Below are 72,089 nucleotides of genomic sequence, written 5' to 3' on the forward strand. Positions count from 1 at the left end.
CTCGTTGCTATGCATCGCCATGATCTTGCGTGTGCGTAGGAATTTTTTTGAAATTACTACATTCCCCAACAGTGGCATCCGAGCCAGGTTTTATGCGTAGAAGTCATATGCACGAGTAGAACACAAGTGAGTTGTGGGCGATATAAGTCATACTACTTACCAGCATGTCATACTTTGGTTCGGCGGTATTGTTGGATGAAGCGGCCCAGACCGATATTACGCGTACGCTTACGTGAGACTGGTTCTACCGACATGCTTTGCACACAGGTGGCTGGCAGGTGTCAGTTTATCCAACTTTAGTTGAACCGAGTGTGGCTACGCCCGGTCCTTGCGAAGGTTAAAACAGCACCAACTTGACAAACTATCGTTGTGGTTTTGATGCGTAGGTAAGAACGGTTCTTGCTAAGCCCATACCAGCCACGTAAAAATTTGCAACAACAAAGTAGAGGATGTCTAACTTGTTTTTGCAGGGCATGTTGTGATGTGATATGGTCAAGACGTGATGCTAAATTTTATTATATGAGATGATCATGTTTTGTAACCGAGTTATCGGCAACTGGCAGGAGCCATATGGTTGTCGCTTTATTGTATGCAATGCAATCGCCCTGTAATGCTTTACTTTATCACTAAGAGGTAGCGATAGTCGTGGAAGCATAAGATTGGCGAGACGACAACGATGCTACGATGGAGATCAAGGTGTCGCGCCGGTGACGATGGTGATCATGAAGGTGCTTCGGAGATGGAGATCACAAGCACAAGATGATGATGGCCATATCATATCACTTATATTGATTGCATGTGATGTTTATCTTTTATGCATCTTATCTTGCTTTGATTGATGGTAGCATTATAAGATGATCCCTCACTAAATTATCAAAGTATAAGTGTTCTCCCTGAGTATGCACCGTTGCGAAAGTTCTTCGTGCTGAGACACCACGTGATGATCGGGGGTGATAGGCTCTATGTTCAATTACAACGGGTGCAAAATAGTTGCACACGCGGAATACCGAGGTTAAACTTGGCGAGCCTAACATATAACAGATATGGCCTCGGAACACGGAGACCGAAAGGTCGAGCGTGAATCATATAGTAGATATGATCAACATAGTGATGTTCACCGTTGATACTACTCCATCTCACATGATGATCGGACATGGTTTAGTTGATATGGATCACGTGATCACTTAGAGGATTAGAGGGATGTCTATCTAAGTGGGAGTTCTTAAGTAATACGATTAATTGAACTTAAATTTATCATGAACTTAGTCCTGGTAGTATTAGCATATCTATGTTGTAGATCAATAGCTCGCGTTTAGCTCCCCTATTTTATTTTTGATATGTTCCTAGAGAAAACTAAGTTGAAAGATGTTAGTAGCAAAGATGCGGATTGGATCCGTGATCTGAGGTTTATCCTCATTGTTGCACAGAAGAATTATGTCCTTGATGCACCGCTAGGTGACAAACCTATTGCAGGAGCAGATGCAGATGTTACGAACATTTGGCTAGCTCAATATGATGACTACTTGATAGTTTAGTGCACCATGCTTAAACGGCTTAGAATCGGGACTTCAAAGACGTTTTGAACGTCATGGACCATATGAGATGTTCCAGGAGTTGAAGGTAATATTTCAAGCAAATACCTGAGTTGAGAGATATGAAGTCTCCAACAAGTTCTATAGCTAAAAGATGGAGGAGAATAGCTCAAGCAGTGAGGATGTGCTCAGATTGTCTGGGTACTACAATCGCTTGAATCAAGTGGGAGTTAATCTTCCAGATAAGACAGTGATTGGCAGAGTTCTCTAGTCACTATCACCAAGTTACTAGAACTTCGTGATGAACTATAATATGCAAGGGATAAAGGAAACGATTCCCAAGCTCTTCGTGATGCTGAAATCGATGAAGGTAGAAATCAAGAAAAACATCAAGTGTTGATGGTTGACAAGACCATTAGTTTCATGTAAAGGGAAAAGGGAATAAGGGGAACTTCAAGTAGAACGGCAAGCGAGTTGCTGCTCAAGTGAAGAAGCCCAAGTCTGGACCTAAGCCTGAGACTAAGTGCTTCTACTGCAAAGGGACTGGAAGCGGAACTGCCCCAAGTATTTGGTGGATAAGAAGGATGGCAAAGTGAACAAAGCTATATTTGATATACATGTTATTGATGTGTACTTTACTAGTGTTTATAGCAACCCCTCGGTATTTGATACTGGTTCAGTTGCTAAGAGTAGTAACTCGAAAAGGGAGTTGCCGAATGAACAGAGACTAGTTAAGGGTGAAGTGACGATGTGTATTGGAAGTGGTTCCAAGATTGATATGATCATCATCGCACACTCCCTATACTTTCAGGATTAGTGTTGAACCTAAAATAAATGTTATTTAGTGTTTGCATTGAGCATGAATATGATTGGATCATGTTTATTGCAATACGGCTATTCATGTAAGTTAGAGAATAATTGTTGTTCTGTTTACATGAATAAAACCTTCTATGGTCATACACACAATGAAAATGGTTTGTTGGATCTCGATCGTGGTGATACATATTTTCATAATATTGAAGCCAAAAGATGCAAAGTTAATAATGATAGTGCAACTTATTTGTGGCACTGCCGTTTAGGTCATATTGGTGTAAAGCGCATAAACTCCATACTGATGGACTTTTGGAATCACTTGATTATGAATCACTTGATGCTTGCGAACCATGCCTCATGGGCAAGATGACTAAGACTCCGTTCTCTGGAACAATGGAGTGAGCAACTGACTTATTGGAAATAATAAATACTGATGTATGCAGTCCGATGAGTGTTAAGGCTCACGACAAGTATCGTTATTTTCTGACCTTCACAGATGATTTGAGCAGATATGGGTATATTTACTTGATGAAACACAAGTCTGAAACATTTGAAAAGTTCAAAGAATTTCAGAGTGAAGTGGAGAATCATCGTAACAAGAAAATAAAAGTTTCTACGATATGATCGCAGAGGTGAAATATTTAAGTTACGAGTTTGGCCTTCAGTTAAAACAATGTGAAATAGTTTCACTACTCACACCACCCGGAACACCACAGTGTAATGGTGTGTCTGAATGTCATAACCGTACTTTATTGGATATAGTGCAATCTATGATGTTTCTTACCGATTTACCACTATAGTTTTGGGGTTGTGCATTAGAGACAACTGCATTCACATTAAAAAGGGCACCATCTAAATCCGTTGAGATGACACCGTATGAACTATGGTTTGGCAAGAAACCTAAGTTGTCGTTTCTTAAAGTTTGAGGTTGCAATGCTTATGTGAAAAAGTTTCAACCTGATAAGCTCAAACCTAAATCGGAGAAGTGTGTCTTCATAGGATACCCAAAAGAAAATGTTGGGTACACCTTCTATCACAGATCCGAAGGCAAGATATTCATTGCTAAGAATGGATCCTTTGTAGAGAAGGAGTTTCTCTCGAAAGAAGTGAGTGGGAGGAAAGTAGAACTTGATGAGGTAACTGTACCTACTCCCTTATTGGAAAGTAGTTCATCACAGAAATCTGTTCCTGTGACTCCTACGCCAATTAGTGAGGAAGCTAATGATGTTGATCATGTAACTTCAGATCAAGTTACTACCAAACCTCGTAGGTAAACCAGAGTGAGATCCGCACCAGAGTGGTACGGTAATCCTGTTCTGGAGGTCATGTTACTTGACCATGACGAACGTACGAACTATGAGGAAGCGATGATGAGCCAAAATTCCGAGAAATGGCTTGAGGCCATTAAATCTGAGATGATATCCATGTATAAGAACAAAGTATGGACTTTGATTGACTTGCCCAAAGATCGGCGAGCCATTGAGATTAAATGGATCTTCAAGAGGAAGACGGACGCTGATAGTAGTGTTACTATCGACAAAGCTAGAATTGTCACAAAATGTTTTCGACAAGTTCAAGGTGTTGACTACGATGAGAGTTTCTCACTCGTATCTATGCTTAAGTCTGTCTGAATCATGTTAGCAATTGCCACATTTTATGAAATCTGGCAAATGGATAAACAAAACTACATTCCTTAATGGATTTATTAAAGAAGAGTTGTATACGATGCAACAAGAAATTTTTGTCAATCCTAAAGGTGCTAACAAAATATGCAAGCTTCAACGATCCATTTATGGACTGGTGCAAGCATCTCGGAGTTGGAATATACGCTTTGATAAGTTGATCAAAGCAAATAGTTATATACAGACTTGCGGTGAAGCCTGTATTTACAAGAAAGTGAGTGGGAGCACTACAACATTTCTGATAAGTATATGTGAATGACATATTGTTGATCGGAGATAATGTAGAATTATTCTACAAAGCATAAAGGAGTGTTTGAAAGGAGTTTTTCAAAGAAAGACCTCAGTAAAACTGCTTACATATTGAGCATCAAGATCTATAGAGATAGATCAAGATGCTTGATAAGTTTTTCAATGAGTACATACCTTGACAAGATTTTGAAGTAGTTCAAAATGGAACAGTCAAAGAAAGAGTTCTTGCCTGTGTTACAAGGTGTGAAACTGAGTAAGACTCAAAGCCCGACCACGGCAGAATATAGAAAGAGAATGAAAGTCATTCCCTATGCCTTGGCCATAGGTTCTATAAAATATGCCATGCTGTGTACCAGATCTATTGTATACCCTACACTGTTTTTGGCAAGGGATTACAACAGTGATCTAGGAGTAGATCACTGGACATCGGTCAAAATTATCCTTAGTGGAATAAGGATATGTTTCTCGATTATGGAGGTGACAAAAAGGTTCATCGTAAAGGGTTACGTCGATGCAAATTTTGACACTGATCCAAATGACTCTAAATCTCAATCTGGATACATATTGAAATTGGGAGCAATTAGCTAGAGTAGCTCCGTGCAGAGCATTGTTGACATAGAAATTTGCAAAATACTTACGGATCTGAATGTGGCAGACCCGTTGACTAAACTTCTCTCACAAGCAAAACATGATCACACCTTAGTACTCTTTGGGTGTTAATCGCATAGAGATGTGAACTAGATTATTGACTCTAGTAAACCATTTGGGTGTTGGTCACATGTCGATGTGAACTATGGGTGTTAATCACATGGTGATGTGAACTATTGGTATTAAATCACATGGCGATGTGAACTAGACTATTGACTCTAGTGCAAGTGGGAGACTGAAGGAAATATGCCCTAGAGGCAATAATAAAGTTATTATTTTTTTCCTTATATCATGGTAAATGTTTATTATTCATGCTAGAATTGTATTAACCGGAAACATAATACATGTGTGAATACATAGACAAACAGAGTGTCACTAGTATGCCTCTACTTGACTAGCTCGTTGATCAAAGATGGTTATGTTTCCTAACCATAGACATGAGTTGTAATTGATTAACGGGATCACATCATTAGGAGAATGATGTGATTGACTTGACCCATTCCGTTAGCTTAGCACTTGATTGTTTAGTTTGTTGCTATTGCTTTCTTCATGACTTATACATGTTCCTATGACTATGAGATTATGCAACTCCCGTTTACCGGAGGAACACTTTGTGTGCTACCAAACATCACAACGTAACTGGGTGATTATAAAGGTGCTCTACAGGTGTCTCCGAAGGTACTTGTTGGGTTGGCGTATTTCGAGATTAGGATTTGTCACTCCGATTATCGGAGTGGTATCTCTGGGCCCACTCGGTAATGCACATCACTATAAGCCTTGCAAGCATTGCAACTAATGAGTTAGTTGTGGGATGATGTATTACGAAACGAGTAAAGAGACTTGCCGGTAACGAGATTGAACTAGGTATTGAGATACCGACGACCGAATCTCGGGCAAGTAACATACCGATGACAAAGGGAGCAACGTATGTTGTTATGCGGTTTGATCGATAAAGATCTTCGTAGAATATGTAGGAGCTAATATGAGCATCTAGGTTCCGCTATTGGTTATTGACCGGAGATGTGTCTCGGTCATGTCTACATAGTTCTCGAACCCATAGGGTCCGCACGCTTAAAGTTCGATGACAGTTATATTATGAGTTTATGTATTTTGATGTACCGAAGGAGTTCGGAGTCCCGTATGAGATCGGGGACATGACGAGGAGTCTCGAAATGGTTGATACATAAAGATCGATATATTGGACGACTATATTCGGACATTGGAAAGGTTCCGAGTGATTCGTGTATTTTCGAGAGTACTGGGGAGTTACGGGAATTCGTATTGGGCCTTAATGGGCCATACGGGAAAGGAGAAAAAGGCCTCAAAAGGCGAAATCACTAATTAAGGAGTACTCGTTGCAAAGAACACTCCACTTTCCCAGGTCGCGACAAGTGGCGCACATGCAGCGCGCCACTTGTCGCAACCTCGGAGTTTTCCCTTTTTTCGTAGACCCGTTTATTCAAAACGTTTTATCTCTTAAACCGTGCGTCCAAATCTCGAACCGTTTTCACCATTGGATTCCTCCCGTCGAGATCTTCAAAACTAGATCCCATGTTGATAGGTTTTGATGATCTTTTTTTTATGAGAAAAACCGGACAAAAAACCGGGCGAAAAAACCGAACCGAGAGCATGGTTTTTTCCCTTTCCGAAAGAGGCACGCCCATGCCTCTCGCGAAATCACAACCGTGCCTCTCGTGGAAGCAAAACGATAACTCTCGTGGAAAGAAGAAAAAACAGAAAACGCGTTTTTTTTCTGTTTCCGAGAGGCACGGCCGTAACTCTCGCGAAAGCACAACCGTGCCTCTCGCGAAAGCAAAACTGTGACTCTCGCGAAAGAAAAAAAAACAGAAAACGCGTATTTTTTTCCCTTTTCGAGAGGCACGACCGTGACTTTCGCATAAGCACAACCGTGCCTCTCGCGGAAGCAAAACCGTGACTCTCACGAAAGAAAAAAAAGCAGAAAAATGCGTTTTGTTTTTCCCTTTCCGAGAGGCACGGTCGTGACTCTCGCGAAAGCACAACCGTGCCTCTCGCGGAAGCAAAACCGTGACTCTCGCGAAAGAAAAAAAACAGAAAACGCGTTTTTTTCGTTTCCGAAAGGCACGGCCGTGACTCTCGATAAAGCACAACCGTGCCTCTCGCGGAAGAAAAACCGTGACTTTAGCGAAAGGGAAAAAAAGAAAACGCGTTTTTTCGCGCAATTTTTTTTTTTGATTTTTTTTCGAAAAGATAAGAAAGACTAGGGGAAAACCAAAACGTCGAAACCCCCCCAGAAAATAACCGTTTAAAAAGCCGAAAACGCGTGTGGAAAAATAAAAAAAAACAAAATCCGAAGGGAGCGTCTAGAGCGCGACACGTGGCGAATGGCTGAGAGCGCGCCAAGTGGCACTGATCATTGCGAGGCTCCCGAAGGAGCGCTCGTTAACTAGTTGCTCCCCTCAAAGGGTGGCCGCACCCCTCCCCATGGGCTGGTCCGAATTGGACTAGGGAGGGGGGGGGCGCCCCCTTCCTTCCTTCTCCTTTTCCTTTCCCTTTCCTTCTCTCCTACTCCTACTACTTGGAAGGGATCCTAGTTCTACTAGGAAAGGGGGAATCCTACTCCCGGTGGGAGTAGGACTCCCCTAAGGCGCGCCATAAAGAGGGTCGGCCCCTCCCCTCCTCCACTCCTTTATATATGTGGCCAGGGGGCACCCCATTAACACAACAATTGATCTCTTGATCTCTTAGCCGTGTGCGGTGCCCCCCTCCACCATAATCCACCTCGATCATATCGTAGCGGTGCTTAGGAGAAGCCCTGCATCGGTAGAACATCATCATCTTCACCATGCCGTCGTGCTGATGAAACTCTCCCTCAACACTCGGCTGGATCAGAGTTCGAGGGACGTCATCGGGCTGAACGTGTGCTGAACTCGGAGGTTCCGTGCGTTCAGTACTTGATCGGTCGGATCGTGAAGACGTACGACTACATCAACCGCGTTGTGCTAACGCTTCCGCTTTCGGTCTACAAGGGTACGTAGACAACACTCTTCCCTCTCGTTGCTATGCATCACCATGATCTTGCGTGTGCGTAGGAATTTTTTTGAAATTACTACGTTCCCCAACACTTTTATCATATATAAAATCCAAAAATACCTTGCTGCAATTTTATTACCATTATTTTATTTTGTATTTTATTTTATCTATCTATCACTATGAGATTTGATCCTTGCAAATAACCACCGAGGGGATTGACAACCCCCTTGATCGTGTTGGGTGCAAGTATTTGCTCTTTTGTGTGTAGGTGTTGTTAACGAGGTTTCGCGTGATTCTCCTGTTGGATTAATAGTCATGGTTCTTAGCTGAGGGAAATACTTATCTCTACTGTACTACACCATCCTCTCCTCTTCGAGGAAATCCCAATGCAGCTCACAAGTAGCACGCGTGGATCACACCATAGGGTTAGTTGTATATTGAGAAGAATATGCATTGGAGGGCAAGAGTGACGGAAACTTCTTCCTACCATAGAAAATGATTTATACGTGATTGAAGGCGGGCCAATATATTTTTATGCTATGGTTGGATTATATCTTAATGAACTTTAGTAGTTGTGGATGCTTTCTAATAGTTCCAATCATAAGTGTATAGTATTCCAAGTAAGGAATGACATGCTAGCAGTGGTCTCTCCCACATAAAAACTTGTTGTCGGTTCAATAAACTTAGCCAATTGCTTAGGGGCGATTCCGCAAATCCTACCATCACTTTTTCACACTCTCTATACTAATTTAATTGTTCTTTTAGTGAAACAGCAACTAACTTTTATTTTCACTTTCTCTATTATTTTGCAAACTTATCCCACTACACCTACAAAGTACTTATGGTTTTATTACTTGTTTCTAGGTAAAGCAAACTTTGGTGTGCGTAATTTTCTATCGGTGGTCAATAGAACTTGAGAGAATATTACTTCTACCTTTAGCTCCTCATTGGGTTCGACACTCTTACCTATCGAAAAAGGCTACAATTGATCCCCTATACTTGTGGGTTATTGATATGTCTCTGTCGTATCTACTTTTCCAAACACTTTTGCTCTTGTTTTGGACTCTAATTTGCATGATTTGAATGAAACTAATCTGGACTGACGATGTTTCTAGCAGAAGTACCATGGTGTTGTTTTTGTGCAGAAATAAAAGTTCTCGGAACTGGACGAAACTTTTTGGAGATTTTTTATGGAATACATAAAAAATACTGGAGCAAAGACCCACTGGAGGGGGGCCACCTACTGCCCATGAGGCACCAGGGCGTGCTGTAAGGGCATATTTCTCCCTATGTGGTTTTGGTGATTGATGACAATGCATTTATGGACTAATCGTGTGCATTGAGTGTGACGCCCAGATAATTAAGCTACAGTAAACCCCTATTAATGGTGCCATGTCATCACATTACTATTGTTAATCCTCACTTGATCCAAATCACTGTTCTTATTCAAATTCAAATTTAAAGTCAAAAATTCAAAATTTGCAAACATGCATAGTAAAATTTTCAAAGTGTGGAAAATATTCCATAACTAATTATGGTTGTGAACCAACATCTTTGCAAAGTGGTTTAATGCCTTTAACTAATTAAAATAGGGGCTAAAAATATTTATTACATGCTTTGAAATAGCAAACAAATATAAACCTATTTTATTAAAGTGTGAAACTTTTTGTGGCAGAGGGGTAATTTAAAACACTAATTTAAGTATTGGTCTCATATTTTTATAAAACTAAAATCTACTAGTAATAAAATAAAACAGAAAATAAAAATAAATAAAAGAAACTGGAAAAGAATAAAAATAAAAAGGGGATAAAACCCCCTGGGCTTCTGACCCATCGGGCAAGTGGGCATCCCAGCCGACCCACCCCCACTTGCCTCCTTCCTCTGCTACAGGGAGGCAAGGGTGGTCGTGGCGCTCATCACCCGGCCATGGCGCGCCCCTGCCGCCGTGGCGGGCATCCGCCGCCCCCGTCCTATATAGCCTCGCCCCCTTCCCCTCGGCGAACCCTAGCTCCTCCCTCCCTTTCCCCTCGCGCCCCACGTCCTTTCTCTCTCACACACACATACTCTGACCAAACTAACCACGACGCACCGGAGCACACCGCTGCGAATCACCGCGGCCACCGACCATCGTCCGCCACACCGACGGGTTCATGAGGACCGCCACCATCGACTTCGTCCATCCCGGGCCTCAAATCGAGCAGGGACGGCCCGTACACTCGCCATCGCCACCATCTTCATCCTGTACATCATCGTTGTCCGCCGTCGATTCCCGCCACTCCGGCCCACCTCCGGCCTCCCCGACCTCGCCATCGAGCTCGCAGTGAGCTTCTCCTCCATATCCCCTTGTTTTCCCCTTTGATCCAACACCGTAGAATGCTCGTCCCGTCGTGCCCGAAGCTCCATGCCCGTAGCCGTGCTCATCCGTCCATGGTCGTTCCCCTGGCCTGACGCGTCCGGCTGCGCGTGCGTGCACCCGCCGCACCCTGGCCACACGCCCGCACCGCCCACGTCTCCCGTCGCTGGCCCATGCGCCGGCGCCCCGCCGCAGCCTCCTCTGCTGCCTCCACCGCATGTTCGCGCCACGCGCCGTCCGCCTACGCTGGCCCCCGCTCATCGCAAATGCCACTCAGGCCCGCGCCCCCGCTGTCGCCCGCGGTCCTGCTTCTGCGCCTACTCCTATGTTGTTGTTGCCGCACCCGCAGTCGGCTGCCGCTTGTGCTTCTTGCCGCTGCCGCCCCCTTTTCCCCGCTTCGGCTGTGCTGCTGCCGCCGGTGTTTCCCCCTGCATCGCCATGCACGCAGCCCCGCACGGTGCCGCGGCGGCCTCGCCTTGCCCTGGCTACGCTCGTCGCTGCGCCGTTGTGCAGCTGCTCCCTGCCTGCTCCTGACCACCTCGCTACGCCACCGCTGCTTGCCTACAGCGCCCGCCCCAATCGTCTCGCCGGCACCGGCACTGCCCTCCGCCGGTGCCGCCCCGTTGCCGGCCGACCCCCACCCCCTGCGCCTGACCGTGGCCGCCGACCCTCCTCTGCGAGGCCGTGTGTTGTGCCCGGCCAGGAGGCCGGTTGGCCACTACCACCTGGGCCCTACCAACAAAGGTTAAAAAACAAGGATATAAATCATAAATATTAAATTAATTAATTAGTTGATTAGTAATTTAATTAGTTAACTTAATTAACTAAAACCTAATTAGTCTAAAACAAATTGTTAACTTGAGTCTACTAGACAATGACAGTGGGGTCCCACCCCCTGTTGACCAGTCAAAGTTTGACTGGTCAACTAGGACCCGTGGACCCACATGTCATTCTATGGTGCACTTCTATGTACACAGATCTAGGTGCACCTAGCATTTTCCCATTTATTTTCGAATTAAAGTAAATCCAGAAATTTTGAAAATCATTTAAAACTTTGAAAAATTAATATAAAATAAACAGTAGCTCGGATGGAAAAACTTTGTACGTGAAAGTTGCTCAGAACAATGAGAAGAATCCGGATACGTAGCCCGTTCGTCCATCACACATCCCTAGCATAGCGAACACGCAACTCTCCCCCTCCGGTTCATCTGCCTGAAAACATGAAACACCGGGGATACTTTCCCGAATGTTTTCCCCCTTCGCCGGTATCCCCTCCTACTGCGTTAGGTCACCTCTAGTACCGCGTATTGCCATGTTACGCTTTGTGATGCTTTGATTGCTCTGTTATTTATTGTGTTCCCCCTCCCTTACTTCTTTCCAGTAGACCCCGAGACTGCCGGCGACCCCCAGTCCGACTACTGTGTTGACGACCTTTCCTTGCCAGAGCAACCAGGCAAGCCCCCCCTTGATCAACCCGATATCACCCATTCTTCTCTCTACTGCTTGCATTAGAGTAGTGTAGCATGTTACTGCTTTCCGTTAATCCTATTCTGATGCATATCCTGTCTTTGCTACTACTGTTGTTACCTTTACCTGCAATCCTAATGCTTAGTATAGGATGCTAGTATTTCATCAGTGGCCCTACATTCTTGTCCGTCTGCTATGCTATATTATCGGGCTGTGCACTCGGGAGTTGATCACAGGTATATACTTATATACATAATTCTTGATGCTTATGGTGACTAAAGTCGGGTCGGCTCATTGAGTACCCGCGGTTGATTCATGGATTGGGGGCTGAAAGGACATACTTTCCCGACGGCCCTCTGTGTGGATCTTTGTGGCGGACTGACAGGGCAGGTTGAGACCACCTAGGTGAGAGATGGGCCTGGCCCTGGTCGGTGTTCGTGGTTACTTCAAAACAACACGCTTAACGAGATCTTGGTATTTGATATGAGTCTGGCCACTGGCCTATATGCACTAACCAACTACGTGGGAACAGTTATGGGCACTCGACGTCTTGGTATCAGCCGAAGCCTTCTTGACGTCAGCGATTGAACAGCGCGCGCCGGATTGGACTGGAACGCCTACTCTTGTATTAAGGAGGCTAGGTCTGCTTACCGGTTGCGTTCGCAATGTGCAGGTGTGAAACGGGCAATGGGCCCAGACCCCTGCGCCATAGGATTTAGACCGACGTGCTGACCTCTCTGTTGTGCCTAGGTGGGGCTGTGACGTGTTGATCTTTCGAGGTCGGGCATGACCCAGGAAAGTGTGTCCGGCCAAAGGGGATCGAGCGTGTTGGTAAATGTGGTGCACCCCTGCAGGGAAGTTTATCTATTCGAATAGTCGTGTCCCTCGGTAAAAGGACGACCCGGAGTTGTACCTTGACCTTATGACAACTAGCACCGGATACTTAATAAAATACACCCTTCCAAGTGCCAGATACAACCGGTGATCGCTCTCTCATAGGGCGATGAGGGGAGGATCGCCGGGTAGGATTATGCTATACGATGATACTTGGTGAACTTTCCATCTATTCTCTTCTACTATTTCAAGATGGAGGTTGCTGGAAGCGTAGTCTTCGATAGGACTAGCTATCCCCCTCTTATTCTGGCATTCTGCAGTTCAGTCCACATATACTACCCCTTTTATTGATACCAATGCATATGTAGTGTAGATCCTTGCTTGCGAGTACTTTGGATGAGTACTCATGGTTGCTTTGCTACTTCTTTTTTCCCCTTTTCCCGGTTATTGCGATGTTATGATGGAGCCCAGTAGCCAAAGGATCCCAAGGATGATTCTACATGGAGTTCGGATTTGAGGAGTAGTTAGGAGGTCCCAGGCAGGAGGCCTCACCTTTTCGATCATTGCTACTTTTGTGCTATCCTTCTTAAGGCAAACTTGTTTAACTTATGTATGTACTCAGATATTGTTGCTTCCACTGACTTTTGTGCTTTCGAGCTTATGTATTCGAGCCTTCGAGGCCACTGGCTTGTAATATAAAGCTTATATGTTTTTAATTTGTGTCTAGAGTTGTGTTGTGATATCTTCCCGCGAGTCCCTAATCTTGGTCATACACATTTGCGTGCATGAATAGTGTACGATCAATTCAGGGGGGGGGGTCACAAGTTGGTATCAGAGCCGACTGCCTGTAGGAATCCCCCTTCCACACTTCTTGGCCGAAGTCGAGTCTAGACCTTGCAAAACTTTTTACTAACATGGTTGTGTGTCTTACGGGCCGATGTTGCCATTTGGGTAATATTAGGATTTTTTATTCCTCGTCTATACTATGGGACTCTGATCTCTCTTCTATTCGGGTTAAAATGGTTTTACTAACTCTAACATTAGGATCTCGTGATCACATCCACCTGGAGTTCCCCTTATTAGAGATGATTGCGTGCTGCACCAGAAGATTCCGAAGATAATCTTCGATGTTCTCTCGAGACACTTGTGCCCACCACCTTTGCAAATTCCCTACCACTGTTATATCATTATGTATAACTGCATACAATTGCCATTTTCAATCCCATTGATCTTGTTATTACAAGATATCTTGGAAATTCTGTCTATTGTTCCGAGAATACTTTATGACTACTGCCTTGCAGTTCTTTGCCACCTAATACCCCTACGGATAATTTCTCGCACTTATCGAGTATCCGCTCATCCCTAGTTGATTCATGTATTTCACAAAAGTCTTTGAAATACCCTTTGATCTCCGAAAATCCTCAACAACCTATTGCTCTTGAAATTCTTGCTTCCTTGCATTATGATTAACCTCATAAGTCCAGTAATCTTATCGGCATCCCTTGCCATTATCATTTTGAGTCCGTTGATTCAATAAGTTGTGAATGCTCGCAATCCTCAATCAGATCCTAGAATTCATCCTTCCAGCTCAGGCGTCATTTTAAACATGAGCTGGATCTCGACCAATCGAATTGCCATCGATTGTACCCCTAAGGCTATTAAACTTATCCATTCCTAATCAGAGCATTGCTTCTGATCCCTTGTCTTGGAATTCATAATTCCTTTGCATTTGAGCTTTGAGTTAGTCAATTGTTTCTGTAATCCGATCTCCTTGCATTCTTTATTCCTCTGGTTGACTACCGATGCTCACCTCAGATCCCTTGTGGACCACCAGACCCTTTTGTCGGATTTTATCCGATAGTTTCCTTCATATTCAATAACCTTGTGAGCCTTTCCATGGGTATATAATGCCTTTGGTAAATTGTATTCACTGCTTTGTGAACCATGCTCTACTTTCGAGCTTGTATTATATTTACTCTGAAGTTTGTGGTATATGTTCCTAACATGCCCTGATGGGTTGAACCTACGCCCTCCCTAATCCGTGTGAGTCTGAAAGATTTCACGGGGCATACATGTATTGCACCAGGTAAAAACTTTCAACAACTAAATGTCATTTTTGAAATACGAGAGGTGAATGGAAGGTTATGCATTGAAGAAGTGGGAGTCGACCTTGAACTTTGTGTTCATGCCCATGGAAACGATGTAGATCTTATCATGGAAGCTTCTCGTAACAATAATTATTCCCTTGGTATAATTTGATCCTGTATTTGTGATTTTAGCCTTTGCAATCGTGGTTCCACCCAAGATTGTCTTCTTTGATCCCCTTTCTCGCACAAGTTGAAGTGCTGGCCTTCTGCATATCAATACACATGTCCAAACTCTAATATGGTCTACCTTCAAGTATTACCCCTGGTATCTTGAGAATATCAAATAACTGAGTTGCTTCCTATGAGTATTCATCTAGTATTACTTCTCATCGATTTCAGATTTTCCCCCGGGTTTTGAGTTGTCAGTCACCCGAGAACACCGATAAGAGAATTGATCCCGCACTCCGATTCAACAACTCTAAATAATTTTCATTACTTGCGAGTTTAATAATCCTTCAATTCATTCCTAGCCTGATCAGCTATATCATTATCGTGATAAATTTTAACTGTGCTACCTGATGCTTCTTCCCGGAGCACAATTTTTGATGATGAGCTAAGCCTACATCGATTTTCCTTGTCATATCATTTTGTCTTGAATAGCAAGCTTATTTTCGAGTTTGTGTCATACTCGTGGTTCCCATAACCTTTTGCTTCATCATTCCTTTGAATTTATGTCATCGCCGATCGATTACATCTTCATGAAACCTCTCGACAAATATGTCGTGATCATCATAAACATTCTGAACTCTTCCAGGATATTAATTAAATTCATGATGAGAAATACCATCCTTGCCCCTCGATGATTTGTGTTATCATCGACAACATTCTTGCCTCCCCCAACACAAACTTATTTAGATAATGTTGTAAATACATCCTTTTTGAAATGTCGATGGATTGCTGCCGGACCCATCGGCCACGTCCTATTGCATGAGATGTTCTAGAAATTCCTGATGGATCCTTTGTGGCCCCAAGGTCTGAACTTTACCTGATGACCATGTCAATGCTATCCCGAAGCTTGTCTATGGCGCCCCGAATATCCACAAGAACATTGCAAGCGCAATGATAAATGTTTCTTGATCACCTGTCCAAACACTGTTGTATGGGTAACGTCATGAACATTCCCCTCCCCATTACTAAATGGTAATCTACTTACTCTACTGTCATGGATATCATCTTCTACTTGTCCTTGGGAATAATATACTCCTGATATTTGTGTTTAACCACTTTTTCCTTTCCATTGTTCTGATTAAATTGATAATCACATTTTCCTTTCCCTTGTTTTGTTTAAACCTTTCTTGTGACCTATATGAGCTAAGCAGTAACATTCTTCTGCTTAATTAAACATCTTGGTGTACAACTCTTACAGTAAAACCCTATTACTATTGTTGTTGACATTCTGGTAACCACCGATGGACGAGAACTTTGCCTAATGGTCTGCCTCGTTCCAACGAGTAGGAAAATGGTTCTCTTCGTCCCTCGCCCATGGTACCAACGTTGATGCCAACATAACTGACAGGCTATCCTATGACATGCCTTGCTATCATATCCATGCAAGATGTCGCCGCTTTTCCTACCCTGAACGCACAAGGGGGGCCCATAACCCACAGTTCCACAGGATCGAAGCCTGACTCTCATGTACAACCTTGATGCCGAAGTATCTTATGCTCTTGGCTTTGTGTGTTATCATGAGCCACCCTCCGAGAGATGATCTATTCCCGATGCTCTGAAACCCTTCTCACACTCTGTTCAGGTATCGATCATTTGTCCATTCGCTTGAAACTTCTTATTGTACCTTCATATTTTGCTCTCGATGACTTTCTTAAATTTCAACTCGAGAGATGCCTCTATGCCATGTTCAGTGAGATAGCCCCCAGGTACCTATCTTGTGTTGATCTCCGTCCTTCCCGAGTTTTTCCCCTTACTCCACCCCTTAAATCTCGGGACGAGATTTCTTGTAGTGGAGGAGAATTGTGACGCCTGGATAATTAAGCTACAGTAAACCCCTATTAATGGTCTCACATCATCACATTACTGTTGTTAAACCTCACTTGATCCAAATCACTGTTTGTATTCAAATTCAAATTTAAAGTCAAAAATTCAAAATTTTCAAACATGCATAGTAAAATGTTCAAAGTGTGGAAAATATTCCATAACTAGTTATGGTTGTGAACCAACATCTTTGCAAAAGTGGTTTAATGCCTTTAACTAATTAAAACAGGGGCTAAAAATATTTATTACATGCTTTGAAATAGCAAACGAATATATACATATTTGATTAAAGTCTAAAACTTTTTGTGGCAGAGGGGTAATTTAAAACACTAATTTAAGTATTGGTCTCATATTTTTATAAAACTAAAATCTACTAGTAATAAAATAAATCAGAAAAGAAAAATAAATAAAATGAACTGGAAAAGAATAAAAATAAAAAGGGGAGAAAACCCCCTGGGCTTCTGACCCATCGGGCAAGTGGGCAGCCCATCTGGCCCACCCCCACTTGCCTCCTTCCTCTGCTACAGGGAGGCAAGGGGGGTCATGGCGCTCATCGCCCGGCCATGGTGCGCCCCTGCCGCCGTGGCGGGCATCCGCCGCCCCCGTCCTATATAGCCTCGCCCCCTTCCCCTCGGCGAACCCTAGATCCTCCCTCCCTTTCCCCCTCGTGCCCCCACGTCCTTTCTCTCTCACACACACATACTCTGACCAAACTAACCACGACGCACCGGAGCACGCCACTGCAAATCACCGCGGGCACCGGCCATCGTCCGCCACAGCGACGGGTTCAGGAGGACCGCCACCATCGACTTCGCCCATCCCGGGCCTCAAATCGAGCAGGGACGGCCCGTACACTCGCCATCACCACCATCTTCATCATGTACATCGTCATCATCCGTCGTCGATTCCCGCTACTCCGACCCACCTCCGGCCTCCCCGACCTCGCCATCGAGCTCGCCATCGAGCTCGCAGTGAGCTTCTCCTCCATATCCCCTTGTTTTCCCCTTCGATCCGACGCCGTAGACTGCTCATCCCATCATGCCCGAAGCTCCATGCCCATAGCCGTGCTCATCCGTCAATGGTCGTTCCCCTGTCCTGACGCGTCCGGCTGCGCGTGCGTGCACCCCTGCTGCCCACGTCTCCCGCCGTTGGCCCATGCACCGGCGCCCTGCCGCAGCCTCCCCTGCTGCCTCCGCCCACATCATACTTAGCAAGCATTTTACGAAAGGCACCATGAATAAAATGTGAACCACCATCAGTCATTAAATATCTAGGGACTCCAAACCTCGGAAAAATAACTTGTTTAAGCATCTTAATAGAGGTGTTATGGTCAGCACTACTAGTTGGAATAGCTTCTGCCCACTTAGTAACATAATCAACAACAACTAAAATATGTGTATACCCATTAGAGGAAGAAAACGGTCCCATATAATCAGAGCCCCAAACATCAAATGGTTCAATAACAAGCGAATAGTTCATAGGCATTTCTTGACTTCTACTAATATTACCAATTCTTTGACATTCATCACAAGACAAGACAAACTTACATGCATCCTTGAAAAGAGTAGGCCAATAAAAACCGGATTGCAATACCTTATGTGCAGTTCTATCTCCAACGTGGTGTCCTCCATAAGCCTTGGAGTGACACTTGCGTAGGATCTATTCCTATTCATGCTCAGGTACACAACGTCTAATAACACCATCTACTCCTTCTTTATAAAGGTGTGGGTCATCCCAGAAGTATTGTCTTACACTACTGCAGGATGCTGCTAATGCGACACTACGATCAGAGACCCTTTGAGAAACTATGTGCGATGCAATGATCGCAAACGGTGGTGTAGGAAAACCGTTGGAAATGTATAAAACGTTTGCGATGACGGATGCATCAAACACGGTTCAGGTTTTAGTTGCGTGTGCGATGAAGGGCATATGGTTCAGTTCAATTAACTGTTTGCGATGAGGAGGAACAAAAGAAACATGCAACCAGATGAAGGTGTGTGTGATGTACAACATACGGTTCACTTGGATGAACTATTTGTGATTAGGCAACACAAAATAAACGGACAACCCGATCAAGGTGTGTGCGATGTACAACATACGGTTCACTCGGATGAACTATTTGTGATTGGGCAAGAGAACAGAAATGGTTCAATATAACAAGATGTGTGTGATACGCGGCAAACAGGTTTGTAATCAGAAATGTGTGCGAAGACCGACAATAATGCAAACGATTGCTTCTAATAAGACGTATGTGATATGCTCTGTCTACACAACATCTATTGGCCATTGTGGGACGGGCGGTCATCCGGATACGCCATAAGGATGCGAAGAGGCATTCCTATCAGCAAGGACTAGCTGTTCCACCAGTAGCTCATGTAAGAAAACTATCAAGTTAAGTGTGCTCAGGCTGGAGTAGCCATCGGATGGGTCACTGGATGGGAAGTTGTGTCGATGTTAAATTAGGTGATGGGAAATTTAATCTCGAGGTCCTTGTTTTTTATTTATTTTATTTTTTAACACATGTTAAAGAAGGTCTACCGCATTACTTTTTGACAATGTGCGATACGTGGCATACAGTTGATCCATCTGACCTATTTGTGATGAAATAGGCCGTGTGTGTTGTGGGCAAACACTTTCTAGTATTCAACCATTTGGGATTGATGAATTCATCACCGACGGGATCCCTAGTGTGGTCCGTGTTCATCTGATCATCATCTACTTCTTGTGCTAGCTCGATGCTAAGTGTCCATTAATTGATGGCGTTTTATGAACACGCCACCGTTTCCCGCCATTTCCTCACCTGTTTCCCACCACCCTGCTATATTGCGCATAGGGGGCATGTGACACACGGAGGCGACAAGAGCAGCCTGTAGCACATCCACCTTTTCCAAGCATGCCAACCCACCAAAGCGCTGCCTCTACCATCAACCTCGTCGACGAGGAAAATGAGCAGGCGCCACAGCCCGTCGAGGCCGAGGCGCTCCCTGGCAACGCGATGGACGACGTTGTGATGTGCGTCAGCGCCAGGGTTGAGCAGACCTTTGGCGCATGGCGCTTGAGCGCCGCGGATCAAGATAGGCATGTCAACACCGACAGGCTGCAGCTCGCCGCACAACATGATTGATGGCACGTCGCAGAGCAAGCTAGCCGCGTCCGCGCCGATAGGCTGCGGCTCGCCGCACAGTGAGACCGTTGGAGCACTGTAGAGCAAGAGGCGCGGTGCGCCGCACAGCAAGAGCGGATCCATCGGTGCTTGCCTGCTATCAACACGGTGTCGCAGCTGGGTACACGTCCCGTCAGTACCCCCATTCCTCGCCAGGATGGGCAGAGGCCCACAACGCCGTACTTGCATTAGATGCCGTCCACGACGTACTTGCACAGGACGCCCACCGTGACATTCGCATGGGTGTCGCCGTTCGCCTTGTCAGCGGCCCGCTGGATGCCAACACGCTGGTCCGTAGGCTCGACCGCCTCCTTGGCCTAGGTGTCCACCTGGGCGCAGTAGAGGAACATGGTCGTCGCATCCTCGAGTTGGTGATCTTCGATGAAATAGCCAACTTGGAGCTCAAGATCGCGCTCCAGATGTACCACGAGCGTGTCGACTGCTTGGACGAATGCCTGCACGAGTTCGGGCAGAGCCAAGAGCTACCCTAGGCAAGGGCTGCTGGTCATGGTCTCATGGACGCGTTTTATTTTGAAAAGTTGTTTCGACGTGGATAGCTATGTATTCACAACAATCATAGTATCACTCTGTTTATTGCTCTGTTTCAATGTGTGTACTTTGTTTTCCATTCTTATATGTTCTATTTCAATATGTGTATATATGCTTTCCATTCTGTATATGTGGATGATAACAGCTAGATTCAAATTAGTATACAAAAACAGATAGAAAATGGAATTCATAACAAACTAATAATCCCTCCTGGGGCCAGTACGTATATATATTAATATGTGGATGATCTAATGAACAATTAATATATATATATATTAATATGTGGAATTCATAATATATATTAATTTTCCACGTGATGATAATTAACTACTAGGTACAATGCATAAAATTGAAAACGATCAATACTAAAACTAATAATCCCTCCTGGGGCCAGTATTCCGGCAGCCCGTCGCCAGCAGCTCCCTGGTGAGCGGCGTCTTCCCAGTGCGGAGGCAGTACTCCGACTCCTCCGTCTCGCAGCGCTTGACGTACCGATCTGCCTCTTGCCGGCGGACGCGTGCGGCTGATCTTTCCATTTCGTTGGGCGCCCACCGGAGCTCCTGGTCGGTGACACACTGGAGCTTATCGGCCCACCTCCACTACAAAAAAGACACATCTGTGACATTTTGGGCCGAACGAATTTTTCTGTCATACTTATGACACTTCTATGACAATAATTGTGACAAAACACGGTATCATCATAGATGTGGTGGGGTCCTACTTATATGACAAAAAATCATGACAAAAAATGGGCTTTTCATCCTGGGCGGGCCGGAGACGCGGCTGCATGACATTCTTTGAGCCGTCCATGACGGAAAAAAACCGTGGTAGAAGCGAGGGCGAGGAAAATATCGGGGTGTTCCCGGTTACGGTGGGTGGTCGGGGCCGAGTGATGCGTGTTTCTCTCGTACACGCACGCGCGTGGGTGCGAGGCGTTGGGATCTAATTGAACCCGAGCGAGGCGTTGGGCTCTAACTAAACCCGAGCGATTGCACTGCAGACTACGCGTTACTGAACCCGAGCGATCGATCGATGGCTGTTAACTGAACCCGATCGAGCGATTCTTCGCTATTGCTGCTAAATAAAGCCGATCGATGCTGCCTCTGGATGAACAGTGAGCGTTGCTGGAGGGATGAATAGTTCCCAGTGGGGGTGGATGAACATGACCTCATGGTGTTGCCTCTAGATGAACAGGACCCCGATCGATCGAGACGGTTGGGGCTGGATGAACAGGACCCCGTGGAGGCCTGGATGAACAGGACCACCCCGTGGAGGGAAGGATGAACAGTAGACGGTGGTGGGCTGGATGAACAGTAGCCCGTGGAGGGGTGGTTGAACAGGAGGCTGTGGAGAGGGCTGGTTGAACAGTAGCCGGTGGAGTAGCGCGTGGTGGAGGTTGGATGAGCAGGAGCCAGTGGATGAAGAGTCGTAGGTGGAGGCTGGAGGAGGTCGAAAGTGGATGAACAGTAGCCCGTGGAGGCTAGAGGGGGTCGATAGTGGAGATGAATAGTATCCCATGGAGTCCCGTTTTGTGGTACGCCACACCCCTCCCAACGAATAGGACCCTCGTTTCAACCGTAGCGCTCCAACACAAGTCCGTTTCCTCTGTTTTGCGGTATGCCACACCCCTCCCGATTAACAGGACCCCCGTTTCGACCGTAGGAGGTCCGTTTCCTCCGTTTTGCGGTACGCCAGACCCCTCCCGATGAACAGGATCCCGTTTCGAACATGGCCGGTCGAAGACAAGGCCGTTTTCTCCATTCCGCGGTACACCAGGCCTTGTTTCTATCGACTGTTCCGTCCAAGCCCTCCCGATGAACACGACGACACATTCTGTTCCGACCCAGCCGGTTGGCTCCCCATGAACACGATGACGACGCAGTTTCTCCGTTCTGACCCAGCCATGTACACGAGCCCTGGCCATACGTATGCGCGAGTAGGCGTTCAAGACCCTGCCCGTATGTACGTACGTGGCCGTATTTTATTTCTTGCACACTGGCCGCTGTACTTACGTGTACATGCTACGTGCGCGCCTCTACTATGACACGTGCGTGTGTCGGCGTTCTGGGAACGGGGGTCCCCAGACTTGCCTACCTGCGGCCTGCGGCGTGGCTCAAAGGAGGCCCGACACGGCCCATCTTCATCAACACGAGACTTAAGACCCTCGCGAGGGGCCAAGCCTCGCGAGGCGGACGACACGGAGCTTCCTCGGGCGCGGCCTCGTCAGGTTGGCTCGCGAGGAGGCGGAGAGATCAAGGCGGGGTGCCTCGCGAGGTGCCCGTGATGCAAGCCATGACGACTTGGGGCGCCAGGCGGGTGCCAGCCTGCGCATCATCCTCCTTTCCTCTTTGGTGCAAAGGGGACAAGCGCAGCCACGGAGTACCGAGGCATCAGGCAAAGGTTACCGTTTCGGTGCAACGAGACCAAGACCAGGAGGACTACGAGACGGAGGTCACCATGGAGCCCAGGACGGCGTCATCACCAGAGCTTTGCGCAGGCGAAGACTGCTTTTGTCAGGATAGCTGATACTAGCTGTCCCCCTTCAAATTAGCCCGCCATTGTTGGCTCCCTTCCCGCTCAATATTTGGGAAGAGGACCAGGGCCTCTATAAATAGGACCAGCCGCCCACAGAGCAAAGGGGATTCGGTCGGTTGGCTAGAGAGAAAGAGAGAAAAAGAGAAAGGTGGCTGAACTCCTCCCAGCAGTTCATCGCCCCAGCCAAGAACAGACCCTCGCGAGGCTGTTCTTCCTTGTATTGTTCATCATCATCAGCCCCAAGAGGCAATCCACCCCCCACACACTGGAGTAGGGTATTACACCACAACGGTGGCCCAAACCAGTATAAACCTCGTGTCTCTTGTGCTGTTCTTTCAGTAGTCTAGATCCTTGCGAGACGGGGAGGTAGAAGGCGTAATCTCCGCGCTCACCCTAGTGTTCGAACCTTAAGGGTCAGCCGGAACCCGAAATCCGACATTTGGCGCGCCGGGTAGGGGTGCGCCGGAATTCGTCGTCTGCTGCTCCGTTCTCCTCCGACCATCACACTCATGTCTGACGCTCGACGAGCCCGCGCGGAGCGCCGGGCCGCCCCCGAGCTCGCCCGCGCCATAGGGGGCTCTCTTGCGCCGTCCCATCGCGCCACACCAACACCCCCGGTCGTCGCGGCCCTCCTGGGCGGCTCGCAGGCGCCGCCCACAAGTCATCACGTCAAGCCGTTCGTCTGCCGGGTCAGCGCCGCTTCCACGCGGCAGGGGGCTCCCCCGGATCGGGCGGCGCCCGAGACCGGCCTAACCTTCAGTTCGGAGGATCACCCCTCCAACTCGGCCTGCTCGGGCGCGCTCCCTATGTTGTGCACCCCCACCATCTTCCAGGTGGCCGTCACCAGAACCCTCGTTGATGGCAGCGCGGGCCTCAACGTGCTCTCGGTCGAGGCCTTCAACCTCCTCTGCATACCCCTGGAACGGCTGCAACCCAGCCGGCCCTTCTCAGGCGTCGGGGGCAATTCGTCCAATTCCTTGGGGCAGATCTGGCTCCCCATGACCTTCGGCACCTACGACAACTTTCGCACGGAGCTGGTTGACTTTGACATCGCCCCCATCGGTCTCCCCTACAACGCCATCCTCGGCTACCCAGCGCTGGTCCAATTCATGGCCACGACGCACCCGGCGTACAACCTCATGAAGATGCCCGGGAGCAGCGGTGTCCTTACTGTGCACGGGGACACCGGGGACGCGCTGCGGGCGCTCAAGCTTGCCTTCAAGACGGCGGCGTCGACACAGCCAGCCGACCTGGAGACCCCTGAGCCCAAGGGGGCTGCACCCGCCAAGAAGAAGCAGTTATTCACCCAAGACAAGGCAGAAACGAAGCAGATACCCGTCGATGAGGACGGGTCCACCAATGCCACTTTCACCATAGGCGCCCACCTCAAACCCGAGCAGGAGGCGGCCCTGGTCGGGTTCCTGCGCGCGAACAAGAATGTATTCGCTTGGGAGCCAGACCAGTTGGCAGGGATCCCCAGGAGTGTAATCGAGCATCACCTCAACATGTGCCCCAACGTGCGCCCTGTGAAGCAGAAGGCCAGGCGGCAGTCCACAGAGAAGCAGGCCTTCATCGTCCAAGAGACCCGCAAATTAGAGGCCGCTGGGGTCATCTGCGAGGTCCGATACCCAGATTGGTTGGCCAACCCTGTCGTTGTGCCAAAGAAGGGAGGGAAGGAGCGTATGTGTGTCGACTTCACCAACCTCAACAGAGCATGCCCACAAGATCCGTTCCCGCTCCCCCGCATCGACCAGATCGTCGATTCCACTGCGGAATGCGACCTACTATGCTTCCTGGATGCCTTCTTTGGGTATCACCAGATCAAGATGGCGGTAGAAGACGTCGAGAAGACGGCCTTCCTGACCCCGTGTGGGGTATACTGCTACACGTGCATGCCATTTGGGCTGCGTAACACAGGGGCGACCTTTCAGCGGCTGATGCACATCACCTTGGGCCCGCAGCTCGGAAAGAATATTGAAGCTTACGTTGATGACATTGTGGTAAAGTCTCGGGAGGCCGGGACCTTGATACGGGACTTGGAGGAAACCTTCGCGAGCCTCAACGGGGTGAACTTACGGCTCAACCCGGAGAAGTGTGTGTTCGAAGTCCCCTCAGGCAAGCTCTAGGGTTTCCTCGTGTCCCACCGAGGCATCGAGGCTAACCCAGAGAAGGTCAAGGCGGTGGAAGACATGAGCCCGCCCAAGACCCTTAGAGAAATGCAGAAGCTCACGGGGCGCGTGACCGCACTAGGGCACTTCATCTCCAAGCTGGGAGAACGAGCCCTACCCTTCTTCCAGCTAATGAAGAAGAAGGGGCCCTTCGAGTGGACTGAGGAGGCCGACAAGGTGTTCTAGGATCTCAAGAGATACCTGACCAACCCACCGGTCATGGTGGCTCCGCGCCCTCAGGAGCCCCTGGTGCTTTACCTCGCCGCCACTCCCTACTCCGCCAGCGCACCCTTGGTGGCGGTCAGAGAGGAGCGCCGAATCAGAACCACGGCAGCAACCCGGGACAAGGTAGAACAGGGACAAGGAAGGCCTACAAAAACCGCCACCGCGGCTGAGGAGGATCAGCCGCCGCAGAGGGGCGCACCAGAGGCGGAAGAGGCCCCCCCTCCAGATGGCTAGTCTCCGGAGGTCTCATTGCCTCAAGAGGCGCCACGGTCTCCGGAAAGAACCCCCAACACTGACGTACTCCACCTCGTTGAGCACCCAGTGTACTTCGTCAGCACAGTGCTGCGGGACGCAAGAGCACGGTACCCCATGCCTCAGAAACTCCTCCTCGCGCTACTGGTGGCTTCGCGCAAGCTGCGACACTATTTTCAGGGTCACCCCATCAAGGTCGTCTCGTCATACCCCTTGGAGAGAGTGCTCAGGAGCCCTAATTCAGCTGGAAGGGTCACTGAGTGGAACATAGAACTGCAAGCGTTTCAGCTCGAATTTAGCACGACCAGGGTCATCAAGGGAGCAGTGTTGGCGGATTTTGTGGCAGAGTGGACGGAGGCGCCAAGCCTCAGGGCCGATGAGGATCGGTCCCTATCCCCGAGAAGCGAAGCGCCAGAAGGCTGGGTCATGTACTTCGATGGGGCGTTCTCCAGGCATGGCACAGGGGCTGGGGCGGTGCTTATATCGCCCACGCAGGACAAGCTCTATTACGCCGTGCAACTATGCTTCCAGCAAGGCAAAAAGGTCTCCAACAACATAGCAAAGTATGAAGGTTTAATAGCGGGCTTGAAGGCCGCGGCTGCCCTGGGAGTGAAACGCCTCATCATCAAGGGCGATTCGCAGCTGCTTGTCAATTTCTCCAACAAGGTGTACGAGCCGAAGGATGAGCACATGGAAGCCTACCTTGTGGAAGTCCGCAAGATGGAGAAGCAATTCTGGGGGTTGGAGTTGCAGCATGTGCCCCGTGGCACCAATCAAGAGGCCGACGACATCGCAAAACGTGCGTCCAGACGGTTACCCTAGGAGCCTGGCGTTTTTGATGAGCGGCTCTTCAAGCCCTCAGCTCTGCCGATGTTATCAAACACGACTCAGCCGTGGGAGGAGCTCCCCCATCCACCTGCCTCAGGAGCTCCGACCTGTGGTCCAGCCTCAGGAGCGCGCCTGCTCCTGATGATGGAGCCTCAGGAGGGGTGTTGGATCACGGAGCTCCGGAGCTACTTAGCGCAAGGGACCTTGCCGGAGAAGGAGGAGGAAGCGGAGCGAGTGGCACGCCAGGCCACGACATACTGCATCAAGGACGGAGAGCTCTACCGGAAGCGACCAAACGGTGTATCCCTGCGCTGCATCTCCAGGGAGCAAGGGAAGGAACTACTGAAAGATATACACGGCGGGGACTGCGGACATCATTCATCATCGCGGACCCTCGTCGGCAAGGCATTCCGCAGTGGGTTTTATTGGCCCACCGCGCTCAACAACGCCATGGAACTAGTGAAAGCTTGTGAAGCCTGCCAGTTCCACGCCAAGCAGATCCACCAGCCAGCAGGAAGCTTGCAGACTATCCCTCTTTCGTGGCCATTCGCAGTCTGGGGGCTGGACATCTTGGGCCCGTTCCCTTGAGCGCCAGGGGGCTACCGTTACCTCTACGTCGCCATGGACAAATTCACCAAGTGGGCTGAAGTAGAGGTTGTCCGCATCATTCCTGCGGGTTCCGCGATCAAGTTCATCAAGGGCATCGTGAGCTGGTTCGGGGTGCCGAATCACATCATCACGGACAACGGTTCGCAGTTCACCAGTAACCTCTTCAAAACATATTGTGCTAACCTTGGAACGCAGATATGCTACGCCTCAGTGGCGCACCCCCGAAGCAACGGCCAGGCCGAGCGAGCCAACGTGGAGGTCCTAAGGGGCCTCAAGACCAGGACATTCAAGAAGAAGCTGGAGGCCTGCGGCAGAGGTTGGCACGACGAGCTTCAGTCCGTGATGTGGTCCATCCGCACCACCGCGACCAAACCGACTAGAGAGACCCCATTCTTCCTGGTCTATGGAGCGGAAGCGGTCCTCCCTCACGAGGTCAGACGTCGCTCTGCGCGGGTCCTGGCGTTCGACGAGGCGCAACAGGACGCCATGCGGGGGATGGACCTCGTGCTGGGGGAGGAACGTTGCCGAGAAGCCGCGCTGCGAGCGGCGAGGTACCAGCAAGCGCTGCGGTGATATCACTACCGCAACATCCGTCACAGGACTCTCGAGGTAGGAGACCTCGTGCTCAGGCGGGTTCTCTCCAGGGAGGGACTGCACAAGCTCTCTCCCATGTGGGAGGGCCCGTTCAAGGTTGTTCATGTTTCCAGGCCCGGCTCCGCGCGCTTGGAGACTCAGGAGGGAGTGCCAGTCCAGAATGCATGGAACATCCAGCACCTCCGGAGGTTCTACCCATGAAAAGGCCCAGAGCTTGTGAAGCAAGGCGAGTGCCTGTGAAGATCATCATTTTTGGAGAAGGCCCAGAGCCTGTGAAGCAAGGCGAGTGCCTGTGAAGATCATCCTTTTTGGAGAAGGCCCAGAGCCTGTGAAGAAAGGCGAGTGCCTGTGAAGATCATCCTTTTTGGAGAAGGCCCAGAGCCTGTGAAGCAAGGCGAGTGCCTGTGAAGATCATCCTTTTTGGAGAAGGCCCAGAGCCTGTGAAGCAAGGCGAGTGCCTGTGAAGATCATCCTTTTCAGGAAAGGCCCAGAGCCTGTGAAGCAAGGCGAGTGCTTGTGAAGATCATCCTTTTTGGGAAGGCCCGGAGCCTGTGAAGCAAGGCGAGTGCCTGTGAAGCTATCGCGTTTTGGAAAAAGGCCCGGAGCCTATGAAGAAGGCCAACGCCTGTGAAGCTCGCCGCCCGTGACACTCTCACGTAATAATGAGTGGGGCTGTACACGCCCCGGAGTCTCAGGAGCGCCGGCCTCAGGCCCTGGGGCTCCCTCCCACGCCCAGTGGCAGCACTTAGCTCCGCGCTGGTGGGAAGACGTCGAAGACTAGATTAGGTGCCGGACGCGGCTTTTTCATTTGCTTTCCACAGTTGGCTTGTTTGTTCGCATTTGAAGTTTTACGGAAGTTGTTGCCATCTTTGGCTTGCGATTCTTCGGCTTTCCACTCTCCTACCTCGATTTCTTTTGCGCAAGACCTCGCGAGGGGGAGCAGTTGAGCGCCCTCGCGAGCGTTCCTATCCTAGTCGTTCAAAGAGTTCGCGACCTGGGCCCCTTACAGGAGCACCCCTCCAGCCCGTGCCCCGCGGGCACCGCAACACAAACAAAGGGCCTGGGTCGGTCGCCCTCCTCGCGGCCGGGGTCGGGAACTATTCATGCTCGGGCACATAGCCGGAAGGAACGGTAACGAAAGCAAAATGATGATCAACAAGCAATAACCCAAACACGCCCCCGCGGGGCTCCACACTATTGTCTTTGTTACGCAGGAAAAAGGAAAAACGAAGAACAAATCCGGAGCGGCTCGCCTCACACCAGCCCGCGGGGAAAGGCCCGAGCTGCCTCCGGAGCTCAGGCGGACTCCCTCTCGCGCTTCACCAGGGCGCGGCGGCGTGCAGACACGCTGCCGCCCCCCAAGCAGACACGACGACGTGGAGGCTAATCGCGGCCACCACTAGAGGAGTCGCCGCCTGAAGAAGAACCGGAGAAGCTTGAGGAACCTCGAACGCCGCCAGCCACGCAAGCGCCGCTCCCTCCATCGTCACCAGAGCTGGGTTCCCAGCCGCGGTCGTCACCCTCAGGGCAGCACCCTGCGCGTCGACCATCTTCCCCAAACACCCTCACGTAGAGGGTGGCGTCGCCATCGAACTTGAAGTGTAGGGTGCACCAACGGCTCAGGCCACGCGCGCGGGCAAACGTCTGCCAACTGCGGGCCAGGGATAGGCTCCCGGCCGCGGAGACCTCCAGGGAGACCCATGAGGCCCAGCTGCAGCAGCCGTCGGCCTGGAGCCAGAGGCCGGCCGGGAGCTCGCCCACACGACGAACTCCGGCAGCGCTTCAGCAGCACGAACGCGCGGCCTGGGGGGACGCACAGCTAGAGCGCGTCCCCCGACTGCAGCAATCCGCCCATCGTCAAGCTGAAGATCGCCTCCACAGCCGCGGGGAGCCACCGTAGTGGCCACAGGATGCTTACGAGGATGCCCTCGGCCGCACTTGGGCGGGGGAGAGGCGGGCTCAACCCGGCAAGCCTTCCCCTTCTCGGCGGCTGAAAACCTCCTCGACGGGGCCATGAAGGAAAAGGAGAAGCAAGGGGGATGAACTGGAGGGGCGCGCGCCGGCCCGTACTTATAGCCAGCAAAGGCCAACGGCCGGCCTCCACGATCATAGGTAATCATGACACGGTTTGCATGCAGGGACTTGTCCAACTCGCGCGATCACCGAGGCATCATGGGGAAGCGGAGATGCCCACATCCCATCAACCGCCACGCGGCGTCCAAGGCCGCAGGCTGTTAGGGCCTGCGGCGCTTCGCCCTTGCCCCTTCGCTTCTCATCACGGCCAAGTCCGGGCGCGCCTTGGGCCCGGGGGCTACTGTCGGCGTTCTGGGAACGGGGGTCCCCAGACTTGCCTGCCTGCGGCCTGCGGCGTGGCTCAAAGGAGGCCCGGCACAGCCCATATTCATCAACACGAGACTCAAGACCATCACGAGGGGCCAAGCCTCGCGAGGCGGACAACACGGAGCTTCCTCAGGCGCGGCCTCGTCAGGCTGGCTCGCGAGGAGGCGGAGAGATCAAGGTGGGGTGCCTCGCGAGGTGCCCGTGACGCAAGCCATGACGACTCGGGGCGCCAGGCGGGTGCCAGCCCGCGCAGCATCCTCCTTTCCTCTTTGGTGCAAAGGGGACAAGCGCAGCCGCGGAGTACCGAGGCATCAGGCAAAGGTTGCCGTTTCGGTGCAACGAGACCAAGACCAGGAGGACTACGAGTCGGAGGTCACCATGGAGCCCAGGACGGCGTCATCACCAGAGCTTTGCGAAGGCGAAGACTGCTTTTGTCAGGATAGCTGATACTAGCTGTCCCCCTTTAAATTAGCCCGCCATTGTTGGCTCCCTTCCCGCTCAATATTTGGGAAGAGGACCAGGGCCTCTATAAATAGGACCAGCCGCCCACAAAGCAAAGGGGATTCGGTCGTTGGCTAGAGAGAGAGAAAGAGAGAAAGGTGGCTGAACTCCTCCCAGCAGTTCATCGCCCCAGCCAAGAACAGACCCTCGCGAGGCTGTTCTTCCTTGTATTGTTCATCATCATCAGCCCCAAGAGGCAATCCACCCCCCACACACTGGAGTAGGGTATTACACCACAACGGTGGCCCGAACCAGTATAAACCTCGTGTCTCTTGTGTTGTTCTTTCAGTAGTCTAGATCCTTGCGAGACGGGAAGGTAGAAGGCGTAATCTCCGCGCGCACCCCAGTGTTCAAACCTTAAGGGTCAGCCGGAACCCGAAATCCGACAGCGCGCCTCTGCATCGACCAGTTTGTACGTAAACGTTCGTGACCAGAATGACAATGCTACGTACGCTTCGACCAGGTGGGTCCCGACTGTCAGGCACTTCCTTGCGTGCGAAGATGTAGCTGGTGGGTCCCAGCAGTCAGGGGTGCGAATCGTTTTTTTGCCCGGACGCACTTCCTTGCGTGCGAAGATGTAGCTGGTGGGTCCCAGCAGTCAGTGGAAACATTTTTTCACGAAATATGGTGGCCCGTCCGATGGGTCCCCGCTGTCAGGTGGAGGAATAATTATTTTGCGCGTAATAAGGAGGCACTTCCTTGCTGCGGCCATGGACCCAGCTGTCAGCCTCTCCATGTATAGTCCACGTTCGATGGAAGCCGTTCCTTGACCACATTGACCACACCGCGCCGAGAGCACCAGGGCGGTGGACGACAGCGAGGCCTAGGAAGGGGATGGGGGCGGAGCCGGGAAAGACGCGGCAGTGGAAGCCCGCGCAGAGAGAGTACGAGGGTTCACTGGTTCGACTGCGGTATGAGGTTGCCGCCGCTGCAAAATAACAGGGGGTGTGGGTGAGTAGAGGGATGGCCTGGCCAGCGGTGGGAGTAGTAGGGGGCGGTGCGGCCTTCGCGACATGACAGCCGGCCACAGGAGGCAGGAGCACGCGGCACGACCGGCGCTGGTTTGGGCGGCTGGAGCAAGAAGACCAGAGGTTGAAGAAGCACTACGGCCGTTGGATAGACATCGTACGGTCACTGGAGCTAGAATCGTTCATATTGACTAAGTTGACAAAGCCCTCTGTCCCAGTCAACTTAGTAGGCCCACAAGTCAGCCTCCCACCAAGGTGGGTCCCAGCTAGCAGGGGGAGTATTCATTTTTTCTGCATAATAAGGAGGCACTTCCAGTGGGTCCGAGCTGACAGCGGGGGGAACGTTTTTTTGCGAAATACGGTGACCCATTCGGTGGGTCCCAGCAGTCAGGGGGAAACATTTTTTCGCAAAATACGGTGGCCCGTCCGGTGGGTCCCTGCTGTTTGGTGGAGGAATCATTATTTTCCGCGTAATAAGGAGGCACTTCCTTGCTGCGGCTGTGGACCCAGCTGTCAGCCTCTCCACGTACATTACACTTCCAATGGAAGTCGTTCCTTGACCATGTTGACCACGCCGCGTTCCGTTGCATGCATGCGTCCATGGGCATGGTGCGTCCCCACTGTTAGCCTCTCACGTACAGTCATCTTTCGATGACTAGCAGTTGTTGACCACGTTGACCACACCGTGCTGAGCGCACCAAAGGCCGGTGGACGACGGCGAGGCCCGAGACTGGAATGACCCAGAGATGGGGAAGACCGGGCAGTGGAGTCGCAGATGGAGAGGAGTGGGAAACTTGACTGGTTCGGGTGCACGGCAGCACAACCGCGGTGCCGCCCACGGGAGACAGGAGCAAGAACAGAGGTTGAAGAAGGAGCACGACTATTGGATTAACATCCAATGGTCCAGCTACTAGAGTCATTTGTTGATTAAGTTAACAAAGCCCTGCGTACACGTCCTCTTAGTAGGCCCACAAGTCAACCACCAAATCTGACGGGTCCCAGCTGTCAACGGGAGGAATAATTTTTTTCGCATAACAAGGAGGCACTTCCTTCCGTGCGAAGATACAGTCGGTGGGTCCGAGCTGTCAGGTGGAGGAAATTTTTTTTCAGCTTAATAAGGAGGAACTTTCCTTACATGCGACCATGGACCTCGTGGGTCCCAGCCGTCAGGCTCTCCACGTACAGTCCTCTTCCGATGACTCTCGTTTGTTGACCATGCCGCACCGAGCGTAGCGAGGCGGTGGATGACGGTGAGGCCGCGGACGGGAACGACTCGGAGATGGGAAGACGCGGTAGTGGAGTCGCAAATTGAGTGGAGGAGAAGGGCTATAACTGGTTCTGGTGCGGCGTGAGGCTGCAGTCGGTGGAGAATAACAGGAGGTGTGGAGGGGTGGAGGGATAGCTTGGCCGGCGGTGGGGTAGCGCTTCGCAGCGATGCGTGCTAAGCAGAGCCGCTAGCCGTCGGAGGCCGGACCAGGCGGTCCCGGAGACGCTGGAGGAAGAAGACGAGAGATTGAAGGTGCATGCCGACCAAGTTGACAACGCCCTGCGTAGGCGTCGACCTATTGGCCCACATGTCAGTCTGCAAAAATGTGGCATACATTTAACCCATGTTTTCTAGAATGTACAATCCATTTGCTGGGCTGGGTGAACAAATAATTTCGCGTCAAAGCGGCCCATTTATATTATCTAAGAAATCCCAGCCCATTTGCACTTCCTTCAAATACATGAATTAGCTGGGCTTGTTATATATATAATGTTATGTTAGAAGGAGCAATTAATATCAAAAATAAACCGGAGAGGCACATTTTTATATACATAATTAACAAATTAGAGAGTTATTTCTCATAATAAAAATGAGCGCGTTATTATTACATTGGTCCTTAAAATCTTCGCAAGCTTTTGTACGCAATCACCAGAATTTTCCTTGCCCGTGAGTCAAAAACAACCAGGATTTTCCTTGCCAACTTCTGTTAAACATTTACTTTTATAAGTTAATAACACGTGGGATGTTTTTATAATGTATATATAAGTCTCTATAAAATATACGATAATAGTAATTATATATAATGTGGTTAAAAAAATACATTGGGCTGATTTTTAAGAAAAAGCCCATAGGCCGGTATGGACCTCAAAAAATAAGTTGAAACCACTGTCACCGTATGTCATGGGCTACGCATGTTAAAATTCAAAACCTAGGCCTAGCTGATACTTGTTCGCCCTCTGAAAAAATGATACCAGATCCCCGAGCGAACTGGATTATTGAGGGGGCCGGCAGCATGACTGAAGAAGCACATCAGGTGCGATTTTTTCTTCTTCAGTGGATGGCTCTCGATGGTGTTTTTTTACTTGCCTCTGCACCATACAACTTGTATTTTTAGCCTCCCAGTCCGTGGTGGACCAGCAACCCATTTGCTGGGCGGGCCAACCTACAGAAACCTGCACTCGATTTTTCATCAAGCCCCAAAAACAACACAGTACTATGTTTGTTTTGAGACCGAAAACATTACGGTAGGGGTTGAGCGGGGGAGGGGGCAAGAGAGAGCAAAAAGATTAAAATGAGTCGATGCGTCGTTGCTACCCTAACAAAGCAGGTGCAATTCTTCTCGGGAAGAAGGTGTGCCGTTGACACCCACACGTCACATACCCCACAGTAGGCATACTAAAAAGTTCACACCCAAGCACAACAGAAAAGGTAAACATTCGTATCAAACTCAGGTTCACAGGACACGTTCATATTCATAGACAACATTCACTATCAACAACTCAAAAGATTCATATATACACAAGTTCAGCATGTCTATGGATCCAAATGATTGATAGATCACACAACAATATTCATAGATAATTCACAAAAAGATTCAGATATACACATGTTCAGTATGTTTATGCATCCAAATGATTGAGATCACAGCCAATATGATACATGGACGAACTTTAATTACCTAGGGTACAGACTGGTAAATGGTGTTCAGTCGGAGGTACTTCTTGCTAAAATTAATGCTTGTACGAGTAAACTTTTGAGTACATAAGAGGCAGCACAGACAATCTGGACTTTGCTTGTAGGTTTATCCTCAAATAGTGGCCTCGTGCCGAGGGAGGTTTGAGAAACTTGGCCACTACTTTCATCCAACTAGTTTACTGGCTCATCTTGGTCATGTAGCTCGCCAAAATTCTACATTGCAGACTGGTAAATGGTGTTCAGTCGGAGGTACTTCTTGCTAAAATTAATGCTTGTACGAGTAAACTTTCGAGTACATAAGAGGCAGCACAGACAATCTGAACTTTGCTTGTAGGTTTATCCTCAAATAGTGGCCTCGTGCCGAGGGAGGTTTGAGCAACTTGGCCACTACTTTCATCCAACTAGTTTACTGGTTCATCTTGGTCTTGTAGCTCGCCAAAATTCTACATTGCAGACGAGAAAGGAGGCGGTTGAGAAAATGAACAACCCAAATTTTTTGTGCAGTTCAACTGAAATGGAGCATCCCTGACGTGCAGACTGATTAAGTGCCAGATGAATATACGCGTGTCAGGACCCCGACTCAATGCCACATCGATCTAGCATGTAACACCTCATATCACTTTGCGGCCTCACGCACGGTATCCCCACGGGTGTCGCATTACCTTTGCCCGGGACCGTTTGCGCCTTTTGGCACACGTATATGACAGTGTCGCTAGCATCCATATGATAAGGAGCCCGGGCTGACATGGCTAGTCGTAAACCCAAAGTGGCACAGACTTACAGGGACAGGCATCCATGACCCAGCATCGAACGTGTCGGTCATCAGCGAGTGAATCCAGGCTGTAGCACTGGGCTAGCAGGACTCCGGTGAACCGGGCTGTAGCGGGCTAACAGGACTCCGGTATTCATCGCGTGACATTTCCCCGAAGGGACAGACACAGGAACGAAGAAGGACAGATGCCGGACAGCCTAAGTGTCCCGGAGCAGTAGCAAGCTACCATGGCTCGGTGGAAACACTAGGAGACATTTCCCGGTAAGAGAGGCTACCAAGGATAAACAACTAGGTTGTCAGATCCCACACATACCAAGCATTTCAATAACATACACACAATATGCTCGATATGTGCAAATACAACATGGCATCACAACATGACTCTACAACTCAAGTATTTTAATCAATAGGCTCCGAGGAGCGAGATATTACAAACATGGGTCTCACGACCCAACAATCAGAGCATACAAGTCAAAGCACAAGCGGAAGCTATCATGTCTGGGTACAGACATCTATAAATGAAAAAGGCTGAGAAGCCTGACTATCTACCAAATCCTGCCGAGGGCACAAGATCGTAGCTGAGGTAACAAGCTAAACGTCGAAGTCCACGTGGAACTACTAGTGAGACTGAAGTCTCTCTGCAAAAACATAAAATAGGCAAACGTGAGTACAAATGTACCCAGCAAGACTTACATCAGAACTAACTACATATGCATCATTTTCAACAAAGGGGATGGTGGGGTTTAACTGCAGCAAGCCAGCTTTGACTCGGTGGCTATCCTAAACTACGACTGCAAGCGACTCTTTTGAGGTGGCGCACACGAGTCCACATATTCACCATATCAATACACCACTATGGATCCGCTCCCGTCTCCCTACGAGAACGCCATCCATAGCACTCACGCTTATCTTGCGTATTTTAGAGTATCCACTTTCACTTGTCTATGAACTATGCAATGGGGTCCAAGTTTCCATATCCGAGGAATCCGGCTATTCGAATAGATGATGTTAACCCTGCAGGGGTGTACTTCTTCACACACGCTCTCGCCACTTACCGCCCTGTACACGTCATGTACCTCGGCAACCTTCAAGCGGAAGCCGGGCGAGGGAGTCGGCCACGACCTGACTAACCGAACAAGTCTCTAGTCCAGGTTTATCACCTATTCGGGTTCCATCCGCAAGGAGATCCGGCCGGGGTGTCGCTTACGGCCCCAAACGATGTGTGCAGGGTTCCCAAGCCCACCAACCGGGTGCCACTTGGTACACCGGGCCACTGTGCCTAGTCTGTCCCAAGCCCACCTGTACCGGGTGCCACTTGGTAGACTACTAACACTGCCTACAAACACCAGAAACTAGTTGCAACTCCTGGACAGAGATCAAGTTGATTAATAAGTCGAGAGGGGCACTTAAGCATTCCAATGTGTGGTAGTAGCTGGTCATGGATCACAAACACAGAACTCAGTTCCTGAGGACGGCTGCAATGAGACAACCCACCATGTACTCCTACATGGCCTCTCACCGCTACCTTTACCAAATCGTGTTCACACACTTAGCTCACACACAGTAGGACATGTTCACACGCCTCTGATTCATCCCCGATGAATCAGACCTGACTCAACTCTAAGCAGTAGCAGGCATGACAAACAAGCATGAATGAGTAGGCACATCAGGGCTCAAACAACTCCTACTCATGCTAGTGGGTTTCATCTATTTACTGTGGCAATGACAGGTCATGCAAAGGATAAAGGGTTCAGCTACCGCAGCAAGTATCAAATATGTCGTTGTTGTCCTAATGCAGTAAAAGAGAGCAGGAGCGAGAGAGTGGGATTTTATCGGAATGAACAAGGGGGTTTTTGCTTGCCTGGCACTTCTGAAGATAGCATTGAGTCTTCATCAGTGTCAACGATCACATCGTCGGTAACACGTCTATCGAGGGGGAACAACACCGGCAAACACAGAAGGGAACACAATCAATGCAATGCACAATATGATGCATGATCATGACATGGCAAAATGAATGTGTTTTGAGCTAATGCAACTAAAACCAGGTTAAATGAAGTTGGTTTGAATCTAAGATTCAAATTCAAACTCCATATGTGATTAATTAAATGCCCTTTATATGATTTGTGCTAAATAGTAGTGATAAGTTGTTCTAACATGCATGAAAATGGTACAGATGGATTCCTTGAATTTTTCTGATAATTTTTCATATATAAATTATTTAATTTGGAGTTACGGTTAATTTTCTATGATTTATTGAAGTTTTAGGCATTTTCTGGAATTTCAGAATTAAATTAAATCCAGAAAATGAGTTATGACATCAGCACTGCGTCATGCCTGCGTCAGCAAGTCAACAGGGCTGCCCCGGGTCAAACCTGACCAGGGGGTCCCATTAGTCAGTGACTTAGGGCTCGTTTAGGTCGCTGGCAGGTGGGCCCAGTCAACGGACACGTCAGCACAGTCAATGTTGACGTGTGGGTCCAGGGTAATTAGATTAAACTTAATCTAGTTTAGTTAGCCAGTTAGTTAGGATGTGGGGCCCGGCTGTCAGTTTCACTGGAGGTTAATTAGTGGGGTCATCAGTGGCTAATGACGTACCACATCACCGGCCACCGGAGTTCGGCCGGCGGCGACCGAATCCGACGACGGAAACGCCCCGGGAAAGCGTTACAGGGGATGGTTTCGGGCGTGGTTTACGGCTATGGGTTGCTGGGCTTCGTGCGCATCCAGGGGTGGCAACAGCTCGAGCTGGGGTGGCCGGAGCTCACCGGAATGGAGCTCGCGGCGGCGCCGGAGTTCGGACCTCGGCGAAAACGGCGTTGTGGAGCACGGGCGAGTGAGGTAAAGCACTGCGCAGCCTCCTGGAGTCACCACGAGCTCGGTGAGATGCACGGGCGCGACCCGTTCGAGCTCAGGCCACGGCGGCGACATGGTCAGCGGCGGCCGGAGTTCGGCCGCGACGGGGCTATGGCCTAAAGCTCGCAAACGCGAGGGGAGAGAGAGGGGTTCTGCACGGAGGCTCACCGCGGAGCTGTAGGGAGGGTCAGTGGGCTCGGGGGCGCGCCGGAGTGGCCGAATTCGACGGAGACAGCACCGGGGCCGAAGCTCGGAGATGATGACGATGGCGGCTGCTCGGGGCCCTTCCGGTCACGTGGCTCGGTGAGGGGTTTGGCGACGAGGTGCAGGAGCTCGGGAGCACGTCGGAGAGGGGAGGGGGTGGCCGTGGTCATGGCTACGGCGAGCGACGCTCCCAGGTGCGTTCGGTGACGAGAGGGAGGGAGAACAGAGGAGGAGGAGGGGGTCCAGAGAGAGAGAGACGGTCGAGGGGGGTCGAGGCCGTCTCCGTGGCGTCGCGAGGGGGTCGGGGAGGCTGCCACGGCGAAGCAGGAGGTGGCCGGCGTCGGCGCGCGTGCGTCCAGCACGCAGCTGCTTCGTGCGCTGGCACGGGAAGAAGACAGGAGAAGGGGGCCAGGTGGGCTGGGCCGCTGGGGAAGCTGGGCCGGGCAGGTAAGCAGGTAAGTGGCCCAGGTGGCCTCTCTCCCTTTTTTTTTCTATTTCAGTTCTGTTTTCTATTTTTGTAGTTTTGTTTCTGATTTAGTTTATAGCCCAAATCATTTTAATAAATCCTGCAAATAATTGTGGCCATTAAATGAATTATTACAAAGGCCCTTAACTATTTTTAGAATTGTTGGAGCATTTAAAAATATTAATAGTATTTAAATGCCCCAATTCAAACACAATATGGATTATTCAAAATTCCATAATGGCCCAAAAATATTGGCATCATTTTTGGTAGAGGCTTTTCACCTTTGTCAAAAATCATGAACATTTTTGGAAGCCCTTTGGACATTACTTGAAAGTATTTTAGGTGAACCTAGTGAATTCCTTTAATGCTAGGGTTTGAGCAATCCCCATTTCAAATTTCATAAAATTTAAACATGTTGCATGGATGCTAAAGCAAAAACAAACAAGGGTTGATCTGGGGCTGTGACAGCTCACCCCCACTAAACAAAAATCTCGTCCCGAGATTCAAGCGTAGGGTAAGATGAAGGGGAAACGCAAACTAGTACAATCTTCACGATCCAGGGTGCACTTCAAATGAACGTTGATTTGAACACCATTATTGTCTTGAAGTCTTGCTCTGAGAAATCCTGTCAACATGACATGGAGGGAAGAAGGAGACTCTAGAAGGGTCGATCTTCTCGAAGATCAAACAACTCAGGATTAACTCACGGAATGAGACATAGCAACATCTCTCGAGCTGAGAGATGAAGCACACCTCTAGAGAAATGGAGTGGAACAGATGACGAAGGTTCACTAGGTAGACAACGATTCCACACCTAAGAAGGTGGTGAACGGTTGTCAACGTAGCGAGGAGTTGAGTTGCCATGATACCACGACGAAACATCCTGGAGGGGGGTGATTCGTAGATTATTATCTTAAGTGGCAAAAAGAATTACCTTTGATATAGAGATTGTTAAGACTCTCTATATCAGCCTAAGGCAAATCACAGCAATCGATTGGCGGGGTCGGTAGAATGGCATACTTGGACTTGGATGATGTGGATTACCTTGTTGAAGACAACGTAATGGATGATTTTGCTTATCACCGGAAATGGAAGAGACCCATGGTAGAATGGCACATTGGCGGTGCAAGCTAGGAACAAAATGCAAATGCTGGGAATGATTCTGGTAACTGGGGAAGAACCCAACAAAAGAGAGTGAATTCACTGTTTGAAAAGGTCATAGCATTTGCCGAGGAAACTGAGAGGAATCCCAGTTAGAGATGATGATAACACGTAGTGCTTGTGCGTGCTCTCAAGAACTTGAGCATTTCCACAATCATCAAGGTTTTACCAACATCCGTGTCAAGGATCCTGGCAACACAACATACTACCATGATGAATAGCGATGGACGATGCAGATGCAAAGGAGGATAACACCTTCTCAGATTACACCTTAGCAAAGCCAAGGAACAAAATCTGGATGATCGACCGAGAGACATTTAGCACTCCGCTTCTAATGTTCTCCTTGATGTGCTAGTGTAACCCATTCATAGAAATGGTCTGGTATCTAGAACATCAAGTAAAGGTCGGACTTCGGAAAGACAAAAAATCATAAGGCACAACTAGGGAGTAAATCCTACGAAATCCCTATGGGGGGGGGGTGGCCAACTTCCTCAAACAAGATACTATAATAATAGGTCTACCGGATGGGTGTGTTGGCCACGACATCCACCTTACCGGTTATCGAGAGACCAATATTATAGTTCTTAGGGAAATGTTCCAACCATCATATCTGCCTGAGATTCAGCTCTGGTTGGTGTTAGGATATTCCAGGCTCATCGAGTCTTAGGAAGAAAAATGAAAGTTTGCAACACAAATCGACGAGATGACGTTGCGGGATTCTCGGGAGATGAACTACGATAGCAAGCTCCAAAACATGAGCTGGTTCTGCTACAAACATGTGAACACGTTGTCCCAGACAAGCATGACCACGTGGTAGTCTTGTAATAAAACACTACCGAGTTCAGGAGGGGGAACCATCAACGAGGGTATCGAAGTTCTTTCATAAGTCCGGATTAGCTCTTATGAAGGAACTCCTTCTCCTTGAACAAATTAATCAGTGGCTTGGTGTGCTAGGGATACATATAGATTGAAGGTTGCAAGTCTTCAAACCACAGCATTCGTCGCACGTGTGCATGACTGATTTGGAATGATTCCAAAGAAAGCAACATTGACTTTCTCGAATCCACGGCGGCAACTTGCATCAGATGCACATGAATTAAAGGAAGTCACTACCTTCATCCAAACATATGCTTCATGAGCTAGCATGAACAAATGCTTTCAAAAGTTTCCAACACTAGCTTAATGTTCAGCAAAATTATGGAGAAGACAAGGATGTTGTCAATGTGCTCAACAACAATTCATCTAGGTTTCCTTTTAAAAGGAATTCCATAGTTAAGTGAACACGGTGATAGCATTGGTCAGACCCAAAGGATATAATGGTGTATGCTCGAGGGATCAACCACGAGTAAGACAACATTAGGAACATCGTTGGTTCCGACTTGATTTGACGATAGCCCACACTCAAATCAAAGGATTGATAAGACAATAGGTCCAGCAACTGATCACAAGGACCAATCGATGAAGATATCATCTTTCTTCAACACACACTACACAAGAATATCCCTTTGGAACGAACTAAGTCAGGCAAGCTTTTATCTTCCAACTCTCCAAGTTGTTGTCTAGCTTAACCAACTAGCTCCGGGATATCCAACACAGATTTTTGGAGAAAGGGTGGTTCACAAGAAACCAACTTGATCACGAGCTCAACATAACAGTCAGGTGACAACCTGGTAATACTTCTGAGAAGATATTCAGAAAATCACGAACCACCGGTATGTTACTAAGCTCGAGAACAATCTTGCCTTTCAGGGCAAGACGATATGATCAAATGAGTGAGGACTTGACAAGATCCTAACTCATCGATCGAAGGGTGCACCGAAATAAGGACTAGGTAGCACGATAAGTCTTAGAGGGATGATTCAAAAACCAACATGCTAAGAATGAAATTATTATCCTTTAACTACCAAGCAACAAGGTTGCTAGGAGTATTGAATTCACACATCACGATTCACTTGTCGGCGTTCCGGTTGCGACAACACGGAACCGAGGAATGAAAAAGGATGGCGAGAAGTATCACTATGTCAAGAATTCACAAAAGGTGGTGCAATTCTCATGAAATTCTTGATATAAAGATGGTAATACTCCAAGGTAGAACAGAACAAAAGTTGGGTTAGCAACTTGATCTGCAGAGTACAACTACTTTGACCCAATCCTAGATATGGAAGAGGTACTGGAGTTTGTTTCTCCAAGTCATTCAGGACAGAATGGCTTGACGTACCACAAGGGTAATAGGCATTGATAAACGAATGCATGCATACTCTTGACTATCAATTGATAGACGAGGGTCAGAATGCAACTAAAGAGAACAACTCAAAGGAACATATAACTTTCTGAGTTGTGGATGCATAGATTAGTATGTCGAACCAAGTGCAACATATTTCTTCCGGATAACCCATGCAGAAAGGTAGAACTGGCAGAGTCACGATTTATGAATGGAGAACTCCTCAAGAGTACTCTAATTGTGATTTTTTTTGATCCAATAAACATCTGCCATAAGTAGTTCATGGTATTTGGAAGAAGAAGATACCACGGACTTCAAGGACTATCGCAAAGGTTACTAATATCCTAAAGGCACTAGCAATTACTATCAACATGAAGTAGGTAGAGTGAATCTCGGGTTCAGAACCCAGGAGTAGAATACCTACTACTAAGTGGCATCACGGGATGCTTTCGAGAATGATGGCCAGAATCATCACACTGGGAACACAAATCATGGCTAGACCACTAGATGATCCCCTAAGCACTTAGGGTCATAATAATAATTCCAACATATATGTCGAGGCAATAATTACCTCAACACACCGATTAGTGTGGTTAATCTGGCCCATGGGAACATCGGAAACAGAAGGAAGGGATTTGCAAATGCATCGGACTATTTAGAAACCTGGGATGACTCGGACAGCATAACGGCTATAATTGCTCAAAAAGATTTGAGACAATCACAAAAATGGTGGCATAACCACTCAGAAGCACAATATCAAGGTTCCGAGATCAAGAATTAACATACGGAAGTAGTAGGAACTGAACTGAGACTTAAATCCAACAATCTTATAAGTCTACTGATTAGTAACACGTGATCCTAATAGAAAGAAGAGATAGCCTAGTTCTTAATCCCCGCAGGAAAGATAAGATGACTCAGATCAGAAGGGCATGAGGTATAAGGAGTAAAAAAAGCCTTACGTTCCATCCCACAATCAATTCCCTTATATAACTAAAGAATTTCTAGACTCAACTTCGACCGGTTTGGCTTGGTAATCCTACAGGCAGTCAAGCTCTGATACCAACGCTGTCAGGACCCCGACTCAATGCCACATCGATCTAGCATGTAACACCTCATATCACTTTGCGGCCTCACGCACGGTATCCCCACGGGTGTCGCATTACCTTTGCCCGGGACCGTTTGCGCCTTTTGGCACACGTATATGACAGTGTCGCTAGCATCCATATGATAAGGAGCCCGGGCTGACATGGCTAGTCGTAAACCCAAAGTGGCACAGACTAACAGGGACAGGCATCCATGACCCAGCATCGAACGTGTCGGTCATCAGCGAGTGAATCCAGGCTGTAGCACTGGGCTAGCAGGACTCCGGTGAACCGGGCTGTAGCGGGCTAACAGGACTCCGGTATTCATCGCGTGACATTTCCCCGAAGGGACAGACACAGGAATGAAGAAGGACACATGCCGGCCAGCCTAAGTGTCCCGGAGCAGTAGCAAGCTACCATGGCTCGGTGGAAACACTAGGAGACATTTCCCGGTAAGAGAGGCTACCAAGGATAAACAACTAGGTTGTCAGATCCCACACATACCAAGCATTTCAATAACATACACACAATATGCTCGATATGTGCAAATACAACATGGCATCACAACATGACTCTACAACTCAAGTATTTTAATCAATAGGCTCCGAGGAGCGAGATATTACAAACATGGGTCTCACGACCCAACAATCAGAGCATACAAGTCAAAGCACAAGTGGAAGCTATCATGTCTGGGTACAGACATCTATAAATGAAAAAGGCTGAGAAGCCTGACTATCGATCAGATCCTGCCGAGGGCACAAGATCGTAGCTGAGGTATCAAGCTAAACGTCGAAGACCATGCGGAAATACTAGTGAGACTGAAGTCTCTCTGCAAAAACATAAAATAGGCAAACGTGAGTACAAATGTACCCAGCAAGACTTACATCAGAACTATCTACATATGCATCATTATCAACAAAGGGATGGTGGGGTTTAACTGCAGCAAGCCAGCTTTGACTCGGTGGCTATCCTGAACTACGACTGCGAGTAACTTTTTTGAGGTGGCGCACACGAGTCCACATATTCACCATATCAATACACCACTATGGATCCGCTCCCGTCTCCCTACGAGAACGCCATCCATAGCACTCACGCTTATCTTGCGTATTTTAGAGTATCCACTTTCACTTGTCTATGAACTGATATAAGCAACCCAGAAGTCCTTTTCCGCGGACACGGCTATTCGAATAGATTAGGTTAACCCTGCAGGGGTGTACTTCTTCACACACGCTCTCACCACTTACCGCCGTTTACACGACATGTACTCGGCAACCTTCAAGCGGAAGCCCGACGTGGGTGTCGGCCACGACCTACCTAATCACCTAAGTCTCTAGTCCAGGTTTATCGCCTATTCGGGTTCCATCCATGAGGAGATCCGGCCGGAGTTTCGCTCACAGCCCCAAACGATGTGAACAGGGTTCCCGAGACACCAAACGGGCGCCCGGTACACCGTGCCACGTGCCTACCGCATCACAGCCCACCCCTACGGTCAGCGCTGCCCACGGCCTCCAGCATACTACAAACACCAAAAACTACTTGCAACTCCTGGACAGAGGACAAGGGTGATCAAGAAGCCGAGAGGGTCCATTGGTTTCGGGCCCAATGCGTGGTAGTAGCTGAATCATGGATCACAAACACAGAACTCAGTTCCTGAGGACGGCTGCAATGAGACAACCCACCATGTACTCCTACATGGCCTCTCACCGCTACCTTTACCAAAACGTGTTCACACATTTAGCTCACACACAGTAGGACATGTTCACACGCCTCTGATCCATCCCCGATGAATCAGACCTGACTCAACTCTAAGCAGTAGCAGGCATGACAAACAAGCAAGAATGAGTAGGCACAACAGGGCTCAAACAACTCCTACCCATGCTAGTGGGTTTCATCTATTTACTGTGGAATGACAGGTCATGCAAAGGATAAAGGGGTTCAGCTACCGCAGCAAGTAACAGATGAATCGTTGTTGTCCTAATGCAGTAAAAGAGAGCAGGAGCGAGAGAGTGGGATTGTATCGGAATGAACAAGGGGGTTTTGCTTGCCTGGCACTTCTGAAGATAACATTGAGTCTTCATCAGTGTCAACGATCACATCATCGGTATCACGTCTATCGAGAGGGGACAAATACCGGCAACACAGAAAGGAACACAATCAATGCAATGCACAATATGATGCATGATCATGACATGGCAAAATGGATGTGTTTTGGGCTAATGCAACTAGCAACAGATTAAATGAAGTTGGTTTGAATATAAGATTCAAATTCAAACTCCATATGTGATTATTCAAATGCCATTTAATTGATTTGTGCTAAACAGCACCTATAAGTTGTTCTAACATGCATGAAAATGGTACAGATGGATTCCTTGAATTTTTCTGATAATTTTTCATATATGATTTATTTAATTTGGAGTTACGGTTAATTTTCTATGATTCATTGAAGTTTTAGGCATTTTCTGTAATTTCCTGAATATTTAGAATTAAAATAATTCCAGAAAATGAATTATGGCGTCAGCATGACCTCATGCTGACCTCAGCAGGTCAACGGGCGGTCCAGGTCAAACCTGACGTGTGGGGGTCCACACGTCAGTGACACAGGGGCTAATCCCGCGTTGACCCGGGCTTTGACCCGCTACGGGGCCCACTGTCAGTGTCACGGGGTTAGTTTAACAGGGTTATTAGTGCTAATGACAGCGCCACGTCACTGGCCACCGGAGTTCGGCCGGCGGCGACCCGAAACGCGGCGGAAGTTCACCGGGGTTGCGCTACGGGCGGCGGCTGGACGCGCGAAGGGCACCAGAAGGTAGCCCGTGCCCGTGCGCATCTAGGGGGGCCAACGGGAGGTGCGGGGGTGGCCGGGGTTCGCCGGAATGGAGCCCGAGGCGGCGCCGGAGTTCGGACCTCGGCGAAAACGGCGTTGTGGAGCACGGGCGAGTGAGGTAAAGCACTGCGCAGCCTCCTGGAGTCACCACGAGCTCGGTGAGATGCACGGGCGTGACCCGTTCGAGCTCAGGCCACGGCGGCGACATGGTCAGCGGCGGCCGGAGTTCGGCCGCGACGGGGCTATGGCCTAGAGCTCGCAAACGCGAGGGGAGAGAGAGGGGTTCTGCACGGAGGCTCACCGCGGAGCTGTGGGGAGGGTCAGTGGGCTCGGGGGCGCGCCGGAGTGGCCGAATTCGACGGAGACGGCACCGGGGCCGAAGCTCGGAGATGATGACGATGGCGGCTGCTCGGGGCCCTTCCGGTCACGTGGCTCGGTGAGGGGGTTGGCGACGAGGTGCAGGAGCTCGGGAGCACGTCGGAGAGGGGAGGGGGTGGCCGTGGTCATGGCTACGGCGAGCGGCGCTCCCAGGTGCGTTCGGTGACGAGAGGGAGGGAGAACAGAGGAGGAGGAGGGGGTCCAGAGAGAGAGAGACGGTCGAGGGGGGTCGAGGCCATCTCCGTGGCGTCGCGAGGGGGTCGGGGAGGCTGCCACGGCGAAGCAGGAGGTGGCCGGCGTCGGCGCGCGTGCGTCCAGCACGCAGCTGCTTCGTGCGCTGGCACGGGAAGAAGACAGGAGAAGGGGGCCAGGTGGGCTGGGCCGCTGGGGAAGCTGGGCCGGGCAGGTAAGCAGGTAAGTGGCCCAGGTGGCCTCTCTCCCTTTTTTTTTCTATTTCAGTTCTGTTTTCTATTTCTGTAGTTTTGTTTCTGATTTAGTTTATAGCCCAAATCATTTTAATAAATCCTGCAAATAATTGTGGCCATTAAATGAATTATTACAAAGGCCCTTAACTATTTTCAGAATTGTTGGAGCATTTAAAAATATTAATAGTATTTAAATGCCCCAATTCAAACACAATATGGATTATTCAAAATTCCATAATGGCCCAAAAATATTGGCATCATTTTTGGTAGAGGCTTTTCACCTTTGTCAAAAATCATGAACATTTTTGGAAGCCCTTTGGACATTACTTGAAAGTATTTTAGGTGAACCTAGTGAATTCCTTTAATGCTAGGGTTTGAGCAATCCCCATTTCAAATTTCATAAAATTTAAACATGTTGCATGGATGCTAAAGCAAAAACAAACAAGGGCTGATCTGGGGCTGTGACAACGCGTCAACCAACTTGTCTGGAATCTTTAGACTCCATGCCATACAGTTCGCTACCATATCTGCCAATAACCAAAGGTCACAAGTTGGGGCCAAAGACTGGACTGTGTTTTTCTGGGCTATGCGCCAAGCAATATTTTTAGCGTTCACTCTCCTAATACTTGGAGTTTGACAACTGGTTGACGCCGGTTGATACTCGAATGAATATAGGCACTTCTTGTCAACATCGATGCTTGTCTGAGTGAACTTTGGAGTACATAGCAACAACATAAGTATCTGTCCATCTGATCTTTTTGTGTAGTTCTACTGAAATCACCCAATGCAATGATTAGCTTGCGAGTTCAGGCTCCAAGTTACTCCTTTATAAAATTGGCAAACAGTAGCACAATGCCAAATTACCAATACATGACAAGCACAATAATCAGGATAAAGACCAATACCAACATGTGTGAGGTAGCATATCAATTACTTTTTCCTTTGACTGGAAGCCGAGATAAGCGAAGCGACTGATAGCAAAGGAAGAAAGCAGGCCCAAATTAGCGACTGACAGGAAAGGACGAAAGCTATCGAGACAATGAAGCACCGAAAGTTTTTGTGCAGTTCCATCAAAATCGAGCATCCATGTCGGCACATATATTGAGAGAGTGAGATTACTGTAATAGTGGGACTAGTTAATGAAACATACACTAACAAATAGAAGCACCCTCATTATCTTAATGGGTAAAGTTAGCAACATAGTAGTCTTGCTTAAAGAGAGGTATTAGTTTATTTAATCAGTGCCAATTAGCTCAATACTCAAAGCATTGCCATGTATCATAGGTTGCAAAACTTTAACGTGGAAAGATAAAGGAGTTTCTCATGACAGTAGCACGATACAAATAGGGATGACAGCAAACTAATATGGACGAAGGCCTTAGGCCTGTACCAACCTGAGGAAAAAAGCTTATTCATGTAGTCCCATAAGAGATGATAAAGCACTCACTGGAATCACTCAATAGTATATATTTTTGTGCACTTCAAATGTATGGTTGAAATCACTCTTGTTTACTAGTGCTGAGATTATATCGAAAGATTATCAAGAACTTCCAGCAGAATTAAAGCACAGGCTGGGATACAGTTCATTGTATTGTCTTGTGTAGTTCCACTAAAATGTATGATTGGCACAACATGATCCCTGTTTTCACAAGTAGGAACAAGGTGAAACCTTCATTAGCTTAGTGAGAAAGGATAAAAAGACATTAGCATATTATTTTAACAATAGCATCAAATTCATGATGGACAATACGCAAAACATTGCCTCATTGAACCAATGGCAATAAATTGACATGCAAAACAATAGCACTATTATGTCATGACACTAATAATATTCCCTCCCCGATCCACCACATGATTCACCTCCATAGGCAAACATACACACATACATGATTCAACATAGGGTGCTACTAAAGATTTGTTTAACTCCGACAAGAAAATTAGGCAACAATAAATTAGTGGTACTTAAGTACTCCTAATTAATTAAGTGAGACGGCAGAAGTGGAAGGGCTCCCTGGAGGATCATCTCACATGTAAGGTAGTCGTTGCCGGAGCCCTTGAATGGCCTCGAATGAGGCCTCTGGCTTCAGCAAGATCGCCTTGGCACTGTTTATTCTTCTTCCTCCTCCTCTTCATGCTCTGTTTCCCATTCTCCTCACTAGTTGGTGAAACCAAGTACATGATTGGCCTTCTATTTCAGAATTGGTTTTGTCAGTGAGGGAGTACAAGTGTACTAGTAAAAAATAGCATTATTTTCTCATGGCAGTCGCAAAATAGAGATGAACACATGCATTAAATATCATTCTTACCTAAAGGAAGGTTATGGTGCCAATATGGATGATGAGGATTGGAACACAGATCTCCCTTTGTGCAGTTCCACTGAAATGAACCAGCTGTTCCATTCTGACATTCCAGTTAAACAGCACAAAAGTCACTGCTTTTAAGAGGACCTTTTAAGAAGAGTTTTGTGCAGTGCACCAAAAGGTCACAACAGCAACCAGGTGAAATGGATATCCCTGTTTACACAAAAAGCTACAGAGGAAACAGTCAGAGTCTCAAACAATTACAGGCAAAAACATTTGGCTAAACTTGTCATGGCTTATAACAGTGGCATGGCTTCATTTTTACCACGGGCATTAGATTAAGAACAGCTAAATATTTGGTATAAGGGCATCGGACAGTGGGTGCACCAGCAGTCCAGCACCATGTACCTAAACAGGGGCATAAAGTGGTGATTCATAGTTTGTTTCCCCGAGAAACAAACATCCAAGAAACATATCTGGGTTGGTCCCTTTTTTCACTCTAGCCACCTACTCCTATGTGTGGATATCAAATCTAGTCCTGGTCATACCACTGTGTTCAGCGTTACCCCTATATTTCCCTTTTCGACCAAGAGATCGGTTGGATGACCAATCTGTACTACTTTCACCCCCTTTCCTTCCTGTTTGTACCAAGTCTGATGTACCATGTTTGGTTCTAGGCCTAGTATTGCCATATTTTGCCACACATTTTTGCCAACCATGCCTAAGTTTAGGGGCTGTTTGGTTCTAGGCCTAGTATTGCCATATTTTGCCACAAAATGAAAGCCACAAGTTGGCAAGCCTAAGGGAATCTTGCCACACGTTTTGTGTGTATGCCATGTGGGGCTCAAGTATGGCTTGCCTAAGGTGTGGCTTGAACCAAACGCTCACCTAAGTTAGTCAAACTTGCCTAACCTTAGGTGTGGCAACCTTTGGCAAAGTTAGTCACAAACCAAACAGCCCCTTCTTGTTTGAACCAAGTACAAGATTTGACTCCATGAAGTAGCTTTACCTCTAACAATAGAAGAAGAAAATAGGTGAGTTGGACCATCCGATCGAGAGGGGCTGAGAGGTAGAAAATGATGCACATGTAGCGACATAGCGAGCTGGGGAAGTAGAGCTAAGGCGGTTTCGAAGGAAGATATACCTGAAGGTCGTCGAGATGTGGATAGGTGGGCGGCGGGAGGCCATATCCGCCCACACTAGGGCAACTGCGAAGGGATCAGAGGACTTCCCGCGCCAGCGCTCGGCCAAAGATAACAGTGCAGCCGGCAGTGAATCTCCTCCATCACTGTCGACGACGGCCTAAATGCTGCCCCTCCTCCCCTTCACCAGCGGAGGGGGATACGTCCGGATCTGTAACCAGTGGTGAGGATAGAAAGACAATGTTTTTTGAAGGGAGAAAGACAGTGTTACCACCCCTATCTTGTTTAGATCTGGAGAGGATAAGAGTGTGTGAATAGAGCAACCCTAGTAAGCAAGCGCGGAGGCTCCGGCCTATATATACGTAGTGGGGTAGTTTTCCCTTTTCACTCCATCAAAACAATTGTTTAAAATTGTGTACTACGTGCCAGGTCGCCGTTTTTTAGTTGTTGATTGTTTTTTGAGATAGCTACCCGCTTGTTCCAAGTGGTGTTACGGTGTGCCAGGTCGCACTTTTTATCGTTCAAGTTTGGTACAAGTCCCTCCATTAAATGAAAAACCACCCCCTCGTAAAAATTGTGAACAAGCCCATGGCTCGGAAACGCGGGTTGCCCCAACTTGCATTATTAATTATATTTTCTACTCCCTCCATTCCTAAATATAAGTCCTTTTTATTAGCCACACCTAAGACAAGATTTTTTTATTAGCAGTGAACCCCACATGTCATAGACACAAAAAGTGTGGCAAGATTCCCTTAGGCAAGCCAAAGTGTGTCTAACAATTTGAGCAACTCAAGTTAGGCAAGTGTGGCAAGTGTGGGAAAAATAATGTGGCAACATAAGACAAACATAGTCACAATCCAAACAGCCCCGTAATTTTTTGTGACATGCATGAAAATTTGGTTAGTTAAATTTATAGTCAAAATTTGGCAAGGTGCATCAAATCAACACATGCAAGTATCAAAAGGGAAGTCACGGCGTGCATGCATGCATTGTACTCCCTCCGTTTCCAAATATAAGTCTTTTTAGAGATTGCAACAAGTGACTACATACGAAGCAAAATATGACTACATACATTCGTATGTAGTAGTCCATTTGAAATGTGTAAAAAGACTTATATCGAGTGCAATGCTTTGATGTGTCGCGTCAACTCGTACAAGACCGAGAAGTTTGATTACTACAACGCCCTTGATAACCCACAAGTATAGGGGATCGCAACAGTTTTCGAGGGTAGAGTATGCAACCCAAATTTATTGATTTGACACAAGGGGAGCCAAATAATATTCTCAAGTATTAGCAGGTGAGTTGTCAATTCAACCACACCTGGATAACTTAATATCTGCAGCAAAGTGTTTAGTAGCAAAGTAATATGATAGTAGTGGTAACGGTAGCAAAAGGTAACGATAGCGAAAGTAATATTTTTGGTCTTTTGTAGTGAGGATAACAATAGCAACGGAAAAGTAAATAAGCGAAGAACAATATATGGAAAGCTCGTAGGCAATGGATCGGTGATAGAGAATTATGCCGGATGTGGTTCATCATGTAACAGTTATAACCTAGGGTGACACAGAACTACCTCCAGTTCATCAATGTAATGTAGGCATGTATTCCGAATATAGTCATACATGCTTATGGAAAAGAACTTGCATGACATCTTTTGTCCTACCCTCTCGTGGCAGTGGGGTCCTAGCGGAAACTAAGGGATATTAAGGCCTCCATTTAATAGAGTATCGGACCAAAGCATTAACACATAGTGAATACATGAACTCCTCAAACTACGGTCATCACTGGGAGTGGTCCCGATTATTGTCACTTCGGGGTTGCCGGATCATAACACATAGTAGGTGATTATAGACTTGCAAGATAGGATCAAGAACTCACATATATTCATGAAAACATAATAGGTTCAGATCTGAAATCATGGCACTCGGGCCCTAGTGACAAGCATTAAGCATAGCAAAGTCATAGCAACATCAATCTTAGAACATAGTGGATACTAGGGATCAAACCCTAACAAAACTAACTCGATTACATGATAAATCTCATCCAACCCATCACCGTCCAGCAAGCCTACAATGGAATTACTCACGCATGGCGGTGATCATCATGAAATTGGTGCTGGAGGATGGTTGATGATGACGACGGCGACGGATTCCCCTCTCCGGAGCCCCGAACGGACTCCAGATCAGCCCTCCCGAGAGGAGTTTAGGGCTTGGCGGTGGCTCCGTATCGTAAAATGCGATGAATCCTTTTCTCTGATTTTTTCTCTTCGAACACGAATATATAGAGTTGGAGTTGAGGTCGGAGGAGCTCCAAGGGGCCCACGAGGTAGGGGGGGCGTGCCCAGGGGGGCAGGCGTGCCCCCACCCTCGTGGCTAGGGTGTGGCCCCCTGGCCTTGATCTTTTGCCAGTATTTTTTTATCATTTCCAAAAATAATCTCTACGGAGTTTTAGGTCATTCCAAGAAATTTTGTTTCTGCACAGAAATAACACCATGGCAATTCTGCTAAAAACAGCGTCAGTCCAGGTTAGTTCCATTCAAATCATGCAAGTTAGAGTGCAAAACAAGGGCAAAAGTGTTTGGAAAAGTAGATACGACGGAGACGTATCAACTCCCCCAAGCTTAAACCTTGGCTTGTCCTCAAGCAATTCAGTTGATAAACTGAAAGTGAAAAAGAAGAACTTTTAAAAGTCTGTTTGCTCTTGTTGTTGTAAATATGTAAAGCCAACATTCAAGTTTTCAGAAAATATTATGAACTAACCATATTCACAATAACTCTTAGGTCTCATGTTTACTCATATAAATGGCATAATCGCGAGCAATAATAATAAATCTCGGATGACAACACTTTTTCAAAACAATCATAATATGATATAACAAGATGGTATCTCGCTAGCCCTTTATGAGACCGCAAAATATAAATGCAGAGCACCTTTAAAGATCAAGGACTGACTAGACATTGTAATTCATGGTAAAAGAGATCCAGTCAGGTCACACTCAATGTAAACTAACAGTAATGAATGCAAATGATAGTGGTGCTCTCCAACTGGTGCTTTTCAATAAGAGGATGATGACTCGACATAAAAGTAAATAGATAGGCCCTTCGCAGAGGGAAGCAGGGATTTGTAGAGGTGCCAGAGCTCGGTTTTGAAATACAAATGAATAATAATTTGAGCGGCATACTTTCATTGTCAACATAACAACCAAGAGATGGCGATATCTTCCATGCTACACACATTATAGGCGGTTCCCAAACAGAATGGTAAAGTTTATACTCCCCCTCCACCAACAAGCATCAATCCATGGCTTGCTCGAAATAACGAGTGCCTCCAACTAACAACAGTCCTGGGGGAGTTTTGTTTGCAATTATTTTGATTTGATTTGCATAAAGCATGGGACTGGGCATCCCGGTGACCAGCCATTTTCTCGTGAATGAGGAGCGGAGTCCACTCCTCTTGAGAATAACCCGCCTAACATGGAAGATACAGACAACCCTAGTCGATACATGAGCTATTCGAGCATACAAAACAAAATGTTTATTTGAAGGTTTAGAGTTTGGCACATACAAATTTACTTGGAATGGTAGGTAGATACCGTATATAGGTAGGTATGGTGGACTCATATGGAATAACTTGGGGTTTATGGGATTGGATGCACAAGCAATATTCCCGCTTAGTACAGGTGAAGGCTAGCAAAAGACTGGGAAGCGACCAGCTAGAGAGCGACAATAGTCAAGAACATGCATTAAAATTAATCAACACCGAATGCAAGCATGAGTAGGATATAATGCACCATGAACATAAATATCGCAGAGGCTATGTTTATTTTGTTTCAACTACATGCGTGAACATGTGCCAAGTCAAGCCACTCGAATTGTTCAAAAGAGGATACCACCCTATCATACCACATCACAACCATTTTAATGGCATGTTGGCGTGCAAGGTAAACCATTATAAGCTCCTAGATAATTAAGCATGGCATAAGCAACTATAATGTCTAATTGTCATTGCAAACATGTTTATTCATAATAAGCTGAATCAGGAACGGTGAACTAAACATATTTACAAAAACAAGAGAGGTCGAGTTCATACCAGCTTCTCCCATCTCAATCAGTCCATCATATATTGTCATAATTGCCTTTCACTTGCATGACCGAATGATGTGAATAATAATAATAGTGCATGTGCATTGGACTAAGCTTGAATCTGCAAGCATTCAATAAATAGGAGAAGACAAGGCAATATGGGATCTTTTATCAGATCAACAATAATGCAAATAAGAGCCACTTTAACAATTTAGTTATGGTCTTCTCCTATCGACCCCCAAATAAAAGAAAAGAAATAAAACTATTTACACGAGAAAGCTCCCAACAAGCAAAAGAAGAATAGGAAATCTTTTTTGGGTTTTCTTTTTAATTACTACTACTACAGGAATAGGAATTAAAGCTAGCTAAAAGCTACAACTAATTTTTTTGTGGTTTTTCTTAAGGTTTATTAAACACACAAGAAGAAATCATAAAAAATAAACTAGCATGGATATTACAATGAAAAAGTATGAGCACCGACATCTAGCAATGAGTGTGTGAACATGAATGTAATGTCGGTGAGAAATACGTACTCCCCCAAGCTTAGGCTTTTGGCCTAAGTTGGTCTATGGCCACGGCTGGCCTGGCGGATATCCAAAGTAATAGTTGGGGTCGTACTGCGAAGAAGAAGACTCTGATTGCCACTGGTTGGCAATCATCTCCGGATCCCACTGGTAATTAGACTGTCGTGGAGGATCAAATTGTGGTTCCAACTCTGGCTCTGTGGCTGATGTAGGGTTCCGGTAAGCGTGAATAGCCTCCAGCGGGACGAGATATTAGCCTGTAGATAAATCAAACAAGGAAGGAGCAGGCAAGGTGATAGTCTCAGGATGATGTTTATCAAAGAACAATTTGTATTTAAGCTCCCCTTCCCTATTCTTTACAATAAAATCATGCGCTTCCATACTCTTATAATCTAAATAAACAGTAGGTAACAATTTTTCTTCTTTTTCATAGTGCCTAATAGGTATGTTATAGTATGCAGCAAGGCACGAAGCATAGACACCTCCAAAGATGGGGCCCTTTGTACCGTTCAGACTTAACCGTTTAGCAATAATACCGCCCATACTAACAGAGTCGTCACAGAATAAACCATGGAACAAAATAATAATATCAGTATCACTAAGGTTTCCACAGTTTCCGCGACCAATTAAGCAACGACTAGCAAATATTGCAAAGTAGCGTAAACAGGAAAATGTATGCTAGTGATTCTTGCATCAGAAACTTTCCTAGTTTCCCCTACAGTAATAGTGTCAATAAACCCGTCCACATCTCTACGATGTGGTTCCTCTAAGCTACCCTCTCAAGGTATTTTGCAAACCCTGCATAATTCATATAGTGGCATCTTCTTAACCACATCATATAAATGAAACTCTACTAAAGGAGGTGATTCCCTAGGATAATAGCAGAAGTTTTGCACAAAAGTATTGGTGAGTAAGAGATACTGTTCGCATCGGTTGCGGGGGAAGTCGGTGAGGCCTGCATTCTTAGCCAATTCATAAAAGTCATCATAAATCCCGGCTGCTCTCAAGAAATCACCAGAAGGCCATTCACACGACCGAACCTCCGCGGTGCGAGGCAGATTATATTTGGGCCTCTCTGCTTCTTCATTTTGCTTTTCCTTTGAGCTTCGGCTCGATGAGCCCCTCAAAAATCTCTTCATTATTTTCTCAACAGGGATATGCACATCCCCAACAATAATAATTTCTTCTTGACAGTAGGAAGAGGAAATTCAAAGCCTCCAAAAATAATCGATGGAATTTTTCCAATAGAATTGATACTGTGAAGTTGAGGTTGTTTCCTCGGAAAGTGTACCGTATGATCATTACCATTAACATGAAAAGTGACATTGCCTTTGGTGCAATCCATAACAGACCCTGCAGTATTCAAAAGGTTCTTCCAAGAATAATAGGCATACTATCGTCCTTGGGAATATCAAGAATAACAAAGTCCGTTAAAATAGTAACGTTTGCAACCACAACAGGCACATCCTCACAAATAACGACAGGTATAGCAGTTGATTTATCAGCCATTTGCAAAGATATTCCGGTAGGTGTCAACTTATTTAAATCAAGTCTACGATAAAAAGAGAGAGGCATAACACTGACACCTGCTCCAAGATCACATAAAGCAGTTTTAACATAGTTTCTTTTAATGGAGCATGGTATAGTTGGTACTCCGGAATCTCCTAGTTTCTTTGGTATTCCACCCTTAAAAGTATAATTAGCAAGCATGGTGGAAATTTTAGCTTCCGGTATCTTTCTTTTATTAGTAACAATATCTTTCATGTGCTTAGCATAAGGATTCATTTTAAGCATATCAGTCAAACGCATACGCAAAAAGATAGGTCTAATCATTTCAGCAAAGCGCTCAAAATCCTCACCATCCTTTTTCTTGGATGGCTTAGGAGGAAAAGGCATGGGTTTCTGAACCCAAGGCTCTCTTTCTTTATCATGTTTCCTAGCAACAAAGTCTCTTTTATCATAACGTTGATTCTTTGATTGTGGGTTATCAAGATCAACAACAGGTTCAGCTTCTACATCATTATCATTGCTAGGTTGAACATCAACATGAACATTATCATTAACATTATCACTAGTTTCATGTTCATTACCAGATTGTGTTTCAACATCAGAAATAGAAATATCATTGGGATTCCCAGGTGTGTCCATAATAGGTTCACTAGAAGCATGCAAAGTCCTATCATTTTTCTTTTTCTTCCTTTTAGAAGGACTAGGTGCATCTATATTATTTCTCTGAGAATCTTGCTCAATTCTCTTAGGATGGCCTTTAGGATACAAAGGTTCTTGAGTCATTTTACCACCTCCAGTCATAACTCTAACAACATTATCATTTTTCTTACTATTTAATTCATTGAGCAAATCATTCTGAGCTTTAAGTACTTGTTCTACTTGAGTGGTAACCATAGAAGCATGTTTACTAATGAGTTTAAATTCACCTTTAACTCTAGACATATAATCACCCAAGTGTTCAATCATATAAGCATTTTGTTTCAATTGTCTACCAAAATAAGCATTGAAGTATTCTTGCTTAACCATAAAGTTATCAAACTCATCCAAACATTGGCTAGCAAACTTAGTAGGAGGGATTTCAGCTTTATCATATCTATAGAGAGAATTTACCTTTACTACCTGTGTCGGGTTATCAAGACCATGTGTTTCTTCAATAGGTGATGGATTAAACCATATATTTCTTCAACATGCGGTAAATTAAGACCATGTATTTCTTCAATAGGAGTTAATTCTTAACATCTTCAGCTTTGATACCCTTTTCTTTCATAGATTTCTTTGCCTCTTGCATATCTTCAGGACTGAGAAATAGAACACCCCTTCTCTTCGGAGTTGGTTTAGGAATAGGCTCAGGAGTTGGCTTAGGAAGTGTCCAATTATTTTCATTTGTCAACATATTATTCAATAGAATTTCAACTTCATCCAGTGTTCTTTCCTTGAAAACAGAACCAGCACAACTATCCAGGTAATCTCTGGAAGCATCGGTTAGTCCATTATAAAAGATATCAAGTATTTCATTTTTCTTAAGAGGATGATCAGGCAAAGCATTAAGTAATTGGAGAAGCCTCCCCCAAGCTTGTGGGAGACTCTCTTCTTCAATTTGCACAAAATTATATATATCCCTTAAGGCAGCTTGTTTCTTATGAGTAGGGAAATATTTAGCAGAGAAGTAATAAATCATATCCTGGGGACTACGCACACAACCAGGATCAAGAGAATTAAACCATATCTTAGCATCACCCTTTAATGAGAATGGGAACATTTTAAGGATATAAAAGTAGCGAGTTCTCTCATCATTAGTGAATAGGGTGGCTATATCATTTAATTTAGTAAGATGTGCCACAACAATTTCAGATTCATAGCCATAAAAAGGATCAGATTCAACCAAAGTAATCATATCAGGATCAATAGAGAATTCATAATCCTTATCAGTAACAAAGATAGGTGAAGTAGCATAAGCAGGATCATATTTCATTCTAGCATCCAAAGTTTTTTGTTTAATCTTAGCTAATAATTTCTTAAGATCACATCTATCATTGCAAGCAAGAAAGTCTCTTTTAGTTTCTTCATCCATAACATAGCCCTCAGACACAACAGGTAATTCATATTTATTAGGAGAGCCTTCATCATCACTTTCATCAATATTATCAGTTTCAATAATTTCATTCTCTCTAGCCCTAGCAAGTTCTTCATCAATAAAATCACCAAGTGGCACAGTAGTATCAAGCATAGAAGTAGTTTCATCATAAGTATCATGCATAGCAGAAGTGGCATCATCAATAATATGCGACATATCAGAAGAAGGTCTAGGTGTCGCAAGCTTACTCAAAACAGAAGATGAATCAAGTGCAGAGCTAGATGGCAGTTCCTTACCTCCCCTCGTAGTTGAGGGATAATTTTTTGTTTTCGCGTCTTTCAAGTTCTTCATAATGACCAGCAGATATAAATCCCAAGTGGCTCAAAGAATAGAGCTATGCTCCCCGGCAACGGCGCCAGAAAATAGTCTTGATAACCCACAAGTATAGGGAATCGCAACAGTTTTCGAGGGTAGAGTATTCAACCCAAATTTATTGATTCGACACAAGGGGAGCCAAAGAATATTCTCAAGTATTAGCAGCTGAGTTGTCAATTCAACCACACCTGGATAACTTAATATCTGCAGCAAAGTGTTTAGTAGCCAAGTAATATGATAGTAGTGGTAATGGTAGCAAAAGGTAACGATAGCAAAAGTATAATTTTTGGTGTTTTGTAGTGAGGATAACAATAGCAACGGAGAAGTAAATAAGCGAAGAACAATATACGGAAAGCTCGTAGGCAATGGATCGGTGATAGAGAATTATGCCGGATGCGGTTCATCATGTAACAGTCATAACCTAGGGTGACACAGAACTAGCTCCAGTTCATCAATGTGATGTAGGCATGTATTCTGAATATAGTCATACATGCTTATGGAAAAGAATTTGCATGACATCTTTTGTCCTACCCTCCCATGGCAGCGGGGTCCTAGCGGAAACTAAGGGATATTAAGGCCTCATTTTAATACAGTACCGAACCAAAGCATTAACACATAGTGAATACATGAACTCCTCAAACTACGGTCATCACCGGGAGTGGTCCCGATTATTGTCACTTCGGGGTTGCCGGATCATAACACATAGTAGGTGACTATAGACTTGCAAGATAGGATCAAGAACTCACATATATTCATGAAAACATAATAGGTTCAGATCTAAAATCATGGCACTCAGGCCCTAGTGACAAGCATTAAGCATAGCAAAGTCATAGCAACATCAATCTCATAACATAGTGGATACTAGGGATCAAACCCTAACAAAACTAACTCGATTACATGATAAATCTCATCCAACCCATCGCTGTCCAGCAAGCCTACGATGGAATTACTCACGCACGGCGGTGAGCATCATGAAATTGGTGATGAAGGATGGTTGATGATGACGATGGCGACGGATTCCCTCTCCGGAGCCCTGAGCGGACTCCAGATCAGCCCTCCCGAGAGAGTTTAGGGCTTGGCGGTGGCTCCGTATCGTAAAACACGATGAATCCTTTTCTATGATTTTTTTCTCTCTCCGAACACGAATATATAGAGTTGGAGATGAGGTCGGAGGAGCTCCAGGGGGCCCACGAGGTAGGGGGCGCGCCCCCACCCTCGTGGCTAGGGTGTGGGCCCCTGGCCTTGACTTTTGCCAGTATTTTTTTATTATTTCCAAAAATAATCTCCGTGGAGTTTCAGGTCATTCCGAGAACTTTTGTTTCTGCACATAAATAACACCATGTCAATTCTACTGAAAACAACGTCAGTCCAGGTTAGTTCCATTCAAATCATGCAAGTTAGAGTCCAAAACAAGGGCAAAAGTGTTTGGAAAAGTACATACGACGGAGACGTATCAGCCCTCTCCCTTGCGGACTGAGCTCCGGCGCCTTAACTGCACCTGCCTTTGGCTGCATGACAGGTGGGCCAACCACCTGTTGGGCCCACCTGTCATAGACGCAAAGGCAGGAGTAGTAAGTCAATGAAGCTGCGTCCCTCCCTCGCGCATGAGTGTGGTGGCTGGCAGGACTAGTAGGAGCTTTCGCTACATGCTTCTTGATGATGGCGAACTTGCAATGGAGTTGACCATCATGTCGTCCATGCGAGAGGCGAAGCCGGCGTCGGCGAGGGCTACGACACCGGCAGTCGCCAGCACCGTCTGGAAACGCTGCACGGTGTGGGGCCGCGGGCCGGTGCTTTGGATGATTTGGCACAGCCGACTGCCGCTCGCGACCATCGCCTCCATAGGTGCTTCTGGCTTCTGGTCACTTGGTCTTGGATTGGAGTGAGCAGTGTTGCGGACAGACTAAGGAATAGATGGATTGGAATGGTGGGGCGCCTTTATATGAGAATCCAAACTCTGTTGCATTCACATTGTGCTGGCTCTATTCTAGTTCTCCAATTAATTCCCTCTGCATGTAGAGTAATTTGAGGATGCATCATTGACTGTTCAACGTCTCAGGAACTGCTACCCTCTCCCTCCTTGGCATTCAAGCACCAATGTAGGCGACTGCCGCTCGTGTCTATCGCGTGTCAGGAGACGTCCCCGTCGACGACGAGGTGCCTATGGTGACTTCGTAAATTTCAAGATGATAGTACTAGTATACTCAATATTGTGCACCGCGACCAAGGCCGAGAGGAAAACGAGAGAACTACGTATTTATTTACGGTGTAGATTCACTCATTTTGCTCCATATGTACTCCGTCTCGGTGTAGTCTAGTCACTTGTTGAAATCTCTAGAAAGGCAAATTCTCCTTTCTGGTTTACAAGGCTATACTAGCAAGTACTCCCTCTGTCCAAAAATACTTGTCATCATAATGGATAAAAAAAGATGTATCTAGAACTAATATACATTTAGATACATCCCCTTTTATTCATTTTGATGACAAGTATTTCTGGGCGGAGGGAGTACTACAATAGTGGGCTCACATAGCAATTTTGTCTCATGCAAGAGGCTGGCTATATGCGTGCTCCAAGGTTCGCAACTGCCACATTCGGGTTGCACTTGGCTCTTCGCCTCTTCGAGAAGACGAACAATGATGTTACTACTACTGCTTCTACAGTATCGAATCCACTGCTGCATGTCCGTCCACCGCGAGCGGGAGGGATAGCTTGTTGTAGTACTATAAGAAAAAGCCTGTCCTCGTCTGCAAGCCACCACGCGCATGGGCGAGGGAGAAGGTGTGTAGTAGTAAAATCAAGCTTCTCCTCGTTGTACGAGTTGACGCTGAAAGACCCGCAATGTACAATACTCCATTTGCTGCAACCTCTAACATTTACCCCACCACAAATTAAAATATATATTCTTGTCTTGACCAGATGAGCGTGCAAACTAGAATCACCAGGATGACAGGTAGGGCCAGAAGATTACTTTAATAAAAAATATAGCATGGAGCCGACCCCAATGATTTTAAGCTTACAACCACAGTACACGCTATCCTAGACTACTCTACACATGAAACTGCCACACGAGCGTCCGGGCTGCGCTTGGCTTTTCGCCTCTTCAGGAGTACTACTGCAGTGGAGGAGTACTACAATATTCTTCTGGCCATCTGACACCAATTGAACTGCTGCATGTCCACCGCATATCGGAGGGAGAGCGTGTAGCGAACGAAGAAGCTTCTCCTAGTCCTGCCAGCCACCACGCTCATGGGCGAGGGAGGGACGCAACTTCATTGACTTACTGCTCCTGCCTTTGCGTCCATGATAGGTGGGCCCAACAGGTCGGTGGCCCACCTTTCATGCAGCCAAAGGAAGGTGCGGTTAAGGCGAGAGGGCATTGTAGTAATCAAACTTCTCAGTCTTGTACGAGTTGACGCGACACATCAAAGCACTGCACTCGATATATTTCAATAATTTGTGTTTACCGATGCATTAATTACAACGCATGCATGCATGTAGTGACTCTCCTTTTGATACTTGCATGTGTTGATTTAATGCACCTTGAAGTAGTATAAAATATGTGACGGTAAAGCTTTGTAATACCCCGGCCCTAATAAAGCGAGAGATGCTTGTGCACGAGGAGGGCGAGATCATGCAGACGGAACAAGACCCGACGATGGAGCTCTCTATGGTCTCGGTGGACCTCACCTTGTGCCTCTTGTGCCTTCGCCCCTTGAAGCCTCCAGTGTATGAGGTTGGAATACACCTCGTCCGTTTGGCTGATCGAGCAAGGTGCAGGTTTCTTGATTGATGTGTTTTTCGATTGATTTGTGCAGTGCAAGGGAGGGCGCCTGGCTTGCGCGAACTACCGCGTCGAGCGCCTCGGGAACCAGCGGCAGTGCCAGAAGTGCGAGTGTGGCGGTGGATTCGACGTGCGGAACACGGCGGTGGACGCCGTCCTCTCCTCGGTGAGGGTGGAGTGCCCACACGAAGGCTGTGGGCTCTACGTCACTTACCACAAGCTCGCCGATCACCAGAGCGTGTGTCCGCTCGCGCCCTGCAAATGCCCCGTGCCCGTCTGCGGCTATGAAGGCCCGCCGCCGGTGCTCTCCCACCACATCAGCACCGTGCATCCCATGCCCATGCACAGGATCCAGTATGGCAAGCCGCTCCAGCTGCAAGTGCCACTGTCGGAGCCACGGCTCTTGCTGTTCGCGGAGGAGAACGACCGCGTGCTTTTCTTGGTCGGCGGCGTGCTTGACATCAGCGCGCCTATCGCCGTGTCGGTCGTCTGCATCAGAGCGGGGGCGTCCCCACTGCTGCACTACGTGGCCAAGCTATGGGCGAATGGCTCACCGGGGGAGCCCAAAGGCAGGACCGACACCGTCAAGGTGGAAATGGAGGTGACAAGCAGCAGGGATCCCGGTGACATCGCCGTGCAAGAGCTGACCTACTTCACAGTTCCGCCCAAGCTACTGGCTGGGGCTAAGCTGGTGTCCCTCCACATTCAGATTGACAAGCTCACGTCCTAAATGATTCTACAGTGCCTCCTGTTTATCTTAGTAATATGCTAATATAGGGGTTAGCTCGGTCTACTTTAGCTTAAGAGATGGTGGGTTTTGGTGGTGATGCAGCAATTATCTCGACATCAGATCAACAGTGAAAGTAATTTCGAACAGTCGAATGGATATTTTGTGTCTGTTGGATATAAAGATCCTTTGGGTAAGAAGTAACAACTTATATGCTTTTTTTCGAAACGGAACAACGATACTAGTATAATTTTTGTTGACATGCAATAATATTTTCAAAACGGACGTCGGGCTATAGCTAGAAGGGCGGTTAGGACGTGGCATCGGCCCATACCGCGGTGACCCCCGATTCGGACGCACCGATTGTGGATTTTCTCCCTCGCCGATGTCGACCGCATCTACGCAGAACATTGTTCCCTTCCCCCAGCTGCGGGATCAGGCTGGATATGTCACCAGCGGTGTGGCCACCGGTGTTCTATGCTTGTGAAGAGAGCAACCCAAGCAAGCAGGCTTGTAGGTTAGGCTCCTGCTAGTGTATATATAGTGGTTTTCCTTTTCTCTCCATATCAACCATTTTATATTGCGTACGTGTCATTGAAGAGTGAAATGATGGTTGCTTCTTCCGACTAACTTATTGTGTGATTTGACTGCTCCTTTAGTGGCCCCTACACGTACTCCCCCTACGTGTATGCAACAGTCACACGTACACATGGACGCAAAAACGCGCGTGACACCCTAATGCATGCATGTCCAAGCACACGACGGAACACACACGGTCACACTCAAGTGCTCAACCTACACGTGCATGCACACACATACTCAGCCAGGGTGAGCTAGTGACCGTATAAACACCGAAAAATGTATATATTGAGCGCAATGAGCGCATTATGAAGTCCACTGACCATATTTTTACAAATATACAGTGACATACAATGTATTTATCTCGTTTGAAATTAAGCCATATTAACCGGAGAGGAGGCAGTATGGACTAGCATTACTTTGTTGTGTCCTGTCAACTTGCCGAATGAGGAGAAGCTTGCAGGACGGGAGAAGCTTGCGCGCGCTGGCTCACAGGACAAGGAGAAACTTTTGACTAATGCAAGCTCTCCTTCGCTCAGGCGGTGGATGTGCAACAGTTAATTCGGTGTCAGATTGCCAGAAGCATACACTGTACTAGTACTATTATTGTTGCACTTCTCGAAGAGGCGAACAACCAAGCGCAAAGTTTACTAGTACTAGTACTACTACTATAGTCTATAGAGGTATGTACTATACTAGTACTAGGAACCAGATGGAGGAGCGTCTGCACTCTTATTATATTTTTAAAATGTGATAAAGCAATCTTCAACACATTTAATTCTCTTCGAGGGTTCTCGCATGTGATAATGGAACTTGATTGCATGGAACACTCGCCACAATTCTCGCTTAATTCTGGCTCATATCCTGTTACAAATAGGAGCGCTCGGTAATATTTCCTCTTTTTTTTGTTATTCAGCATGTAAATAGGTCAGCAAACCTTGCAGCGGATATTTGTGCGAACCATGCTTGCTGCACTTTGAATGTGGCCGAGAGCTGGCTTGATGAAACACCTCGCTTCCTACTTCTTTTTTTTCGGGGTACCTCGCTTCCTAGTAACCAGTGTCTTGGCTGATCGTCCTAAGAATGCTTATATATGAATAAAGATCTCTTATTTACCCGCAAAAAGATTAAGCCATATTAACCGGAAATGAGGGAGTATGGACTAGCACTATGTAGGATCTAGAAGTAGATGTGTCTAGAGGGGGGTGATTAGACACTTAGTGCTAAAGTTGCAATTTTTAAGCTTTTTCGGTTTAAGTGGAGTTTAGGCACAATTTCAACACACACAATACATAACAAGCAAGCATGCAAAGAGTATATGAGCAGCGGAATGTAAAGCATGCAACTTGCGGGAATGTAAAGAGAATGGTTTGGAGAAATCAAACGCAATTGGAGACACGGATGTTTTTCCCGTGGTTCGGATAGGTGGTGCTATCCTACATCCACGTTGATGGAGACTTCAACCCACGAAGGGTAACGGTTGCGCGAGTCCACACAGGGCTCCACCCAAGGGCAACGGTTGCGCGAGTCCACACAGGGCTCCACCCACGAAGGGTCCACGAAGAAGCAACCACCCACAAAGGGTCCACGAAGAAGCAACCTTGTCTATCCCACCATGGCCATCGCCCACACAGGACTTGCCTCACTAGAGGTAGATCTTCACAAAGTAGGCGATCTCCTTGCCCTTACAAACTCCCTGGTTCAACTCCACAATCTTGTCGGAGGCTCCCAAGTGACACCTAGCCAATCTAGGAGACACCACTCTCCAAGAAGTAACAAATGGTGTGTAGGTAATGAACTCCTTGCTCTTGTGCTTCAAATGATAGTCTCCCCAACACTCAACTCTCTCTCATAGGATTTGGATTTGGTGGAAAGAAGATTTGAGTGGAAAGCAACTTGGGAAGGCTAGAGATCAAGATTCATATGGTAGGAATGGAATGTCTTGGTCTCAACACATGAGTAGGTGGTTCTCTCTCAGAACATATGAGTTGGAATGGTGTGTGTGTTCTGATGGCTCTCTCACTTAATGAGAAGGAGGTGGAGGGGTATATATAGCCTCCACACAAAATCCAACCGTTACACAGTTTTCCAATCTCGGTGGGACCGAATCAATAAACTCGGTCGGACCGAAAATGTAAACCTAGTGACCGTTAGTGATTTCGGTGGGACCGACTAGATCAACTTGGTGGGACCGATGTGCTAGGGTTAGGGTAAATCCAAAACTCGGTTTGACCGATTACTCAAACTCGGTGGGACCGATTTGGGTAATAAGTGAAACTGAGATTTGGTCAAGCAAACTCGGTGGGACCGATTGCATATCTCGGTGGGACCGAGAATATTGCAATGGGTAACAGAGAGTTTGCAAGCCCATCTCGGTGAGACCGAGATCCCATCGGTGAGACCGAACTGATTAGGGTTTGGCAGTGGCTTATGACAATTGGAACTCAGTGACGCCGGATAGGAAAAATCGGTAGGACCGAGTTTGGCTTAGGGTTTAGGTCATATGTGGAAGTGGGAACGTAGCTGAGGGTTTTGGAGCATATCATTAAGCACATGAAGCAAGAGGCTCATTAAGCAACACCTCATCCCTCCTTAATAGTATTGGCTTTTCCTAAAGACTCAATGTGATCTTGGATCACTAAAATATAAAATGAAGAGTCTTGAGCTTGAAGCTTTAGCCAATCCTTTGTCCTTAGCATCTTGAAGGAGTTCCCACAACCTTTAGTCCATGCCACTCCATTGTTGAACTTATCTGAAACATGCTAGATCGAAATGTTAGTCCAACAAGAGATATGTTGTCATCAATTATCAAAACCACTTAGGGAGCACTTGTGCTTTCAATCTCCCCCTTTTTGGTAATTGATGGCAACATACATCAAAGCTTTAAATAAAGATATAAAGAACAGCAAGTAAAGCTTTGGAAGAACATGTAACAAGCATAGACTCCCCCTACATGTATGCACTCATGTAAATATGAAATATAGAGACATGTGAGAGCATAACCATGACAGAGTAGGCAAAGTGTTACATGCATCTTTGCCATATGCATCAGAGTAAAAGATTATCAAGGAAAATACCTTCATGCTCATGAGTCCTTATTGCAAACAGTATGTACATAAGCAAGAACTCCTCATACTCATGATTTTGATGCATATACTTACCTTGTGGTCTTGAGTTGGCTTAGGATGGAATGAACCTGCAAAAACAAGGTTAGGTAACACAGGTACATCCACTAGCTAGAGCAAACAAAAGAAGCCACAAGAATACCAAGACTGGGATGACATGTAGAGAGTGAGTACAAGGTACCACATAGAATTCAACATGTCCCCAAGAATAAAGATATGCAATGAATTTGACTGATTTCTTTCCCTTAGGTGTCTTGCTCCCCCTGAATCTTACATGGGATATTGGGAGAAGATAGGAAACAGAAAATCAGAGCTGAAGGATATGAATAGAACTAAATTCAAATGAGTTCATATGAACATGTCTTTCCCCCAAAAAGACATGTGGCATCTCTCCTCTTGAACATCAAGCATCTGGGATCCTTGAGTATTTTCTCTCCCTCCCCCTTAACAACATCTGGGATCCTTGAGACTTTCTCTCCCCCCTTGAGGTCTCTCTCTCCCCCTTAATATTTTCTCTCTTGTAGGTTTGGTCCTTGAGACTGTTTCTCTCCCTTGATGTGATCTCTCTCTCCTACAAGCTTTGATGTGATCTCTCTCTCCCCCTTTGACATCACTTTCCAAGAAGGTTTCTCCTGGAATCCGTCGAATAGGTTTGGTCCTTGAGATTCAGCACAAGGCAGAGGATAAAATTGTGATGCTTGTAGAGGACAAGATTCATTGAGTGGAGCTGGATCAGAAGAGATGTAGAACAAGCGGCAAACTATTTTTCTGATTGCAAAGTCGGTGGCACCGAGTGGCATATTTCGGTGTTACCGAAAGGATTCAGTTGGACCGAAAATTGCAAGTCGGTGAAACCGAGTTTACACAGAGAAAAACACTTGTCACCTCAGCTCACTAGACATGTAGGATCTCACAAAGATTTGCAATGAATTACCTGAAGGATTTGCAAGGAATTTGATGCAGAAATATGCAGACCAAAAGCAAAGAGAAAAGAGTGAAAGTTTATAGATGAAGTTTTTTTTTGTTTGAAAGAGAAGGAAACAAATATGCAAGGGACAAATGCAATAACTCAGAAAAGAACACAAGATAACTTCATCTAGAATTGGGCGGTGACATAGTCACCTATGTTAGAGTATATTGACTTAGGAGTCAAGTGAGAAAACTTGATCATAGGTCATACTCATCGTTTAAGCTCAAAATCGGGTTACCATTTTTCGTTTAAGCATTTTGATGTATTCACATCTTGTTGAGTTGCTTTGACTCATGTCTTGGAGTAAAGCTTCTCTAAGATGGAATGACATACCTTGGGTGGTGATGTGGTTCTTGCTCAGGTAGTTGAACTTGTGTGGGTGCTCAAGGTTGATGTAGTTCATCAAGAGTTGGGAGCACCACTTGGAATTTGAGTTCATCTACCTACATGGGTTAGTTCTTGCAAGGAAGAGCACTTGTATATCCAAAAATGACAATCATGAAGCTTAACATAGAATTTGTCAAAGGATATGTTTGAATGGTTTTGTGCTTCCTTGTCTTCAACCACTCTTGTGTAGAGTCTTGGTGATGTAGAGATTGCTCAAGATGTGAGTGAGTCGCAATCTCATAGATTTAGATTCAACCAAGCACCTACACAGGTTAGACAACATGCAAGGTGCAAATATATCCAAGACATAAGATAGTTATCATAAGAGATATATCATGGATTAGTCATAAGCTCATGTCTTGCATGTATCCAATGGAGTTTCTACTCCAAGTTCGAAGCATCAATGATGTTCAATTCTCCTCTCAACCTGCAAAACACTTTCTCATCAAGTGGTTTAGTGAATATATCCGCTAATTGCTTATCGGTGCGAACATGCTTAAGATTGATGTCACCCTTAGCAACATGATCTCGAATGAAATGGTGACGAACTTCAATATGCTTAGTTTGAGAATGTTGTACAGGATTATGACCAATTTTGATAGCACTTTCATTGTCACAAAGCAGTGGAACATGTTTCACATAAATCCCATAATCTTTAAGAGTTTGGGTCATCCAAAGTAATTGAGCACAACATGAACCAGCGGCAATGTATTCCGCTTCGGCGGTGGATAAGGATACCGAGTTTTGTTTCTTGGAAGACCAAGACACAAGCGATCTACCAAGAAATTGACAAGTACACGAAGTGGACTTTCTATAAACCTTGTCTCCGGCATAATCCGAGTCGGAATAGCCAACAAGATCAAAAGAAGACCTCTTAGGATACCAAATGCCAAAATTTGGTGTATGAATTAAGTATCTCACTATCCTTTTCACAGCCTTAAGATGACAATCTTTAGGAGCAGCTTGATATCGTGCACACATGCACACACTTAGCATAATATCGGGACGTGAAGCACATAGGTATAACAATGAACAAATCATAGAGCGATAAACCTTTTGATCAACAAGTTCACCATCTTTGGTCAAATCATTATGTCCACTAGTAGGCATGGGTGTAGACATACCTTTGCATTCTTGCATATTGAACTTCTTGAATAAGTCCTTGGTGTACTTTGTTTGAGAGACAAATGTACCTTCCTTAGTTTGCTTGATTTGCAACCCAAGAAAGAATTTGAGTTCACTCATCATAGACATCTCAAACTTCTCTGACATTAGCTTTCCAAACTTTTCACTAAAGAGAGGGTTAGTTGAACCAAATATGATATCATCAACATAAATTTGGCATACAAATAGTTCTCCATTAACCCTTTTAGTAAAAAGAGTAGAATCAATTTTACCAATTTGAAAACCACTTGTAGTAAGGAACTTGGTCAAGCATTTATACCATGCTCTAGGAGCTTGTTTAAGACCATAAAGAGCTTTGTGAAGTTTGTAAACATGATTTGGTTTCTTAGGATTGACAAAGCCGGGAGGTTGTTTGACATAAACTTCCTCCTCTATTTCACCATTTAGAAAAGCACTCTTAATGTCCATTTGGTACAAGGTGATATTATGGTGATTAGCATAGGCAAGTAAGATGCGAATGGACTAAAGTCTAGCAACGGGAGCATATGTCTCACCATAGTCCATACCTTCGACTTGTGTGTAACCTTGGGCGACGAGACGTGCTTTGTTGCGAACCACTTGTCCATCTTCATCTTGCTTGTTACGAAACACCCATTTGGTACCAATGATGTTGTGGTTGTTGTCGGGCTTCTCAACCAATGTCCAAACTTGGTTTCTCTCAAAATTATGCAGCTCTTCATGCATAGCGTTTATCCAATCCGGATCTTCCAATGCTTCTTAAACCTTCATAGGTTCAATGCTAAAGATGAATGAATAGTTTTCACAAAAGTTAGCTAAACGAGTTTTTGAGCGAGTGATTCTCCCGGTTTGTATATCATTTAGGATTTGCTCGACGGGATGATCTTTGGCAATTCTTGCTCGAACTCGTGAGAGCTTTTGCTTGGGTCTTCGTCGAACATCTTCTTCATCTTGTTCTTCTTCTTGGCCTTCTTCATTGTTGACATCGTCGTTCTCTTGTCGTGGTGGAGAAGGAGGTTGTTGATGTTCGTCTTGACGTATTTCCTCGTTTTCTTCATCTTGGTGTGTCCCACTTGTGGATGCTTCCGTGTCGATTCTTGGTTCACCTTGTCGTGAAGTAGAAGCTTCCACTTGGACGGATGAAGTACTCTCCTTCACCTCCGTTGGACGAATTTTGCCAATGGACAAGTCTTGGATTGCTTCTGAAGAATCTTTGTCTCCTACATCAATTGGCAATTGCTCTACTTGCGAGCCATTAGATTCATCAAACTTCACATCTACCGTCTCTTCAACCTTTCGGGTGAAATTGTTGTAGACACGGTAAGTGTGAGAGTTTGAGCCATAACCAAGTAGAAAACCTTCATGAGATTTAGGAGCAAACTTTGAACGACGATGCTTATCAAGAATGTAGCACTTTGAGCCGAATACTCGAAAGTATCCAACTTGAGGCTTGTTACCGGTGAGGAGCTCGTATGCCGTCTTGCCGAGTAGCTTGTGAAGATATAAGCGATTTGTTGCGTGACAAGCTGTCTCAACCGCTTCTGCCCAAAAGTGCTTTGGCGTCTTGTATTCATCAAGCATCGTTCTTGCCATTTCGATGAGCGTCCGGTTCTTCCTCTCAACAACTCCATTTTATTGAGGTGTGTACGTAGCCGAGAACTCGTGTGAAATCCCTTCTTCGTCAAGAAAGGTGTCCACATTTGCGTTCTTGAACTCTGTTCCGTTGTCACTCCGAACCTTCTTGATCTTCACATCAAACTGATTTTGGGCCTTCCTAGCGAAGTTTCTAAAGATCTTCTGTACCCGCGACTTATCATTAAGAAAGAACACCCACGTAAATCTTGAAAAATCATCAACTATAACTAGACCGAAAGAGTTTCCACCGAGACTCTTGTAGGCATTGGGACCAAAAAGATCCATGTGAAGCAGCTCGAGTGGCCTCCTTGTGGTCATGATGTTCTTCACGGGATGTCTTCCTCCAACCTGTTTACCTGCTTGACAAGCACTGCAAAGTCTATCCTTATCAAATATGACATCGTTAACTCCAAGGATATGATTTCCTTTAATAAGCTTGTCAAGGTTTCTCATCCCAACGTGACCTAGTCGTCTATGCCACAACCAACCTTTTGAGGATTTAGCAACAAAGCAAGTTTTAGGTTGTGCCTTTTTAGAGAAATCGACAATGTAAAGATCACCTCTACGCATACCCGTAAAGACCATTTTATGATTGTCTCAACAAAATACTTGGCAATCTACCTCAGTAAATAGGACATTCAAACCGAAATCAGCAAGTCTAGATACTGAAAGTAAGTTGTAGCCAAGAGATTCAACGAGCATGACATTTTGAATGGAACTATCATGTGAGATGGCCACCTTACCAAGGCCAACCACTTTACCCTTTGAATTATCACCAAAGGTGACATATTTTCGAGGGCCGTCATTTTCAGCAAGCTCACGAAACATCTCTTCATCTCCGGTCATATGATCAGTACATCCACTATAAAGAACCCATTCCTTTCCTCCTGATTCACATCCCCGAAGATTTGCCATAAGACCAAAAT

Source organism: Triticum dicoccoides, chromosome 7A (genome assembly GCF_002162155.2).
Source record: "Triticum dicoccoides isolate Atlit2015 ecotype Zavitan chromosome 7A, WEW_v2.0, whole genome shotgun sequence".
Classification (NCBI taxonomy): Eukaryota; Viridiplantae; Streptophyta; class Magnoliopsida; order Poales; family Poaceae; genus Triticum; species Triticum dicoccoides.